Here is a 71,927-nt window from a genome sequence, read left to right as displayed (position 1 = left end):
GCATGCACCATATCTCCATCCTATGACATTGTGAACAAAAGTCTACTGTGCTCCAACAGGCGAATGATTGCAGGTTTCTTTAGAGCAGTCGTTTCACGGCACTTCATTCACTTTATTACCACCCTCATCAACGCCGGGATGGAGGGTGGAGTTGGTGTCATTTGTAGCTGCCTGACAATTCTGAGTGAGAAAAATTCATAACAGCAGTCAGTGAAGTCACCTGACACCGTGTTGCTATTTAACTCGTAAAGGAACAAGCGCTGTGCATGCAGAACAGGCACAATAAATTGCCAATGCAGACCTTATTTCAGAACTAACTTCAAAACTTATTGGCATCACTTGACTTAGTTTCTCCTGAGGTTTTGGTGTGGCCGGCAACTACTGGCTTCATTACTTTCAGTTTCAAAGGGGCACAGGTAACATATCAAAACAAACACTTTGATCGATTTGCTCTTCTGACTGACGAAATTAGCAAGCAGTTGTGCAGCCGGAGTCCGAATTATAGAATGGTGTACTGTAAGTAGCCCAAAAGTTTGCTCGTCTTTATATGTTATGTCTATAAAGGTGAATTGTGGTGCCACGAAGCTGACCGAATAATCGAGCATGTACGAAATATCAGTGTCTAAATAATTGGGTAGCAATGTGCATATATAGAGAGGTAAAATCGACAAACACAAGTAGCTGCAACTTTTCTTGCGCTGATGTAATTTTATCTGTCTGCAACCGGCAAACGCTCTTCACGTCTGCTGCTTTTGTTATTGGTGAAGGAAGCATTGCAGCTAGCAAACGTCACATGGAGACATTTCTGCTTCTTGATAAGTTGTGCTTGTACCTTGCATAGGTTGCATGCATTTTACACTCACTTGTTTCACATGAGAAGTGCTTGTGGGAAGAAACACATATTGTGGCAACTTACATTCACTAGAAATCAAGAAGGATATTCGCATTGCACTTTGGTGTAGGCGCTCATGTGGACTGGCATTTCTCAGCTCACCTTCATAGGCCAAAAACCGCAGTTGTGTTAGGTAAGAGTAAAGGTACAAGAATTTATGGTGCTAGGACAAAAGTCAACAAGCGCTGTTTGCACTGTGTCCAAGATGAAGTTACGCCAACTTACCTATTTGTTTTGGTCTGTAAACCAAACATCAGCCTGGCTAGTCCTCGTAGTGAAAAAAAAAAATAACAAAAAATGGCACCTTGAGGGCTGAGAGTGAAACTGTTGATTGTAGGGTCGACTGTAACTATCAGTATAAAAAACTTTTTTGTGTTCTAAGTGGTTTAAGGAATTAGTGATTGTTCATGCATTCCAAGATGGGATTTCTTTTTTTCTCAAAAGATTGCTTTGCAGCGTAAAACGTATGAAGCGTGCTATATGTACATCAAACATTATTTTTGCTGTAGCTTATGCTCATGCCTATGCACACACCAAATTTTCATTGTGCTGAAGCATGTTTGAGCAGAATCCAAGGTGAACTTACATTATCATTGTTCTTACTAGCTGCTTCAGAATTTGGCATTAGCCTTCTACCATTCACTTCCATTAATTCAACCCTGATGGGGCCAACGGACATTTATCGGACAATTATCGGGCAGGTCGAATGAAATGAGATGCAGAAAAAACGTCACAACACACTGCTGATTTATTTGGCATAATTTTCCCAATTCTAACATGCGCCAATTTTCTATGGGTACAAAGTAGAAAAACAATTTAGAAATGACATTAAAGCTCCTAAACAAAGTTTTCAAATGCGCACCTGATTTTTTAGCAAGAAAAATGGGCAAGGATCTAATATGTGTTGGAACAATGGCAGCCAGTTTCCTAAAATCAACTTTGCCACACGGTTTATTAAAGTCAGCTTCGCCGCTATTAATCCGTATTATGCGGTAAAGCATACAAACACCGCAACGCCGAGTTTGGTTTCGTATCCGCCTGCACTGTGCAGGCAATTTCTGGCCCAATATTTTTTTTTTTAAACAGGGCGCATGTTAGAATAGGGTAAAACAGTAATCAGACATTGAGAGGTACTGTTATTGCTTGAAGATATTCCCAGGGAACACTGAAAATAGGCATTTTGGACGGGAGATGATGCGTGTTCAACGCACTGACTGTCCCCTAAGATCTGCCGAGATAGACGCTGCTACTAAAGGAGTCGCTATTGGGGGTCACCCTAGGGGCCAAGTGCATGGATGCAGACTGGTCAAGATCGAATTATCTGTCGAAGGCCAATTTTAGGATCGAATAATGAAAGTTTGGGCCCATAGAAATGCATGGGCACGCCAGCTGGGACCTTCGATCGTGATCGAATTAACTGAAAAATCTAATTAGCTGGAAATTTTGTTACAGCCAGGCGTTCATAAATCAACTACATCCATAAGCTCGAAGCAATCCACAATGACGTGAAAATCAAATATTTTTTTACGCTGTACACTCGCCGGCAAGAATTTTCACGCTTCCAGAGGAATACATGTGTGTCCCTTGCAATCGGCGCTCTGTGTCAGTCTTGTCGAAATTACCTGCGCCGATTAGAAATTTTTAATCTCCATAGAGCCTGGCATCCTTGTTTTTAAGGGCAAGGCCGGCAGACAGCCTCTACAAGCTATTAAAAACATAAGTAACGTTTTAAAGCCACAAAATTTGCGATAATAGCCAACCTTTTACAGCACAGCGAAAGCTTGCATTGCGCGTCTTTGAGCCCATAAAGCTCCTGTCGCCCCCTGGCGACCGCCGTATAAACTCGAGAGGTGCCGCGACGCGCTTGCGGCGCTCGTTTGGCTACCTCTCCTATGCCCCGCGCCTCGGCGGTGGAGGGTACAGGAGAAGGAAAGGGAGGAGGAGGAGTACGGGCGAGGAGAAATAGGTTACGCCAGCGAGGAATTTACCGCTGTGAACCTCGCATTCTATCATAGTAATGATGTTACTAGAGAAAAGTACAATTATTTCTGCCAAAAGAAGCCACACAGACATTAGTGTTTCAGGTGTTCATTTTTACAAGATAATATTGTCATCTAAAAGGGAGTATAAAAGCAACTGTCCTAATTGCTTACCCCTGTAACTTAGCAGATATGATGTGAACGATCCTCTCTCAGTCATCATAAAAGCCGTCTTTATGTTTACGGTTTGATGCCATTAATAGCTTGCCAATATTAACTCCTTTATATAGCAACACAACAGACTATGATGTTTATTTTGCCTCGTGTCACTTCTGCAGGTTACTTGCATTTTGTTAGCACTAAAGCTGTGTCCTTCTTTCTTTTCACTATTTTACATACCGTAAACCTTACTATTTCAGTTCTTACTATTTTGATTACAGGCAGACTTTATTGACTTTGAGTGGCCACTTTGCTCTCCAAGCAGTGCAGGTACAGTCGAACCTCATTATGACGAAGTCGCATTTGACCCAAAAAAAGTTTTGTGATATAGCTTTGTTAAAATAGCTTCACTAAACAGATTCGTTATAAACATACATCTGTTACATTGTAATAGTGGCGAGACAATTTTTAATTTAATTTGGTATATCTTACGATTTGTTATAGCTGTGTTCATTGTATCGAGGTTCGACTTACTGCTACACCACAGAAGAATGCCACCACCCTGCATACTTTCAATTTTTGTAGCACCACACATTTTCATTTCCTTTGAATGGTGCTGTGTGTGTGTACATGTTGAATTTGTTATGTCTGACAGATGCACAGCATGATGCCAGTGTCATCTCTGTTGCAAGATATGCTTTGTGCTGTGTGCAAGTAATTCATGGAATGTTGTATCTAGCGACGTATAGCTAAGGCCACCGTACATCGTGAGTCCTGACTGCATAAATGTTACTCAGTAGTGCCTTAAAATATTCTCCTGTAGCCCTTCATCTGTCTTAGGGTTTCTTTATTTTATGTGTGCTGTGTTGCATGTTCAGCATAGCATCTGCAATGCCATGAAAACAAACCTACCTCGTCATTCCTGCTGTCGAAGTGAAATGGTTTTTGTTTATTTGTAGTTTTTCTTTTGTATTGCTTATCAGCAGAATACCAGTTGTTTTTTGCTTCATGAATATGACAACTTGTACTCACTCTGGTGACAAAAAAAAAAAAAAAATGCATGCAAGTTCCATTACCAACTTGGAGCTTATGGTATGTATTGCTTTGAACCTGTATCTCTTAGCTATGTAGTACTACTATATTTTTCTTGCTTAGGTGCCTCTGATGGGTGGTGCCAGTGGCTAGTTCTTTATGCCTTGAGAATACATCATGCGTGTTTTGTTGTATTTGTGTATACAAGGATGAAAACACAGAGAAATAAGCTGAAGGCTGATCAGTGCAACAAATGCATTAATTTTCACTCACAACCCTGGAACAGAGAGGTATAGCCCTTATCCATGCATCCTAGGTCATCTTCCTTTGTGTGCTATCAATGCACTTAAAGGTACATTGACAAAACATTAGTTCTAGCTTAATTTGTAGGCTGTATTTCAGAGGTAGCACATAGATTGACCCAACTCGGAGCAGAGGTTTGGTTTGTGGAAAATTATGTTAGAGCAAAAGATGGGTGGTAATACTACCTTCATGCTCCAAAGGACTTCCCAAGGTGCCATTGTCTGTGGAAGCCTGTGACACCTTGGGAGGTCTTTCATGAAGCTAGATTATTTTCAAAAATTCAATTTCATTGCATCAACATGTAGAACAAATTTCAACCTGGCATCCTTTGCAGTCTTCTCCTGTATAGAAAGCATACAAACTTCCCCGGCCATGAAATCTTGGGCATGATGCAAGGAAATCATTGCTGCCATTATTATTTTTTTTTTTACAAAGAAACTAAGAAAAAGAAATTCAGCCTCCAATCAAGATTATCTTAATCATTCATTACTTCTTTTTTGCGCCAAATGTTTGTAGACAGAATTGCAAAAGAGCAATGCACTTGGCCTAGCCTGACTCGGCACTTTGCTTTGTGGCCCCTTTAATGTATTGCGCTGTGTCTCCATTAACTTGTGCACCTTGCCTTATATGAGCTGTCAGGCCATTGCAAATAGAATTTTGGTTTTCACTGTGTTGTTCAAGCAGCTTTCAGCAGCACTTTCATTATAAATACAAAGACAGATTGCACCATACTTTTCTCTGCTAGGCGTTTGTGTCCATTGGTCAATTGGATATTTGCTTCTAATGTAAATGCACAGCCTTCTGAAACTTGGGAGCTGTGCTGTATGAAGTTATAGTAGTTCATGAATTACTGCCTTCTCTTTGCTCTCAGTTTCCCCATAGCATTTATATTAAGGGAGACTTCCTTCTGGCTCTCCCAGTGTTAATGGGAGAGAACAGACAGTTCACCAATTTTACTGCCACTGCACTGGTTAACAGAATCCAGGTCCTTTTAGCACTGTAGTAAACGACTTTGTGTTCTTGAAACTTGCTTGTTTCAGAGCTCAAATTGTCCTGACATGAGCCAAGAATAGGTTGAACTGGAAGTGTGTAGCTCTGGTAGTTCCATTGTTTCTAATCTATATATTTGAGAAGGTGCTTTTGAGTGAACTGTGCCACTCACATGATGCGTTTAAAAGCTCGCTGCACAACTGTGACCACTTTTATTTAAAATATTTGCTAATATACTGAACACACACTTACATTTATGATGTAAAATGTTTCCGTACAAAGTATTTTGTGGTTCCTATTTATTATTTTAATTGAACAATTCTTGTGTCTAATGCTGTGTCTATTACTTTTATTCCCTGTGCCCAGCTTTCATGAGCCACTTTGTTTTGACATGTTCCTTTGCCTTTTGACTGCACTGGTAGGTATTGTAACTGTACATTTTTTCTGCCTGAATGCTGTAGGTAAGTTGTGCATCTTTATATCGCCCTCAGCCTTCACCATAGCCAACATAATTGATGTAAATGTGGAACTGCTGTTGAAGAACTCGTATAGGAAGCATGAAGTGGCATCTGTACTGGAGCAACTTGAAATGTGTTCATTGACCAATAAGTAGTTTCTGAGGAGATCTCTTCTGTGCACCTGTCATGAGAGCAACATTATAAAGCAGCACTGCTTTATTTTATTACTGTGAGATCTGCCAAACCTCACTAAAAGCTAATAAGTATGCATTGTGAGGGTTCACCTTATCAGTAAGCTCTGCAAAGACATGCTGTTATTCCTTCTTGCAGTCTACTTGCCTCCCTTTTCTTTTTCTGTTTTCCATGGTGAATAAGATGTAAAAATGCTGCTGTAGTTATATCGTCTTTATCACCCAATTTTCTTATACAAACTGCACAAAATCTTATAAGTGTAGTAGTGTTTGTGACAGATCGTAAGACATACATGATGACCAGCTTTTAAGTTGCTTGCAGCTGCTTGATTAAGGAAACATGTATTGCAGTCTGTATGTTTACTGCTACAAGCATTAGGGGGCACTGGAGAAAAATATGGAGTCATGCTAGTTTTGTAGATAGCAATTTGCAAAAGGCAAATAGGACAAATTATTCAAAACAGGATTTCAGTATGCCAGAATATAATGTCAAGTGAAAGAATGGGGTTAATGCCACTGTCAAGTTCCTGGAGTAGAATAAAATTCCAGTGCGTTTTTATTGAAAAAATTATTGCTTACCACCAGCGCCACTGCCCACATCTGTGCCTTCATGTGTTTCTGTACATGTCTTATTAATATGTAAGATAATTTCAGACCATTAGATAATAAAATAAAATTGATCCTGACAGTTCTGGGGGGATTTAACTGCAGAAAAGGGCACTAAAATTAGTAGAGAGCATTCCAAAATATTTTGATGACATTACAGAATATCTTATTCATTACTGCTTTAGCTTGGGTGCATGAAAAATTGAGAAAGGACAGTTTGGCTTCAATTGCTATTTTCTATGCTAACAAGTCTGCTAAGAGATTTCCAAAAGAGCAATCTTCCTTTTAAGTCCCTACCCTTTGGCATCCCTTTAATCAGATCAGTCTAAAAGCTTCTGCCAAAAACTGAAGTGTATAAATTTTGCATGCAAATGCCACAGATCTATCTCAGGATCAACACAAACTACCATGTCACCAGAGTTGGGAACAATAACCCCATATCTTATTGGGGACGTAGCTTCTTTGAGCTATGTCATAATCAGATAGGGGATTTCTGTCTTGCATTACTTGCTTCTATTTCTCTCTGTCAATCGTTCAGTGCTTCCTCTGGTTCTTGGTACTTGATGCGTTTATCAGCATTTTTGCAGCACCTTTTTTTTTAGGAAGACCTCAGTTCGTCTTGCCAAGTTATTGTCCTTGGTTTCCTTAATTTAAGCCACTTGCAGTGTTATGAACATTAACCTTTTTTGTTGAAATCATTTCACTTGCTACAGGATTGTCGGTTGTACGATTTTGTTGCAAGCTTGTTCCTTTAACCTTGTTAGAATAGAGCTCCCAAAAAGTCCTTCTTATTCTTCTGTCCTTCTTATTCTTCCATCCTGCTTGGATTCCCCTTACCACCTCTCTTTCCATTCTATGCTTTTCAATGTAACGTTGTCTGAAGTATAAAAATAAGAAAACTATAAGAAACAACTATTTTTGGCATGGTTCCTGACATGCCAGTAGCTGACACCCTTACGCGGTGTTATTGGGAAGAAAGAAGCAAAAACATGCAAAAGCAATGGGCTGTGCCATGACAGATGTTGGCAAAATGGCAGGTGCCATGAGCACCTGCTATTCTCCTGCAGAACACCTGCAGAACTTCTCCCATATTAAGCTGTTGAAGAAATTTGACAGTGGCATTGCCTCCATCCTAGTTAATGGCACTTTTTGCCCGCTTGCTCTGGCTCATGTCTTGGGAAACGTCGTATATTGTTTATGGCCACAAGAGCAAGCTACCATTTTAGCCTGAAGAAGAAATAAACTTTATTTAAAGAGCCGGCACTTTTCTTTTAGTGGCCTTAGGTGTCGGCTCGAAGTCCTTGGACTTGGGCGGCATCTTCGGCTTGCCGGACGGCCCAGAGCTGGTCTTCCAGCTCCGAACTTTTCAGGGCCGCCTCCCAGCGGCGGCGACGCCGACGGAGAAGGTCCCCGGCGGCCCCAGCAGCCGGGGCAATAGCGGGAATGAGCGAGCTCGAGGCTTTCTTTAATCTAGTAAGGCCTGCCGTATTGGGCGCGTCGCAAACGGCGGCAGTTTCGGTACCGTTGTTGCCGGCGTTAATTTTTTCTTTAGTGCCCCTTTAAGCTGTAGGTTCTGTCACAGTAAAGAACTGCATTCAGCCACTGTAGTTATGCTCCAAGAGCTTCCTTCAAATATCTTGGCATGTATATGCGTCTGTGTGTTTTTACTACCTTAACCATAAGACAAAATGTGTTTGCTTGTGAGAATTGTATATAACACTTATTTATTGGGGAGACTGTTTTTATGTATAAAATGGTGGTGAAATGCCATAATACAATTACAGTTTTAGTTTCATTTATGCTGTCTTCCAGATTGTTTTTGGTGCAGGAACTTTTTTCCTCTATAAAGAAAGTTTTAAGGTTTGTTGAGATTTTTATGTGTGTTTGCTATGAGAAGTCATGTTCAATTATATATACCTATATATATACACACATATTGTTATAATTGTACAAGTGCTCTTGAACTGCTGGTTTTATGGCAACTCTGTCATCCAATGAATGCTGTTTGCTAAGCCTCAGCAAAGTGCCTTCGGAATTGCTGCTGCTAATAAACGGTTATTTCGGGATCACTGTATTTTTTTTTTGATGCAACGAATTGATGCAAGAACAGAATGCATGACCGCCAGATACCACTCCACAAAGCAAATGGAAAAGCTATTCTTGGCTTCAGTGGCTGATAATTCTCAGTTGTGCACAATGAAAGGGTTTGTGACAATTGTGATGCTGGATATTTCCTGTACAGTAAACTCCCTTGAACAGCTTGACGACTAAATGCAGTATCTGCTACATGTAGTTGATACCAATGCAACACTTAAAAGGTGTCTGGAGGCACTGGTGCTTTGTCTACAAAACACCGTGAAAGGTTTCTTTTAAGTTGCCTCTACAATTACTGCTTTTAGTCACAATAAAATTTTAATGTATCATTGTTGGCACGGACGTGCATGGTTCTTAATTCATACTTTCGCCTTATTTCTCTAAATCCTGACAATAGGAGGACAAGCGCATTAGAAGCACCAGCGGCTGCTACTTCAACTGTATTTTTTCACTTCCACAATTTTTAAAATTTCCATTGTGAAAACACCATGCGCAGAAACAGTATGGTTTAATATATACACAGGACAAAGTTTATTATATTTTTCAAAGAGAAAAAGGTAGCCAACTAACAGTTATTTCGAATCGTAAGGATAGCCAATATGTTGCTGTATGTTCACTTCCCTTCAAATTGCTTCACATGCTTTTTTGACCATAAAAAAAATATATATATATATTGCAGACTTCAGTGACCCCTTCGGCAGAGTCTTTTATCAACGGCGTGTGAAATGCATGTGAATGATATGTGTCTCAGTATTGCTTCTCTTGCCAGTAGGCAATGCTGATGACTTCTGAAAGAAAAAAAAGAAAGAAAGCTTTCTAATTATTTACAACATTTATTAGGGATCAAAACATCGCCACTTGCATGCAGAGGTAATATATATATATGAACGAGAAGATAGAGAACCGAGGGTCCGATTATTAATAATCATATTATAAGAAGTCAACAAACAGGACAGCATAGGGGAAATTACTTGTACTTACTAATTGTATTAAAGAAATTATAAATTAATGGAAATGAAAATGGATGAAAGAACAACTGTCTGCAGGTGGGGAACGATCCCACGTCTTCGCATTACGCGTGCGATGCTCTTACCTTTGAGCTACCGTGGAGGCGTTTTCCCATGTGGCGCTGGCTAACACTCCCAGGGTTAGTTCTACTTGTAAAAACATAAATACCCCAGAAAGTGGATGCTATGCATGATTGCACAGCATCCACTTGCTGAGCATATGCATGATTTGGTTACATTGGGTGGTAAGTTGGCGAAGGGTATGTGTTGCTTTGGCGTTGGCTTGTAAAGTGAAACCAAGCACCTTTATGGACGATTTACGTGGAACGGGTTTCGCATCTAATCTGATGTTAAGAGACAAGTCTTTCTGTCCGCGAGCGTGTTTTGTGACAACGAGTAGCTCCGACTTGGCAGGGGAACATGTGAGACCTCCACGCCGGACGTATTGCTCTATGGTGGTAGCTGCTTCCTGCAACTGGGTTTCATTGTGTCCGAGGGAGCCTGTCGTAACCCAGACAGTGATGTCGTCTGCGTAAAGAGCATGATGAACATCCCAGATCTGATCGAGGAGGGGAGGGAGACCTCGCATGGCAAGGTTGAGTAGGAGTGGAGATAGCACGGAGCCTTGCGGAGTGCCGCGGTTTGAGACAGGTTCAGTAGGGGAGCGGAGCTCACCAATGACAAGGCTGGCAGATCGGTCACGAAGAAAGTTTCGGACATAGTTATACACCTTCGCGCCGCAGCCAGTAGCTCCTAACTGTTCAAGAATCAAATCGTGGGAGAGGTTATCGAACGCCGCCTTGAGGTCTATGGCTAACACGGCGCGGTATTGTGCAGAACTTGGTAAGTCTATGACATCGTGTTTCAGGCGGAGCATTATGTCCTGTGTTGATATGCCACCACGATAACCATAAAGGGTGTCGGGAAGCGCGCAGGTGTCAGAAAGAAATTTATGCAAGCGGAGCTGCACAATTTTCTCGAGCACTTTGCCAAGGCACGAGGTGAGAGAAATCGGGTGCATGTTCTCTAAGGAGAGGGGTTTTCCAGGCTTGGGGATGAGAACTACTGTGGCCTCTTTCCACTCTTTTGGTAAGGTACCGGATTCCCATACGTCATTCAAGTAAGTCGTAAGTTGATTGGTGTCAGAATCGGAGAGGTTATAAAGTAACAGTAGCGCACCCAGGATCTCTGCCAGGGGGGGGGGGGGGGGGGTTGACAGTTTGCCAATACCATCTAAACAGCACTAATTTCAATTTCTTCATGGGAAATTGTCCAAAAATGCGCATTTTGTGCAGACGATTGCGCGTCTGACATCTTAGTTGCAGTACTCAAATGTGTAAGGAAAGAAAAGGTGTTAAACAAAAAGGGGGGGGGGGGGGTGTTAAGTCGGCCTCAAGGGGGGGGGGGTTACAACCCCCGAATCCCCCTCCCCCCCGTCGGTGCGCCACTGTAAAGTAACGAATACCGGATTCGGTCGGGACCAGGGGATTGTTACGGCGAATGTGGATGAGCACTGCGCGAAGCTCAGTGACAGTCATAGGCGCGTTAAGATAAGCCAGTGTGTTGGGAGGACCCGTGTAGTCCGCGTAGCGTGGCGCGTCTGGTGGTGGGAGATAACGCTGTCGTAACTGTGCAAGGCATTTGGTGAGTGAGTGAGTGAAATAAATTTTATTACAGGTCCGGCGAGGACGCGAACTCGTCGCGCACCCGGCTAGTCCCACGTCGGGACCGGCAGGTCTAGCCCACCGGCCCGGTCGCGGGCACGCCGGACAGCCAGGATTTGCTTGTCTAGAGCGTGGCTACGCAGAAGCGAGTCCCACTCATCCTTGCTGAACTTGGGGTATCTCGACCCGCACTCCCAGAGCATGTGTGCTAGAGTGGAGGTCTGCCCGCAGGATGGGCAGGCGTCGTCGCGATATACGTCAGGGTAAACTTCCTGCAGAACTGCCAGACACGGATATGTGCCGGTCTGTAAAAGTCTAAGCGAAACAGCTTGCGCCCTATTCAATTTGGGGTGAGGGGGTGGAAAGACCCTTCTGGACATGTAGAAAAATTTTGTTACCTCGTTGTGAGTAGCGGGAGCATCGATCCTGTGGCCGTAGGGGGGAGGGATGTCGGCTCTCCTTACAGAGGAAGCGCGGTCGGTGAGGTCGCGCGCAGCCTCGTGAGCAGACTCATTGAGGTTCGGGGGAGCACCCTCGACCGACCTTACGTGAGCGGGAAACCAGTGAATCGAATGATGCGTGAGAGCATCCGGATTGGAGACGCTAAGAAGACGAGCAGCTTGCTCGGCGATGCGACCCTTCTGAAAAGCCCTAACTGCCGTTTTGGAATCGCTGTAGATCTCAGACCCACGACCGTCTAGCAGGGCCACACTTCTCCACACAACTAACATTCCAGACACCAAGGCATTTGGTGTCTGGAATGTTAGTTGTGTGGAGAAGTTTTCTAATGCTTCTGGATTAATTTCTCTGATTTTGCTTGGCCGGGCTCTATTAGATGGCGTAGCAGAGACCAGGTGCGCGCAGTACTGAGATTGCCATTAAGTGTATCACAAAGTGAGTGCCAGTTTTGACTGGTAAGGCTTTCAGCGTAACGAACAGCCTCAGCAGAGAACTGTGCGATGCGCAGCTATAGTGCCTAGAATATACTTACTATAGCGCAGCCTCAGCTTCCTGTTATGACGCTGGCGGCGCCACCGTTTGGCTAAGCTACGGCGCGCGTCCCATAAGTGGACGAGGTGGGCATCTATGTCTGGTGCATCAGGCGTTGTGGTGAGGGTGCGCGTGTGAACTTCTAGCCGGGTTTGCAGTGTCTGCACCCAATCGGTAAGCGTGTAAATACTCGTCGAAGTTGTGCCAGGTGCAGGAATGACGACCATGATAAAGAGTAAGATCTGGGCATGTGTCCCGAGAAACGCTTGTGCCAAGACGAGTTGGTACCGATGGGTCAGTAAGTAGAGTGAGGTTGTGCTGCTGGATCAAAGTGTGGAGCTTGCGGCCTTTGGGTGTGTGATGAGGATATCCCCAAGTGGTATGAGGGGCGTTGAAATCACCCGCGATAAGTGTAGCTCTACCCTTACACCGCGCTACTTGAAACAATGTGTCGAAACGTGCATGGCGTTCTTTGGGGCGGCTATAGACACGGAGGTTTAGCTTGTTCGGTAATCGGGTAAGCGCGGGCGGACCGGGCGTTGGGGCGTTTTGCCGGAACCGTAAACGTGAGCGGCCTGTCTGGTGCTACCATCTGGTGGCGCAGAAATCAAACAGACAAAAAACAGCTAATATTGCAGTAACGAAGTGTATTCTACTTCGCTGCTGGTGTAAATGTTCGACAGTGGCGTAATCGTGTTGCCGCCGAAAATTTACGCCAACAGAGAAGTAGAATACACATCGTTACTTCAATATTAGCTTATAAGTTGCAACTTATAAGTTGCAAGTAGGTGCGAGTACGTTCAGGCGGGGACAAAATAATTCGGGATATGCGAGCACGTGCCTAACTGCATTTTTGCGCCATATAACCTAGGAGGTTTTGTTAAAGCCTCCTTGCCTATAACAAATCAAGTGCCTGCTTTCGAGACATGCCATTGCGCATGCGCGTACTTTCATGCTCCCACATTATACAAGCGAAGCTTGCTTATGTCTAGCCTGAACATCCGTGTCTGTTTGCAGAAACTATCATCATTAGCAATGGCTCGAGCGTCGTCGTGGTCTTCCACAGCTGGCTGCGTTGCCGCTCATCATTCCAGCGTAGAATTTCACTTCTCTTCTGTCTAGGGAGGCCGCGTTTACGGGGGTATGAGCCATTGCTTAAAGGGGTATGATCGAGCCATTCATTGTTTTACGTGACGGACAGATTTAATTTTGAAGCAATTTCATTTTGAAGAATCGCAAGCAGCAATGGCGGGCGGATGCTGCTAACCACGCCGCCGAGCAAACTCGAGACATCGAATGCAAGCATTTGGGGTTCGACAAGAACTTTTCCCTCATCAATATGATCCGCTCTGACGAACAGCGACACAATGCAGTGGAAGTGTCAAATGACCATTACGCTGCTAGTAGAGAAGACATTGGTGAATTTAGAGTTCGCGGTACGTGTAAGGAATCTGTAATCAATGGAAAACAGGGGAAGGGGGGGGGGGGGGGGGCTGCGTTCAGCACTGTGAACGGGTACGTATACCTTCTATTTGTTGCGGTGGGGATCCATCTTTACGGAGTGGAAGGGCCGACGAATTTTTCCCCTATAAATCTATCCCAACCTGCTATAACGGCTGTAGCAATCCCGCTTGCCTTTTCGCTGACAGTCTCGGCAGTTCTTGACGTAGTGAGCGACGTCGGCGGTGAGTTGCGGCCAGTGATACTTCTCCTGTATCCTCGAGAGCGTACGGGAAAGCCCGAAGTGCCCAGCGGGCCGATCGTCATGCAGGGCGTGCAGAAACTCAGACCACAGTGCTGATGGCACTACGAGACTATAGTTGGCGCTCCGGACTGGGGAGAAGTTCGTCTTCACCACAACGTCGTTTCGAAACGATGCTGTACGCGTGTCAGTATGATGTCCTGGCGGTTCTTGTTGGTCAAGCCGGCCGCGCTCCTTAGTGCGCCAGCCAGCCTATGAGCGCGTCCACTAGTCCAGACAACGAGCCCTGAGAGGACGAAGAATTATATTTTTGTCGTGCAGGGAAAGTGGGGGCAGGTGCTGGGTCCCACTGCGTTTGCGTACGTTGTGCTGAGAGGTGGCCGGGGTGTTGTCAGTGGGCGGGGTTTCATCGTGCTTTTGCGCGAGCGTCGTTTATGATGATGATGATCCTTTATTATGGCTCGCACCCACTGAGGGGGATAGCCAAGAATCGGGCGGCAGTAGCTAAAAAAAAAAAAAAATGTTGATAACTGTCTTTCAACAGCTACCTGCGTCATCGGTCTCGTCGTCGTGAAGGCCCGAGGCAGAATCTACCTTCATTCTTTTCCCTGACGGAGTGTGTGCCTCTCGTTCCCTGCTTGGAACATTGGCGATGGCGTGATAGGATGTTGACGCCGCGGCTGCCATCTTGGGTGTCGTCGCGAAATGCCGTCGCATTGCTGCTCCCGATCTCCCCAGTGGTTTAGTACTGAGTGGTGCTTTGCAGAACTGGCTGTGTGCTCTTAGCTCCAACTTGGATCACTGGGTATGTGTCGCTATTCAATAAAGAAAAGCAGTCACCGCCCGAACACTCCGTACAGATGGTTAACCAGTGTAGCTGAAGCCTGCGGCCTCTTGCGTGGGCCTATCCCAGAGGTAGTGCAAACCCCCCCCCTGAAAAAAAAAAGAAACATCATATTCAGGTTTCTGTTATTGTTTCGCACTTTTACTGTTTCAGTCTGAGAACAATTAACATAAAAGGCATGCGCTGTCGGTGTTTTGTTTCATTACATTTGTTTGTGGGCTGTCATTCTCAAAATTCCAATGAATATCTTTGTCAAGAATGTAAAACAAGGTAGGATCAACTTTAGTGACAGAATGCTGTGGTAATATAGCCCGCATATACCGCATGTCATATAGCAAGGCGAGGCATATACGTATACCTAAATATATACGGAAATGTTCGCTCACGGACAACTTTCTGTGACACGGGGCCCTTAACGCTATCGTATTAAAAATTCTTTAAAATTTACCCAGTACTGGGCGGAATAAAACCCACGCGTCATATATATTGAGGCACGTGCCACGCGCGGACTTCGCGGCGGCGGCGCTACGTAGCGCTGTGTGTTTGAAGGGATGCATCGCAAGAGTGGCGCCCGGCCGCATAAACGCCTCTTATACATGGTGCATTTCGGTGGTGACAATGTGGTGGGCCGCATTGCCTCACTGTAAATCGCATTATCACCGAAATTCATCGTGAGAAGTGTCGAAATTTTTTCGTTTTCGTACGATTAACCAAGGTGTGCAACGTCTGGTATCCGATAGGAAACAATAGGAAAACATGTCCCAGAGAACGAACGTCTGTGTCGCAGGACAAACCCGCCCACAAAACGAATGAAGTTTGATCTGCAAGGCACCGCGTACTGATATAATCGACCGCCATTTAATAAAATGGGTGATTTAAAGGGCAACTCCGGCGATTTTTTGATGTCCACTGACTTTATTGAAATTTTGTATATATGTTATCTTTAGCACCCTGATTATCTGTGCCAAACGATATGACTGCAAGTCATTTAGGTTTCCCGAAAATACATTTTAAAGATTGGTTGCGTGTTACCAACTCATGCCCACCAATGTATGAGTTTTTACTGGCCACCCTGTGTTTGTGACGTCAGAGACTACACCGCCACTTGGTCCAGAAACGACGAAGCTGGCTCCTTCTATGAGACGACGGCCGACAATCATCGTTTTGACAGACGTGATAACCGGTGCTTCTCTTCTTGCCGCAGCACGATGCGCTGAGCTTGGGCACGTCAGCTGCCTCGCGCAGCGGCGGCTGCATGGTCAAAAGCAAACGGCGATCCTTCAGCGCTCATACTGTCGTGAAATCGCCGCTGTCTAGTTCGAATGAGCTGGAAAAGCTCCCCGCGTCATCAGAAGACATCGTCAGCTTCGCCGTTTTGACGTTAGCACCACGTGTACTGTGTGTTTAGCTTGCGTTTTGAGTGTTTACATTACGGTAGTCTAGGATCTGATGTCATCGACTCATCGTAACGTTCCGCGAAGCAGCTACCAGTTTCGGTACCTCGCTTATTGGTTATTTAAAATTATTGACGAGTTTCTAAGCAAATTAACCACGTGCCTACCATTGACAGCAGTTTCAATGTTATTTGAAAATGACAATATCCTAATATGATAAAAAAAAAGAAAACGCCGGAGTTGCTATTTAAACCATCTGTTGATAGCGCCTGCTTCCCGTCTTGTGCTTGCGTATACAGAGTTTCCCCACGTAACTTTAGTCACTTCAAAAATATGCAAATGCCACGTAACTAGACAGAACCAAGGTAGTGTTGTTTGCCGTCGCTTGTGGATACTCAGATTATTTTTAGTGGCATGAGCACCGAGTAACACTCTTTGTTTCTTGCGAAGCAACTTCCGGTTAGAGACCGACTTCCGGTTTGTCAGAGGTGGGACGAAATTAAATATAAATCATAGAAAAATAAAAACAAGCAGATATCTATGGTTCTATTTATGTTTGATGATAGATATGACATCAGAGCACAGGTTTAGTACAGTGAAGAGCTAATTAAGTGTCAGGAATAATGACAAACAATTAAGGAAAGTCTTACACCAAAGCACACAATCGTACACTTTAGATACCCACCGTATCAGTGCAGGTTTGGTTTCATGTGCGTGGCGGTTTTCCGCCATGGAGTTCCGTTCACTTGCTCCTCCGAGTTCGGTTTCCAGCCCGTTCCGTTCGCCATGAAAGTAGACGGCGATCACGCCGGGCCTAGTGTAGTGTAGTGTAGTTTATGTCGTTTACATCAAGAGTTCACCAGCATTCTCTGTGTCTGTGCCGTACTTCACTTTAATAACACAAACTTAACACAACGAAAACACGAAGTTAACCCAAGCAATACACCAGGGTACACCAAAGCCCAGCTGCGAGTGAAACTAGCCGGGCACAGAAGTAAGGATTAGGGTCGTTTCTTATTTTTAACAGCGGAGCTGTTCTTTGTCGACCTTTCGCTGTCTGTTCGGCGTCACGCAGGTCACGAGACCAGGAGAGGATGAGAGCTGCGGGAGGGGGGGGCACGTCACGTGACCAGCAGAGGAGGAGAGGCGAGCTGTAGGAGGAGGCGACCAATGAGAGGGCGCGCGCTGGGGGGAGGAGGCAGCCAATGAGAGGCCGCGCTGGGCGTGAGGAGAGGCGATAAGAGAAGGTGTTTCTGTGCGGCGCGCTCTTTCGTATAACGCGCAACGCGTAGAGATGCTGCCGACGCCGTCTGCGTTTCCCCGCGTTCGCGCCGAATGCGCGCGGTGACCGTGACTGCAGCCGATGCCTCTGGCGGCGGCTCGGCAAGTTTCGACTAGAGAACTGGCACTCGTCGAGTAGCGTCGTAAGTCGCTGCCTCTTCTCGCCTCGCAATGTTTCAGTATAACTTCCTGTTGTAGATCTGTGTTTACTTGTGTTTATGCAATTGCACCACGTGCACATGTAACACTCGTAACACTTGGTGTAACTAACACAGCTTCGCTGTTCGACCATCTTCACGGAGTGGAAGGGGCGGTGATTTTTTGCATTACGCCTAATTACATAAGTAATCTCAGTTAATTAATCAACTTCTCAAATATAATAATCAGACGAAAAAGTTTCAATGAGAAAATTGCAGAGCAACATGAAAAACTCCCGATACAGTTTCCTGGTGTTCAATATGTGCTACATAAAAGTTTTTCCGAGCGTGAAGGAAGCCTGCGAATACACGCAACACTGCTGCGCGACTGGCCGCTCGAGGCACTTTGCGTGTATTCGCGGGATTTTTTCACGCTCGGAAAAACACTTTTATGTACCACTCATTGAGCAACAGAATGCTTTATCGGGAGTTTTTGATGTTGCTGTGCAATTTTCTCATTTACAATTTTTTATCAAATTAATATATTTGAGAAGTTGATTAATAAATTAAGACAAATTATGTAAATATGTGGACAATCTGAGATAACCTGAGCGATGGTAAACAACATTACCTTGGTTCTGTCCAGCTACGTTGCATTTGCATATTTTTAATGTTTGGCTAAAATTACGTTATATTTCAAAGTAATTATTACGAGGTCTGTGGAATGCAAACAGGGCGAAAGAAGATACGGATAATCAAAATATGTCTTGCATATAAAAGCCTATGTTTCGAAGACTGGACAGCGCGGCTATTGCATCTCGTCGAAGTGGAAGAAGAGTATCCAGCAGCACGGATCGCGTGCACCGCGTAGCGTACGGGATCGAGCTTTGCTACCGGAAGCACTGCGGCTGCATCCAGAGGTGTGATTTCGAGGGGATTTTTCGCTACGGGTAAGCGCTTAATCACCACACTCGCCATCGGATGGTTTGAGCGAGAGCTAAGACGCTGGACGTTGTGCAGTCGTCGTGTGCAGGAACAGAATTGCGTGTTGGTGTCTAGGTCAACCTAATAGTTTTACTGTCACAGTTGCGTGATTGTGGGCAAATTTAGCGAATGTATTTCGCATACACACACACACACACATATATATATATATATATATATATATATATATATATGTGTGTGTGTGTGTGTGTATGCGAAATACATTCGCTAAATTTGCCCACAATCACGCAACTGTGATAGTAAAACTATTAGGTTGACCTTATCTATATATATATGAACGAGAAGAAAGGGAACCGAGGGGCCCGATTTTTATTAATCATGTCATAAGAAGCCAACAAACAGTGCCACAATGGTGTCAGTGTTTGTTGGCTTCTTATCACATATATATATATATATATATATATATATATATATATATATATATATATATATATATATATATATATATATATATATAAAGCGTTTAACTGCAAAAGGCATCGAAGCCAAGTCGCACCAAGTCACGTTCACGCAGGCATATTTAACCTGGGTAGCTAGTGTTCCCATTTGTTTCGCGCTGTGTAACACGACGGATCACCCTCAAGCTACGCTCAATCGGCTCTCGCGGAGCCGGGGCAGCGGTCGGGCTTCCACTGCTGGCATAAGCGTTTTGCGGACACGCGTTAGGGTTCCTGCTGAGCGGCAGCTGCAGTGGCTCACCGACGGGGGGGTTTCGGGTGTTGTAACCCCCCCTACGCGTCCAGTCCGACGGCTACCTTCATCGCTCTGTTCACATTGTAATTACAATTCAGGTGGTGGCTTGAGGGCGAATTTTCCTGATTAACAAAAACACTCTATCACTGTCTTGTATTCATTCACTCTTACATTGAGTAAAACTCTGAAATAATAAACATCATCATCGTCCTTGGTGTCATTATTATAACTATTAGGCATCTTATTTGCTGTTGGATTCCTCTGGCTAAAGCAAGGAAATTGCATATTATGCAAAGTGCTTCTCCCCCCCCCCCCCCACACACACACACACACACACAAATTCACTCCCCCCCGCACTGGAAGAGATCCTGGGTGCGCTACTGGGCAGCTGTGTCCATATTACGCCGCGTGGAAAGGCGACAGTAAACGTCAAGCTACATCCAGCGCTGACGAACGAGTTTCTACAGTTTTCCGTCGGGCTCATCTCGTGCCACCTGCACGAGGTGGTCCACGAGAAATACGAGCGTTGTGACACGCCTTGTCGCTCACCGAAATGTATTGCACATATCGTAGTACGAACCTCGGCCGTGATAACAGAGCGGTTATCATGCGCCCTGAAGCGGACACGTCGCCATGCGAATTCGGTACGTCGGAAGTGCGTCGTTCCCGTCGGTGGTTTCCGCTGATGTGGCGCGCAGTCGTTTATTCGCTTCACTGCCCAGTGAACCGTAGTGGCAGTTGCATTATTCCTGAAGGTTGATGAAAGAAAGAAGGCGCAGTCATTTTCTGCACACTTCAAGCACGTCATTGAATCTGTGGAGTATGCGATTTCAGCCACCTGTTTCTTCAAAGACGAAAATTGGGTGAACAGAAGTGGACTAGAGAGCAACCTTATTTTCCTTTTCTTGTATACTTCATTCTGTCCTGCGCCAGTTCGTCCGTGTTGTCGAAAAATATTGCCTGTCTCATGCTTAGAGTTGTGGTGGGCGGAGAAAAGAAAAATTAATCTTGAAACGGAAACGTTTTTGAAACAGAAGCATCTAATGATATGCCAAAGCAGTGTAGCGTTCATATATAACGCAGGGCTGTCTGGCGTCCGCGGCCTGGGCGAGCGATGTCGAGCCCGCGATCCGAAGCTGCGCGTCGGCACGAGAGCCCGGAAGAGCCGTCCTGGCAGGGGGACAACCTGTCCGACATCTTGGCTCACGTGGGCCCCTTCCACTGGACCATGATGGTCTACTCAACGTTCGCCATGATCATATCCGGCCTGCACACGCTGCTGTACATGATCATCAGGCACGTAAAGATTGAGGGGTCTTCCATCAGCGAGCAAACAATATCGCTCAAAAAGGGAGCATAAGTTGAGACGAAGAGAAGCACGAGTGGTTCGCTCTGCATTCCATGGTATACTCGTGAATGCGCTATAGGGAATTTAGAAAACGAAGTCGTCCTATCGTTATATCATGTGATACTGACTGTTACAAAACACTGTAAATAAGCAAAAAGCCTCTCGCGTTCACAAACACGTCTCTGTGTTGAATAGAAGCCGTGACAAACTATTTCACAGGTTGGATGTCGGGGATATTATAAACTCCGATTTTTTTTCCTCTGCGTAATGAAGGGCGAGCTCAGAGTTCGGTCCAGTCGATGTTAAAATTACTGAGGAAGGAAACTTAGGTGGCCACGCAGATGATCTAAATACAGCTTAAGTTTGAGAGGCCTAAATCTTATTTTTCTTACATTATTGTTTTATGACGTGGTGCTCAAGACTCTATTTCTGTACTTTAAGCATTAACTTTGTTTCATTCGCATATTATGCTGTTGGTAAGGGTGTACTTCGATAAGATAAACGTGCGCAGTACCACCGCGTCGACCGTAGCACAGTCCGATCTCTCCGCCCGTGTGTTCATTCAGGCCGGAGCTCGTGGACCACTGGTGCCGGCTGTCGGAAGCGCCCACTAACGCGACGCTCGAGCAGTGGAAAGCCATCAACATCCCTCGCCAAGAGGACGGTTCGCTTAGTCAATGCCTGGTCTACGTCGACGACGGTAACGACACGCGGGAGACGCGCCCTTGCAGCCACAGGTCCTTCAACGCATCCGACGGCACGGTGACCATCATACAGGAGGTGAAGACCGTACATGTGTGGCTCTATTAATTTCAGCTAGTCACCTATTTTGTCCGGTTGTTTCCATGCAGCACGTCACTTTCGCGTACATCGCGAGATGCTCTATATAGGTTCAAGCGCGTGCTAAACATGAAACAAACAAGATATGGAAACTGGACACGCTTGAGAAAAGGTTTTACTGGCGAAAGTCACTAAAGTGCTTTGGCTAAAATCCAAAAACCGTTAAAATTCAGAAGCTAAGACCACTAAATCGGGGTAGTGCTTCTACACCAAAGCTTCACCAAATCTTTAAATGCTTCTTATGGCTATTAGCCATAAAGAAGACTGTTTAATTCATATGCCTGAGTAGAACTTTGCTGTTTGCAAAGTTAGAGTCTGGACCCCTTGCAATCGCGACAGCGAATCGGTAGGCAAGATGGTGCTATCGCCGAACACCGTCTAATAACTTTTCGCTGCACTGTCGCGATGGCATGCAAATGTGCTCCTAAATTTGTTGGCAGTAAAGTTCTACTTAGTCGTGGCTATGGTGCTTATCTCGAGGCCATGGGTTCGATCCCGTTCGGGGCGGCCACATTTGGTGGCAGCGAAATCGAAATGCAAATTATTCCGGACTCGCCCACTACGGCGTGCCGGCGTGGTTTTGGCACGTAAATCACAAGAATTTTTTTTTTCTACTCGGACATAAAATGAAGTGCACCTCACGGTCGAGGCGTGGTATGTCGTAAGAGCGCATGCGTAAGTCGGCCCTCGAAAACCTTGCATAAAGAAGGCTGGTTATGCCTGAAACAATAATCTTTCGCGAGCGTTCACGCGTGTCCATGATTGACGGCTTTGTGCTACCTTTTCTTGCGTCACTGTGGGCCTTTTCAGTTGATAGTCGGCGTTGGTGCTGATAAAATCGGCGGACGGTGTTTTGTTCGCTTATGGCGCTGAATGTCGGCGCATGAACAGCGTGTAAGGCGCGTTTTAAAATATTCACCAGCTGGGAAAAAACAACAACAAAAAAATGTTATTTACCGTAGTGGGACTTGACTTGTGACCGAGAGTGGCTGTACACCACCGCCGAGAACGCGTTCGTGTTGGGTTCTTTCTTCGGCCTCGCAGTGTCCGGTCTGTCTGCCGACAGGTGAGTGGCGACGTTTGACGATTGATATTTTCTCGAGGCATACTGTTCGTCTTGCACGGAATGCGATAGAGTGCTGTACTGCATGCGGAATTCAGATATGCAATATATAAAGACTGCATATCTATTCAAGAAGCAGCACCTGCGACTGCAACTTCTGGTCGCATGTACGATAAGTCATTCGCGGGCTCCTTCGAGCAGGAACACGTGGTGACGGCTGTGAGCCCGGGTACATTCCGTTCTGCAAGCCGCATTCGCGTGCACAGCAGCCACAGGAACAGGCCCTCGTGATGACGGCATCTGCTATGGCGTTTCTGGAGAGAGAGAGAGAAAGAGAGAGATAATTCACGTCGCAAATGTCCGGGCCTTGAGTCCTTACTCTTCTTTAAGAATTTCCAGGATGAATTCCTCCGAGGATTTCCAGAGCTTTGTGTCCGAACGCCCATCGAGGACCGATCCATTGTTCCCAGGAGTTTGGCTGGAGGGGGGGGGGGGGGGGTATCTTGTGTTTATACATTCTCTTTATGAGTTGCGTGGCTGGGCATTCCCCAAACGTGTGTATGCTACTGGGCTCCGCATTTTGAGCACTTGAGTGTTCTTTGTAGTCTGTGAAATTAGATTTTGTAGTTTTCTTGGAGGGGTGTACCTGTTTGGGGTTTCCTTGTGATTGCCGCTTGACGTGTGGTTAGTATTCGGAATGGACTTGGTATAGGGTGGTGTCGTTGTCTCGTAGTTTCTGAAAATGCTTCTTTCATTCTAGCTCTCTTTTCTGCGTATGGGTCATGAATGGTTGGCCATTGGATCGGGGACCCGAGTAATTGTATTCATGGGATAGCGCGTTCGCTTTGGCATTTCTCTCGATTCCCTTATGGCCAGGCACCCATTTGAGAATGACTCTTAACTTGTTTGAAGTCATGCAGTCCTTGAGAATGTTTACTTCTTAGCGCACGAAAAGGGACCAGAGACAGAGGTACGACGCGGAACATTCCGGAGAAATGCATTGGCGTTCCAGTTAGTTTATTAACAAAACATCTTTTTATGCATTGAAACACAGAAGTAGCTGGAGTGCCAATGCATTTCTTCGCAAAGTTCGGGAATTGATATCCCGAAAATGGTGTCGTCCTGATAATTTGTTCCAAGTGGATCCGCCTTGCGAACTTCACGGCTAGAATTTGTAAATTGCAATATGGGCCTAAGGTAATTAGTTTAAAACTCAATTAGCTAATTTTTTAATTAGTCGAATATGCCTATCAATTTTTTGCGTGCAAGTAATGTCAGCCTCTTCGAGTAGACCAGCACATGAACTATAATTGTGGTATCTGCCACAGGCAACCTTTAAAAATTTTGAAATTGTTCGCTGAAACACCCGGTATACAATCTGTATTGCATTTGGAACATGTCATGATTACCAATGCTCAATTTCGATGCAATATTTTTGGAAACAAAACGTACTTCTCAGTTAACTTATGAGTTGATTATGACGCTGAGTTGTGTATATGTGAGCTTGCAGGGTGGGCCGGAAGCCGGTAGTGTGTTTCTGCGCTGTGGTGCTCGAGGTGGCCGGCTTCTCATTGTACACCGTCGAGAACGTGGCCCTGTTCGTCGCCTTCCGCTTCATCTTGGCTGCTTCGGTGGTGGCGCTCGCTTACACAAACTACGTCATGTGTGAGTAGGATATTTAAACGTTGACTGTCGCAGCAACCGCTCGCTTTTTTTTATTAATGCGGCGAATTGGCCGTGTTGGTACATATTTGAAAAGGCGGCAGTGCAAGAAGGCATGCTTTTTCTCGCTTTTCTTTCTTTCTTGTAGGCATTGCGTGGAATTCGGCCAACGCTAATGTTTTGGAGACGTATAACGTTCGGAAAGATAACGTGGACTGGTAAACCAACTCCGATTGATTGTGTATAGCTCAAACTTGGAAGAAAAAATTGGAGGACGCTTAAGCGTCGCCTTTAAGAGTGAAACGCGATAGCATTCAAAGATCCCTAAATGCTTGTCAGGCTGCCTGGCAACTGCAGCTTTCTTTTTTCTCCACCTTCGCCTCTGCGCGCCGCTGCCATTTTACACTGCCGTAGGAAGCCTACATGCAACGCTAAAACAGCGTTGCATGTAGGCTCCCTAATGCTGCCGAGGAGGCGAGCGCCATCTGGATGGTGTTTTTACAAGTAACCGACCCGGGCGCGCCGCTGTTGGTATGGTAGAAATGTTGGAAAAGGGGTTTCTGTTTGAGTTTCCTCGTAACAGGGTTTTATTCAAATCGCGTCAGAATCGCGTAAGTCGTACTTTACGATTTTTCTGACGGATTTTACTTTGAGAAATTCAATTTTGTTCACTAACGCCTTGCGCCACGCGGAGGTCGGGGTGGTTTGGGATGATTTTCTCTGCCACCGACGCCGGCGCGCCCATGCTGACAGCGACACCGACGCCGGATTTTCTGCGACACGGGGCCCTTAACGTTAAAAGCGGAGATTGGGAAGACATAAGTAAAGCAATGACTGGGACGTATTTCTTTTTCTTTTTTTTTACAGTGAAGCTGTTTATGGCTAGGGTTCCGTGGATTTTTTATGTGCGTAAGTAAAACCTCAGGACCCTCGCGAACGCACTCGTGCCTCTGCTCACGCATTAGTCGTCGTCTTCTTCCACAGCTGGCTTGTCGGCGTCCCTCGGATATACATTTTAAGTAGATTAGTTATCAATAGGCACCATTTTCAAGATCAGTAGACTCCCAGGTGGATAATAAAGGTTTCTCAAAGATTTGCCGCTGTGCGACCCGCGTCGGCCATGTCTACGTTCGCACCGCCTTCTCTTTGTCGGCGTTCCAAGCGTTTGCGTTTCTAGTTTCCTTTCCTCCCGCTCTCCCGTGGTGGCGGTGCCGTCGAAACGTCACGCGCGTGTCTAGCTTCCTCTGGCTTCTCGGGGCGGCGGTTCCGTCGTCCACGCGAATGTATATAAAAAAACGAGATAGACAAGTTGCTGTTCTCCATCTTAAATTTCCCGTCTCTTCTGTCGTCGTCGTAATGGGAAGGCCGCATATAGTCCGGACTCCCGAGGAGCAACGCGCCTATGTGCTAAGCTGCTTCGCTGGTCATCCACCTTCATAGAGTGGAATGGCTCGTGACTTTTCTTTCTTTCTTTTTTTTTGTCGAGAATTTTCCGTGAAACGCCATGATACACGTTGAAATAGCGTGAGTGTGCGAGCACCTCGTCAGATTCATTATTAAAGCGGCAGCATTTGTTTTCTGCATGAACACTCAGTATTAAAAAAAAAATGTGGCAGTTCTGCGTGATCCTTCACAACTGCAGCACTCACACACAAATAGCTGCCACCCAATGGCGCTTTTTTAGCTTGTTTATTCTTTTTATAGAAAAAGTGTAACTGGAAACATTTACTTGTTAGGAAGAATTCTGATGCAGTGAGTATTTTCTGAAACCTATACGAACGAACGTTACTCCGCATACAGTTTGCAGTGTTCAGCTGCTATGAAACATGGAAAATTGTGAGAGAAGGAGGAAGCTGCTTACACGGCAGCTTGACTAGACCAATTACTTTAATAACAAACAACAAGAAACACAGGCAACAGAAAGCAACGTTGCAGAAAAAAAGGTCGCATATCTGGTCTTCCGCAAAATAGACAATAGCCAAAACTGTATTACGTATTATAATTCAAGAACCATCTAGATATTCTCAAACTGCAGCATAGTCAGCACATAACTTTTTCTATCGCAATGGTTAGCAATAAATTTGAATTCTCTATTGTTATTTTCAACTTATTGATTATACTTAGAAGACAGAAATGCAGAGTTGGAGTCATAATTTGCGCGGGGTCATGACTCATACCAGTAATTTTTATGTCGAGTAAGACGAGATGGTGGAGTTTGGCTGTAGCTCAGGCAATGTACGCTTGCGTTTACCTTTTCAGACAGCTCATACATTTCCACCTAAGACAGCGACTCGTAGCGGCATAATAATAATAATAATAAAAACCAAATTGAGACGTGTACTTGTTTATTTTTCACCGGCTAACAAATGCTAAACGTTATCGCTCGGCGCAGGACGCGCCTGCATGTATCGGAAGTTTCTCGAACGTTATCGATGCTTCTATCCGTTGTCTGTTGTCACCGACGCTTATGTAATCTGATTGCGTGAGTGACGCGAATTGTCTAGTACTTTCTGGAAGACACGCGGGCACCAGGGATATACTCTGGCTCCTTCGATGACTCATGTATAAAAACCGGCGCGTTTCACCGCTCATCAGATTTCGACGATCGCCGACTGTGTTCGCCGCTATCTTTCTCTTTCGAGTGCAACTTGCTTTTGTGGGCACAGGTTCGCCCAATAAAAAGTCCGTTTCGTCATTCACAGTTTAGCGACTGTTTTCTTCACCGTCACTACTACGTGACAATATAGACAAATGGCATAGATTTCCATGACCTTCTTGCCTTCGTGCATGACGTCACGGCTAAACGCGTGTCAGACATCTGTTGTTATCCAGAATATTGCTACGGACCAGCATTTATGATGAAGTAGAGGTGAGCAGTGCGAAAACGAAGACGGCGATTAAAGGCTAGCGGGGGTTGTTGCCTCTTGGCCAAGTGCGGCGTATTTTCCTGTATATAGCTTCTCGTCTGCGTCTTCCTACGTAACAGTATCTCGAGTTATTTCACAGTGACGCACTTATTTAATGAACTGTCGGAAACTGCCTAGGCTAATTTCTGAGCATCCAGGAATTCGGGAAGAACACAGATGACATTCCGCTAACAAATATCAAATATAGATTACGTGTTTTTTTTTTTTTTGCAGTTTGTGCTTAATGCATGAACATATTGCATATGTTTATTATTTTTCTCCTTTTATTGTTCATTGTTATAACTGCTCAATAAGTAAAAAAGTAAGCAGACTAGAGCCATTCTTCTGCCTCTATACACTGCAGGCACCATCTTGCTCCTCAATAATCATCCAAAGAGAAATACAAACGCCGTCCGCTACATGCACTGTACCATTCTGCGGCCTCCGAGATGCACGGAGACCTTCACAAACAGGATTCCGCATGAATTGCCAAGTGCGGATATTGGGCGGCAGCTCAGTTGTTAGTGCGTCTTACTCCCAACCTCACACTGCCGCAGGGACATGTGTTGATTTCCAGGCGCGACGGTGGGCGAAGTTTAGCCGCATGTGGTGAGGGTGAAACTGAGGAGGTGGCCTGACTACGAAGACAGCGCAATGGGGAGGACAGACGGACACCGCAAATCCACTTTCGAGCTTTTAATGCTGCCAAGCTCAAAAGTATATAGAGGATGATATTGCTGCACGATACGCAGCTGATTGATTGCGACCGATATCGGAAGCGGAACTTTTTCGACTGTATGGAAGGATCAATTACAATATGCCCTATAGTCAATGCGCCCGATAGTGCTCAAGGGAAGAAGAGCGCGCGGGCGGGTTCAACACGCTCGAAAGTTCAATTAGAGGCGATAAGATCGTTTTCAGTACCGTTCCAGGGCATCAACATAGCAGACAGCAGAAATTTTGGCTCTCATAAATAGGTTATACGCTGTTTAGAAATAGGCAGTGCAAGAGAGTGAGACGCAACTAGGGGAGCAGGAAGAGGAGAGTCAAAACTGTCGGTTAGCTGTCGGACGTCGGCTGTTGATAGAGAGTGTGAAAAGGCGATATTTTATGCAATTCTTCAGGGAGCACAGCTCAGCGCGTGCAAAATTTGTTTACTCTCGTGCAAAGCTTAGTGGTTATGGAAAGCTAGTGCGTCGCCAAGAGTGCATAGAGAATTTCTACTTCGGTCGTCACATATCGTCAACTTCAATTTATCCGCTGTCGACGTAGTGCCTATAACACTATTATGTGCGGTTAATGTTCTGCAAAGAGGGTAAACTGTTCTGCGTAAATCTGGAACGTCTATTTCGGGCAGAAGTGGTGTTTCAATTCCCAAAACTGGTGCTCCCAAGGTGTGGCACTTACGACCGGGGGGTCGAAAACACGGCGGCTACCAGCAGGCAGTCACATGTAGCGACCGCAGAACTGGTAGAGATAGCTGTGCTCTGTAATACCACCGCATTCAATCGATCTGTCTTAGAAGGCATATTTGTCCACATAATCTTTAAACATTCGCTAAACTATATGAACACTCAAATTAGGAGAGCTGAAGCATTTCCAAAGAGCGCATATGTCTTTCAGCCAGTCTTGAATTCGCACTCTATGAAGAACCTCGTGCATGCGGAGAAACTGCTTGTTTGCTTCCAATGCCCCTTCTCTGATTTTAATAAAAAACGCTTCCTAACGTACTATGTAATGATATAAGCGTGCCAACTTTAAGAATACTGGGATGTGAACATCCTTTTATATTAATTGTGATAACGGCTGCTCATTATTCGAAAACTATTTGAAAGGTATTTGATATTAGATTCGATTCGATTCACTTCAGGCACTATTCGATTCGTATTCGATTCGGTCTCAACGATCACTGTTCGCACACCCCTAACATGTCCCGTGAAGCATGTGGACGTGGCCTGGTGGTAATTTTCTATTCAGTTATTTGCTTGTTGTCCTGTATAACCATTCTTGGTTGGTTGCAGTTGTGTTTCTCGCTTTGTGTTCGGCCTGTGCCTGCTGAGGCGTCGAATTCTCGAAGGTATACTCGGAGGCGCGACAACTGTCTCCGCGCAGTGGTGGAGATGACGACCCTGCCGCGGCGAGCCCTGTACGGCACCTGCGCGCTGTACGGCTATGTGGGCGGCGCCGTCGCGGCCAGCGTCATCGTGACCCTGGAGCACAACTGGCGCACGTCGCAACTGCTCGTCATGCTGCCCACCTCGGTGCTGCTCTGCGGATTCTGGTGAGCACGAGACGCTTTCCCGCGTGATGAACGGCGCCTTTCTCTGGATCACTGGCCGGCGTGCGCAGGATCACACTTTGCGTGCGTCCTTAGCCTCTTGTAGTGGTGGGAATGGCGCTACCATTGCTCCAACTTGCTACATTTCGTTAAAGCTGCTACATCCGCTCTGCAAATGAGAGAAACTGCTCCAAAGATGCTCCATGCAGGACCAGCAGCGCCGCGCAATATCCCAACATCGGATGCGAAGAGAAGTTGTGGCGAAGGTCAGGTGGCGGTCGCCTCCACGCTATGCGAAGTGCGCCGTCGCATATTTCCTGCAATTCCTAAAGCTAAATGTGCTAAAGGGTCACGAGCTAATCCAATCCAGTGCGCGCTCGCGCACGTTCACGGTCAACCATTTGGACACTTTATATGCGCCATATTCGCGGGTTATGCGTAGTTGAGGAGGATGTTCTGTTGGGCATATAGTAGTGTGTTTTTGACCCATTACGCTGCAACGACGCATATTTGCAACTCGCAATAAATTCCTTGCTGGAATCACTTGATGTAAATCTCTTGCTGCAACTTTCATACACTGTAAGTTGTAAGGAACCGTCTAGGGAGCGTTTTACCAACATAATTGTTCAAATTTGTTTCTTATTACAAGAAATGGAAGAAATTGACATGTCGTGTTGCCATGTCCCCAAAAGGCGAACTTCACTGCCAACAGACCGCCCTCCCCCCCTCCCCCTCTCCGCCTGCCTCGACTTGCGTCCGCGAGGCAATTTTCTTCTCTGCCTTATGATGACGTAGTGGTGACCAGCCCATTTACAACGGGTGGACACAAGCGAATATTTCCTGGTCAAAAGAGGGAAAAGGAGCAAAAGGAGAAGGAACGGGCACTTTGCACAGTGGTCCACCGCTCGGATAGCCGCTCTTTTGGCGACCGCTACAGCGTAATTCTCCTCCATGTGGCGTCCGTTTACCCCCGTGGTTATCATATGTTTTCCTATTGTCCTCGAGCGCGTACAAACAGAGCACCTGTGGGAGCGCCGAGCCCTCCTCCGGAGCAGTTCGGGGACCCGGGGCGCGGAGGACGAAATGCCCTCGCGTCTCGGTCTCCGTTAGAGTACGGAGTGCCCCTCGCCTCGAACAGGAGGCTGCTGCCAATGTTATTGTCGTAGAGGCATACTGCACTGATGAGCTGCTTGTTCATTAGGTATCATGCGAGGGTGGACTTGGACTCCGTGCCCTTGCTCCAGAGGGTGTTTTCCGCTTCCTTAACTCGTCGGCGGACCTCGACCGACCCTTTCGTTGCAGTGTCAGCTGTGATTTCTTCTGCGAAGAAGCCGTATACTTCTGTTCATGCTGATACACTCGGCGTGTCCAGTCGGTTCTCATACACAGCGCCTACTTATAGAGGAGGCGCTGTGCATGAGAACCGCGTAACAGCGCCACCTCCTTATGGAGGAGGCGCTGTCACGCAGGTCGCCGAGATATACTCGAAAACGCGGCGTGCGTACCGCGTGCGTTGCAGGAAGAGGAGACGGGTGGGGTAGGTGATCTCCATTGCTTGAAGCTTTCCGGGCTTCGAAGCTCGACCATCCCCGATCACCAGGCCTGCACGGTCTCGTTACCGACCTGGCCATGGCATCTAAAAGCAGCGCGCCCGACTTCCCACTGCTGACGCTCCAGCCACTCTCGTGTTATTGGCGACAGGCAGGTAACTGCGTTTGTAAATGTGAGGACTGATACGTGGACTAGCTTCCATAGATCGCGGATCATCAGGAAGCGGTTACAGCGCCACATAACACGTCGGAGAAAAATGCGCTGAGATCGAAGAGCCGCCTGTTGAAGTGCGGTCCCGCGGAGGCTGTACTTTGGTGCCTCGGCGCAGAGGGTGACCCCGAGGTATCTTTAATCATTACGTGATGCCAGTGGTTCTCCCCCCAGAGTCAGAGCAGCTGTATCGGCACTCTCTCCAGCTCGCCGAACAACCGCCGACTTCCTTGTATTGAAATACAGTCACAGATTTCCACCTGGCAGATGTCGAGGAGGGACTGAAAGTTCTGGGTGTTCTCTGCCATTACCACCAGGTCGTCTGCGAACGCCTCACCAGGTAGGCGGTGGTTCTCGTTGGCACTACTTGTACTAAACCGCAGATGGAACCCGAAGTTTGAGTTTAGCAGTGATCACTTCAATTTTGACGCGTACAGAAAGTATTGCAAGGACACAGAAATAGTCAGAGTCTTAGTGCCAACAATCTTGAAGCTCCATCAACAGCCCCTTTGCTTTAACCCAGGCTCTGAGCCACTCCTTGATTACACACGCAAACAGGCGGAACAGCACGCTGGTGACGGTGATGGGTCGGTAATTCTGGATGTTACTAGCAACTCCACCCCATTTGAGAACCAGAGTCACCTATACAGTTGAGTAAACGCGCTGGCCCACCGTCGGGATCTGGAACTAATCCGCGCCAGAGCCCGATCAACCGTGAGTCTCGAGAGGGCCCAGCGAGGTGCAACATGACATAGGATTCCTTCGACTGAGGGTGGGTCAGGGGGACCGACTTCTCGGATTCTCGGAGCTCATTGACCAGTTGCCTCAATCTGGCTCTTATCTTGATCTGCCCTGTTATAACAACGCAACCTAGATGATTTCACGCCCCGACTCCCCGTCTTCCTTTTTCTTCTCTTCCTTCCTTGCTGCGCGGCGCTAGGAGCGGCGAACTTCCAGGGAGCGGCATTGCGCGTATCCCATTGAATGATTTACCGAAGTCACGTGCTGCAGTCAGTGACGTTGCAGGCAATGTGTCTTACGCAGATGTATTTGTGCCTGTTACCTTGACATTCATCACACTGAGCCTGAACCAGGCCGCCCCATTTGTCAGGTCTGTGGGCAGCATCCTAATGCGGCCCACACTGCGTGCTGGGAATCTCCAGGTGCTCTCTCGTCATCCCGCATTATCACACGCGCGAACATCCCCGTCCATGCCTTACGCCCGGGACAGCTGGGCCGCACCACCTGAAGACCTGCGACAGACTCTGTGGCTTGTCCTAGTACGCCACGTCTGCCATATAAGGGCATACCCGTCGCCATTCCGCCACCATTGAGCGCCACCTCTACCACGGCCGCTGGATAAAAAAAAGAAGGTGCGGCCTGCCGCGTCGGGCGCGTTGCTATGGGAGCGAACGTGACGGCCGTAGTTGTATTGTCGGCCGCTTGGCTGTGCCGAACGGCGCTAGCTAAGGGGGGGGGGGGGGGGGGTGGAACGCTTCGGCTTGCACGCGCGCCGGCGTTCCAACTGCGTTCCTGACGCATTTGCTATGCCGATGCCAGACAACAGAACCCGGCGTGTGGCGCCGCGGCGGATCACATGCTCTGTTTTCGATGCACGCGGCAGGCCGCACCATTTAAGAGCGAAGCTCCTTATAGCGGCACCCGTTCCGTCCCCGTCGTCGTAGTAGTAGTGTGTAACCAGTCTGAGAAAAATGAGAAAAAAAATTCCGAAGTTGTGTCCGTAGCGCGGAATCGAACCAGGGACCCCTCGCTTCCGAGCGCGCGGCGTTAGCCCACTACGCCACGAAGCGCACATAGACACACGCACCACCCGCGCGTTGGCGCGGAATACACAGGCGCCGTCCGTCCCTCATAGTTCCGGTGCTTGCCGCTAGAAGCCGCCCCGATCCCACAGCAGGCTAGGTGACTATTTGTCGCCACCCCGTTTCAAAGGGGATGCCAATAAATCATCATCATCATCATCATCAACAACAGCAGACGACGTGGCCTATGTGCACGCTTGCATTGGTGATCGTCTAGAAACGTCTTCATGGCATTAGACTATGCGTATACGCTAAATAGGGTGCACACATAAAATTAACACAAACACTGTATGCGGAATGCAATGCGAACTTTTATATTTGATTTCGCGCTCATAGCTTGAGCACTTTTCGAGACAACGGTTTGGCGTGGAAATCTTTCGCAAAGTCGTGTTTGTCAGTCACGCTCGTCGCGAAGTTCACAAAAAGTGGACGGAGAAACTTCATAAACACAACGTCCAAGAGTTTTTCATGATGGCCTGGGGCTGACCACTTGAGTTGTTCACGTTTTTGAAGTACTTTCGCGGCGTTGTCAACGGCAGCCTTTAGTGGCTGCTTCATCTTTCTAGCTTTTGCGAGGAAAACTTCCAGGTACTTCTTTAGCGAATGCAGAACCATTACAAGCTCAGCAGACGGATAGAGGAGTCCACCTCTGTCCTGGTGCCTAATTAAGGCATCCGATGGCGTAGAAGTGTTTGGTTTCGTTACTAGAGTGAAGCATTCATCACAGGAAATGGTTTCGTGGATTTTTCGTGCGATATATCCACCAACCATTGCTAGTGCAGCAACATCTGGTGTTGGGAGCAACGTCTTCCCCCTGTCGAGATGCTCCTAGAGGGTCGTGGTACGCTTCCTGAGGGCTGCATCGCTTCTTTCGGTTTGCTTTCGAGGCTGCAAATATGATGGATACTCTTGGAAGACGCTGGGCACAACGCCTTTCTTCAGTCTTCGTGTCGTGCACCCTTCTTTAAAGTCGGACGGGACGAATTAAGTGTCGGCTACAAACAGTGGAATAACAAGATGTGCTATTTGGGGTCCAGTTGTCTCTCGAGATTACCTTAAGCCACTTTTCGCGAAGTTCTTGGTCACTGGGAATTTCGTGGAATGATACTCCGGTTTCTTTCCGGCCGCTCCATGATTTGCAGTGCGGTACGCAGCAGTACGGCATTGTGCAGCATTCGGGGCGCAACCAAACTTCTGAGCTTGGACAGCCGCCTTTTCTCTTTATCGGTAGTGCTGCACACAACAAAAATACCACTTTTAGGCATGTTGCCTTGAAACAAGCGAATTTTCTTTACGATGTAACACATTTAACAGAGAAATTACCCGAGTCGACCAAAAGTTGGAAGAAAGCGCACACAGGCACGGCTGTCTCAGGGAGTGCTGCAGTTAGCAAAGCACTTTGGGGACACGCACCACACTAGAAAGAACATCAACTGGCAAGCAGAGTTTTAGAACAAGCACGGTAAACTAATTTTGCACGCGGCGGGAAAACCGCAGCGTAGCAGTGTGCACCTGCTGTTGCAGCGAACGCCGAGTGAGCTATTATGGGACGCGAGCGCCCCTAGGGGAACGCCGAGGCGTTCAGGGGACGGCGGTGAGGGACCGACCGCGCAGGCACAAAAGTTATAGAGGAGGCTATAGAGGAGGCTATGGCACCACGATGGCAATAAATACCCAACATTAACGAAAGGCCGCGTTTCTAGCGCGTTTCTAACGCGTTTGTGCTAGCGCGTTACGGCCCGTGTAAGAAGCTGGTGTAAGACGCTGTGGCCTCTCCGCCTTACCTTTAACGCGTTTCGAACGCGCTGCCCAAGACGGTGGCAAGTCAAGTTCAAGTCGAGGAGCGTTTATGAATACGGGGGTTATACTGAGAATACGGGGGTTATACTCTCAGCAGTCATGTGATGGCGTCGGCAAACGCGGTGCACGTTCCGGCATGTGTAAATGGCTGCGTAAGACGCTGTGGCCGCTCCCCCTTACTAGAGAGTACTGCACGTTTCTAACGCGTTTGTGCTAGCGTCCCCTTAAGCGGGAGATCCGATGATTCCCTCCGGAGCTTCGCCCACTCATCATCATTCACCCCGTGGATATGCTGTGATTTTTTTTTTATCCAGCGGCCGTGCCTCTACAAACGGGAACAACTGGTGATCAGGATGATGAATTCCTTGTACAATTGCACAAACCCACTGTGGGGGATAGGCCACGAACCGGGTGGTAATATGATAAATGAACGAAAAAGAAACATGTCAACGGAAATATGAAATAAACCGTTAATAAATAAAATAAATAGTGTGTAATAAGGTCCACACTAGGCGACGATGATGGTACGACCACGATAGTGTGCCGATGATGGTGTGATAGCGGCCTGAAGACAACGTGATTCCGATGCTGGATTGATGCCGGTGTTACAATACTAAAATGATTACAATGGTGATGACGACAAAGGGATGACGAAGGTGTAATCACGACGAGACGACAAAGGCCCACCATCGGTTGACAGTGTAATCGCTACGACAAAATGACGACGACAGAACGACCACGACGGCATGACGACACTTTGTGATGACGCAATGTTGACGATTGAATTAAAAAATTAATTATGGGGTTTATGTGCAAAACCACGATCTGATTATGAGGCACGCCGTAGTGGGGGACTCCGGAAATTTGGACCACCTGGGGTTCTTTAACGTGCACCTTAATCTACGTGCACGGGTGTTTTCACGTTTCGCCCCCATCGAAATGCGGCCGCCGTGGCCGGTATTCGATCCCGCGACCTCGTGCTCATCAGCCCGACACCATAGCCACTGAGCAACCACGACGATGGATTGACGACGAAGACTATATGATAGCGCCATGACAACAACAGAGTAAAAACTGTGGAAGGATGATGACATGACGACGAAAGAATAATCGCAATGTCGTGAATTGACGATGACGGAATGATGACATCATGACAACGTCGGCATGCTGGTGTTGGAGGAACTTATAGGGTTAGGTCCGCTACAACAATGCGTGAGTCGGCGAACGAAAGAACAAGGAACCGTTCAGGCCGATGGCAGGAGCAGAAGAAGCTATATTTTATTCTTCTTCTATTTTTCTAACCTCGCAGCACGAGGAACGAGGCACACGCGCATGCCCATGCACCTGAGCGCGCCATAAATAAAAAGGCGGCCGATGAAGATGACGATGGCCGCTGGAGAACTCGCGTGCATCACATGCCTTAATTTTCGCTATATCTATTCCGAGATCAGCGCATATTTTTCGGAGACAAAGCGTCATCAAAATGTCATCGCGTCCTTGAGCGGGATCTTCCTCTGACTTTGGCTCCGACTAGGCAAAGAAGTGATTTGCACTTAAAAGCGATCAATTGATTCCGGTTCATTGCTGAGGTAGCATGAAGGGGATAACTCCAGAACAGATCTGTGCAAGTAAATATTAAGCGGTGGGATACCGCAACACAGCTTTGTAAATGACACTTGGAATCGTCGGATAGAACACCACTGCCCGTTACAAGAATAATTAGATGCATAAATTCTGTGGATATTGATAATGGGGAGTCTGACTAAAAGTCTTCGTGCAACAAACTTTTCTTCTTCTACTTCGTCTTCTCCCTGGCTAGAATGGGGGCTTCCATGATAGCGAGGGCTTTTGTTTGAAATTTCAGCTGTTTTCGCGCGGTGCATCGCTTGGATACTTTGCAGACAGGATCGGCAGCGTGTGATCTACGCACCGCGCTTGTCTCTCTGCAAGGCCTAAACCTGGCGAGGGGCTCCTTAACAAATGCAACATACCCTAAAGTAATAATGGAAGTGTCACATAGTTGGCTGGGTTCCTTTCCTTTTTATTTCCCCCCTACCTTCTCTGGAGTCGTCGTTCGGTGAACCTGGGAGGCAATGGGCGCACCTGTGTGTCGCTGATCCCCGAAGCCCGTCCCATGTTTTCCACAAACTGCTCGGCGAACGTTTCGCGGCCGCCTCCTCAATTTATCTCTTGTGTGTGTTTGCTTTCTTGACACCCATAATTCATCACCATAATTCGTCGGAAGCCTGCAGCCGTTTTGGTAGTTTTGTGTAAGCTTTTACTTTATTAAGCTTTTACTTTATTTTGGGTCGTAACTCTTTGAGCGGACAACTCTCGTCCTAGTGCCTTGGCCTCATGGGTTCTGGTCTGCAAGGATTGTGATTGGTCTTTTGGCTCGCGCTCTCGCGGGTTGGGGAGACCCTTCCCGAGGGCTCCCCGAGAAAGTTCGCGCCAGACGCACCAGGAGACCAGGTCGCAGCAAGCGCTGCTCTTAAATCGGTAATTCACTAATGCGCATGGTGTTTAGTTACATGAGTAACTAAACACCAAATAAACCGAATCAGAAAGAATGTCTACGGAACTTCTGTGTGCTCGCATCATCTTTACGGCGCGGAAGAATTTGCTACTACATCTACGCTACAGTATGATGCAAAACAATATTTCTCAATTCAATGGAGCGGGATCCTGAGCACATTTTCAGGGTAAGTAATGTGAAGTATTTCACTTATACAAAGACTATTGGCCTTTTCTTTAATTTTTTTTGTCCGAATTAATCCTGACATTCACGGCAGTGAAACAAACTTCGCGTAGTGTGTTGTGTTTACAGGACGACGCACATCAACGGATGGGCCTGACACTGCATTTTGTAAGGCGATGCATTTATTTGCTGTGCGCCTCAGGCCTTCAATTTTCCTTAAACCTCCACGCAAGAATAGACAAAGAAATATTTCAAGATAGTTGATTATTTCTATATTATTCTGTATAAGAAATAATCAGACATATCGAACGTAAAATTTTCGGAATACGGATCGATTACCAAATAGTACTACTCATTCGTGAGTTTGAAGTATTTCTGAAATGCGCGCATTCATATTTGCTACTCATCCATGCACTGGCCTGGAGTTCCAGCGATACTTGGGCTTTTGGTCCAAATGTTCCTTAAAGTGCATGCGTGTGTACGTGCCTGTGTGGGCATGCGTGTGTAGTTGCGATTGCTTCTTCATTGACTTTCTGATGGACGACTGACTGACGCGGTGTGCGCTCATGGTGGCAACCGTTGCAGGCTTCTTCCGGAATCCCCGCGCTGGCTGATCACGACCCTGCGCGTGCGCGAGGCAGCGCAGGCGGTGTCGCTCATCATGCGCTGGAACCGCGTGCCTCCCAAGGTCATCGTGCGCATCAGCAAGCTCATCAGGGAGCGGCCGCTGCAAATGCTGCACCGTCAGGAAGAGGAACCTCGGCTGGCCGACATGATGAGCTTGCCGAGGCGCAGAGCGCAGGTATATGGGTCGCCACAGGGCGGCACTTAATTGCGGCGTGCCCTCAGAGGATAAGGGAAACTGGAAAAATTATGGCGTGCGCTATAACGACCGGTGCGAGTTTTTGCCGTGCGATTCCCGCTGCTGCACATCCTAGCGGGTTCGAATACCGGCCGCATACGGACCGGGTTATGGTGCCGTTATTTTTAGCGCACGTTGGAGAACGCCAGTTTAACGAACCAGCAGGGCTCGCCACTGCGGCATCCCTAGTGGCCAAGATAGTGGCATTACAATGAGTCGGTTAAAACCGTGAAACGTTTTCCCTTGTTTCATCCCACTCGCCATGTGTTTTGCCATCATTTTGTTCAGGAATTGTCTTTGAACACAAGAAACAATAACGGCCGTGGCGAATACACAGTACATCGCAGCTCTTAGGCGCCCGTCCTGCGGCGAGCTCGTCGGCCTTGTCACTCGTAACCGAGCAAACGAACGCAGCGAAGAAGGAATAGGATGCAGCGGAACCATGCGGCGGGAAGTGGAGGAGGGTATGGCGAAAGCGTGAGAAGAAAAGTGACGATGGCTACGAGATGGCGCCTGAGTAGCGCGCGCCGTCTGGGAGGTCTTTCTGTGGTGCTGTGAATCGCGCCCACGTGTCACCCACGCGCTGGCTCCCGCGATTTCCAGATTAGCGAGGTAGTGGCGCCACACTTCGCTCCGTTTGCAACGTGCCGCACGAGACAGATTGTCCACGCCAGCCAATATATCGCGAAATGAAAACACGTATAACGCTGCGCTCAAATTTCGCATTAGGGAGTATCGTAATCATCGGTTAATTTTTTTCTACATTTAAGTGTGCATTTGGTTTCTCCAATGGCTGACCACATCCTTATGGTGGCAGACTAACACCGAAAAAATGGGTATTGTGGTTAATTATACCCTTTAGGAATGGTGTTTTGTTCAACTATAGGAACAAAACGCACTAGCGCGCCGTACTTTCCACGCATTTTTTAAACTTTACTACGTATGCCTATCAAAGGTCAAATAATCCATTCATATAAACAAGAAATGCACGAACCCAGGAACTTCACGTGGAATTTAGGCACTCTGTCCACTAAGCCGCAGCTTTTGATGGTGCTAGGGGTCGGTCGTAAGTGGCCAGGAACGCAACCGAATGCCTAAAATTGTGATTCATGATTCTTTGTTATGTCGGAGTAGTAAAGCATGCAGCCTGTAAACTTTAAAAAACTGTTAAAGAACAGAAAAGGAAAAGCCTGCCTGCGTTTTAAATCTATAGTGACATGCAAAAATATCCTGTGGTGTGATCGATATGTATCGTAGAAACTAGTTGTTTTTATATCAACAAGCCCGCTTCACTTAAAAAGAAATCTTGTATCGCACAAATGATGGAATACGTAGTCACGCTTGAAAGTGGCCCTTAACTGCCTTATAGCTGCAAAGACAGATTTCAACATAAGCGAACACGCATATCAATGTAAGAACACCCCTTTTAGAGCGCAGCATTTAGGCGCCCGTTCCTGCCGTGAGCGTCGGCGTTGTCCCTCGTAACCGAGTGAACGAACTCAGCGAAGGATGGAAGCGAACGTTGAGCGTAGCGGGAGATGAAAGACAGTGCTAGCGAAGCGAGCGCGAGGAGGAAAGCGGAGGAGGATGGTATGGCGAAAGTGTGAGAATTAAGGAGTAGGGCCGCGAAAGACGGGCTTTGCAGCGACGATGGCTACGAGATGGCGCCAGAGTAGCGCGCGTCGTCTGTATGGAAACAAAGCGCTGCATGAGCGGTCGTCTGTCTGCGGCGGCTGCTGTGAATCGCGTCCACGAGTCAACCACGCGCTGCCTCTCGCGATCTCCCGATTAGCGAGGCAGTTGCACCACACTTCGCTCCGTTTGTAATGTGCCGCACGAGACAGAATTGTCCACGCCAGCCAATATATCGCGAAATGAATACATGTGTAGAGCTGCGCTCAAATTTCGCGTTAGGGGATCGTAATCGTCGGTGAACTTTTATAGGGTGCACATAAACATATTGCGTATGGAGTGTATGTATGAGGTGCTTAAGGGGGTGCAACACAGAGCAGATTTTAAAACACTCGTTCAACACTCTAACGGGTGTTTACCTTCGTTTTCTTCTTTCCTTTCTCGCACGCACCCTTATTATGGTGTGTCATGAGTATATGTGTATGGTTGCCAAATAGATGCAATGAAGCGTATAACCACGACGCACGCCTGTTAGCACCCTTAAGGGTGAAAAGTTTTTACAGTAATATGATGCTTGCGGAAGTCCAAAGAGTGGCCGGCACCTAGAGCCGGAGCTTGCAACAAGCAACTGGCACATAGTTGTAGCGTCGCTTGGAGACTTTCGTACAGATTGCCGTGGCCGAGCTCTGTGGTCGCTTGCGTTATAATTGCTCTTATTAGAGTGCGAGAAGTTAAATAGTTCTGGGTCATGGCGCCATCTACATACAATCCAGCCTAGACTGCATGATTGCAAGAGCGGAGCGATTTGTGACGATGACCATGCTCTGAGGCCGTGCACTGCAGTGAGAGGAAAGTGTCTTCTTCGGACGTCTTACATTTCAGAGCATATAGCTGCCCTGCGTCGACAAGTTCTTCTGTGCCGAGGCAATTCGGACTTGCCTGCCTTTCTGCACTTTCTTCAGCGTCTCGGGGCGGCCGTTGTCGTTTCTGCGTGCACCGTCCCCACGTAAAGGAGGTCACACTGTGTACGGTTGACAAAAGAAGCTTGCCTTCGTCCTGTAGCCACACTACAAACGATCTCAAATTGTCTACGCAGGCGCCAGATCTGGACAACCCGGACAAAAACGTATGGGAGCTTCTGGTCATCTTCATAACACAGTACCAGCTTTCCACCCTGTCCTTGTGCATGTGCTGGTGCGTGCTTACGTGTGAACTTCCTGGAATACCAAATAAGTATTTAAGTTCTAAGACGGGCACAATACAACATCACCTAATTTATCATAATCAAGTGGACAACTAAGCCTATACATAAAAAATATGCTGAATAGCTCAACGCGACTGTGAACAATTTGGCTTAGGTCACATCCGACTACGAGGCACCACTCTTTAAATGTTTGGTTGTGGTTACGTAGATATCCTGATTACATTGATACAGTCGCGCATACTTAGTAACTTTGTAAACGAGCCAAGCATGGAACCAAAAAGTGCAGTGTTGACACACATGACTGTACGCTTCAATGCAACAGTAGGCAGAATGCATGCTCTAATGTTAGCCAAATGCCTTCAGTATGACAAAAAAAAACACGATACATAGCTGTGACGTTAGGAATGCAATTATGCATAAAGTCGCAGTTTCGCCGGAAAGGCGAAGCATTGATTGCGATAGCAAATTATTAGACAGTTATACAAAGTAAGGATGGTAGTTTTATCGGCCGTATAAACTTGTAAAGATTCGCTTACTATAAACTCAAGCTAACTATATTAACAAGCATGACGTGTCACGCGCGCACAAGCAAACATGGAACACATCTCACTCGATGACCGCTGACGCTCGCTGTCAAAACGCTGGAGTGAGGCAGCGCGGCTGCAGCAGCAACGGGCGAATTGACCTTCGTGCTGCCTCTCCCTTCAACGCCAACTCTCTCCCCATAGCAGATCGCTTTCATGATAGGACACGCGCGGCTGCGCCATACGCAGCAGCCACCGGAATAGAACGCCCCTCCCCCTCCCGCCCCCCGGTGCCATGCGCGCGACGGAAGACGGCGCGCTTTCACCCCGCTTTCCTCCCTTGCGCGCGCGAGATTTAGCTTAGAGATTTAGTGGACACAGCAGGCGCATTTCTGCCGTCGTCATCGCCGTCGCCGTGATGTTCTGCATGAAGTCCAAGGGCGATAACATCGCCGCCACTCGCACATACAGCATACTGCGCGCGGCGGCGATGTTATCGCCCTTGGACTTCATGCAGAACATCACGGCAACGGCGATGACGATGGCAGAAATGCGCCTGCAGTGTCCATTAAACTGCTCGCGCAATAATAAGTGGCATTGTGCGTACGAGGAAGTCCGCCGAAAAAAAATGTCACAGTTTCGCCCTGAGGGCGAAGCAATGAATGCGATAGCAACACAACAATGTCATACGAAGTAAGGTGAGCGGCTTTGGTAGCAATATGAATTGTAGTAAACATGAGCTGATTAAGTAAGCAGGTGTGCTGCGGCGTAAGTAGACCGACATGAAGAGAGACTCGATGACCACGAGAAGGCGCGTGTGAAACGGTGGTGTTGATGAGGAGCGCTGCCCGTGGGCAGCGCGTGCGAAGGGACACACCTGTAGCGCTGCACTGCCGATCCGGGCAGCATTGCATGTGTAGCGTGCGTTGGAAAATGTGGCCCGACTATTACTAACTGTGGTGTGAGCGCGCACAAACAAACATGAATAGATCACACTAAATGACTGCAGACAACGACTGTCAAAACGCTGGCAGCAAGCGCATATATACGCCGCAGCGGGCGAAGGTACGTGTGGTCTATCGCTTCAACGGAAACTGAGCGGCGAATGCACAGCGCATAAAGGTCAGAGCCGTGTGGAGATTAGAGACGGTGCGAGCGAGCGACGAGCGCGGTTGTTGGCAGAGTAGAAATGCGCCCCCCCCCCCCCTCGCTCCCTCCGGCGCTCGCTTCCCGCTTCCTTGCTTGCGCGTGGAAGGTTGAGTGCGTTCGCTCTCCGTGACAGCGTGCGTCCCCGCACGCTTCCGCTCGGGCATACGGCGCGCGGCGAAGATTTTATCTATACGGAACCTCACGGCGACGACGACGGCGACGGCCACGCCGACGGCAGAAATCCGGTGGAAGTGTCCATATAATTGCTATCGCAATAAAAAGAAGACGTATTCTGAGAACGTTCCGTTATCGCAGGTTCGCCTGCTCCATCACGTTCTACGGGCTCGCGCTCGACACGGGCGCTGTCTCGCTGGGCGGCACCTGGACGACGTTCGTGATCGCCTCCGTGGCGCCGCTAGCGGCGTACTTTCTGATCGTGCGCTGCGGACGCCGAGCCGTCCTCGCCGTCACGCTGGCAGTCACTGGCGCCTGCTGCCTGCTCGCTGCCGTCTTGCACCAGGGTAACGCACTGGCTACAGTCGCACTTTTTAGATCACACAACGTGCTACTTCCGAAAAGCGAACAACAACATATAGCTATAGTTACCACGTGGTATAACAAATTGCCAATAAATATTCAACGCCTCCGCGAAGAAAAAAAAGACACTCGTGCCCGACCTTGGTGCGTTCGAGCGCTTCTATTAGTAACATGCTTCCGATGCCCGTAATTAACGCTCTCTTCAAGCTCAGCTTACACACCGGTTCTTAACATGTGCACTATTCCCTTCAAACTTAAGTTCCTTGTAGCGTTTAATTATCCCTGGCTACGGAAAAACATGCATATAACGCTTTCGAGCGTTCGCACTAACGTTCGCTGTAGAAATGGAAGTGGGGTGCATGGGGAGAGGCGTGCAGGGGACGCAGCCGCGTTGCATGCATTGCAATGAGCACGTTTTTCTTTCATTGAGAACCCGGACATTTAGACGTTGGCGTTTTTATTGCGTCAAATAAAACTCAAAGGGGTTGTGTACCAACAACCTTAAGTATTCCGCATGATAGACAGGCTTGGTGACAATTTGTAACCGCCCCGTTTAAGAGGGGATATCAATAAATCATCATAATATAATTACTGCATTAAAAGCGATATTAATGACATCAAAAAATCGGGCCAGGTGGTTTTAGTAGGAGCTATGAATGCGCATATGGAGGATTTAGACGGATATACGGATTACAACGGTTCTCTAGGGCTGGACCTGTGCGATGAACAGAACTTTGTTGTAAATAATAGGGATAATAAGAGGCATGGGCAGGTAATGTGGTAATGCGGAAAGAGGTAGTTATGCATCGACTACGCCTTAGTCTCAAGAACGGTTTATGAACGACTAGACCAAATGATGATAGATGAACATGGAAAAAATAGCCTGGGTAGCGATCATAAACGTCTTTCCCTAAATTCTGGGCGAGATACCAACGCAAAACATGGACCAATAGCATAAAATTTCTAAAAAGGAATGAGAAGCAAATAACAGATCGAAAAAAAAAAAACCACACACACAGAGAAGAGCGTGGAGGCTTTTCCTGCAGCAATGTGGGAATATAAGGAACTGGTAGACGTTATGCAGCAGGAGATAAGACTGACACGGCTAAAAATTGTTTGATTGGAAAGCGGAAACCACGGAAGTAGTGGATCAAGGAAATAAAAATAGCAATAGAAGAGCGTAAGCAGGCGTTAAGGGATCATCGAGAAGCCAAAAAGTTGGGATTACATAAAGAAGAGATGCTCCTTAGATGGCACAAATACCGAGAAAAGAAGGTGGCGAGTGAGCTCGTGCAAGAGGAAATTGCACAAGTGAACGTTGGGTGCCAACATTCGCATAAAACACAAAGGCATACCAAAAAGATTCTGGAACCATGTAAGAGCTCGGAGCTCCAACTAAAAATTCGCAAGCGGCTATAAGGGATGTAGACGGTAACATCTTCGAAACAGACGATGCGCTGCAGTACGTCAGGGACGTTATTGGGGATAACTTCGGTACGAAAGAAAGCGTAGTTCAGAGTCCGACATATTCAGCAGCAACAGAAAAGCCTGAGGTATTAAAATTTTGCGTAGAAAGCTTTTGCTGGAAAAAAAGTAGATAATATGCCTGATAACACGGCCGCAGGACCCGATGAAATCCCATTACAGCTAATCAAAAACCTCGGTCCAAAGAGCAAGGCACTGCCGACTAATGCCATAGAGCAAGCGATTAGAAGGAAAAAAAAGTTCCTGTTGGATGGCGTGAAAGCAAGATGAATCTCATCTACAAACGCAAAGGCAATAATGATAAGAAGAGATCGTACAGGCCAGTTACGGTAACGTCGGTGATATACGCGTATAGGATGGAGTGAAAGTGACAGACAGCGCTTGTCTGTCACTTTCACTTTTTGTCCTCGTTTCTCGTGTGCGCGCTGCAGTTACAAGATGAATAGATACCAACTCGCCCAACTTTCAGTACTTTTGTAGGATGGCTATGCAAGTAATAAAATTAGAACTGTCGAAGTGTGTGGGAAAGAAGTGATGCACTGGGGGAACTACAAAATGGGTTCAGACCAGGAAGACGCTTAGAGGATAATATGTTTATACAAACTCAGTGCATAGATATTTCAGTAGCTCAGAATAGATCTTTATGGATAGCACGTCTAGATATTAAAGGAGCTTATACGACAACGTAGGCTCCTTTACCGTAGGCTCCTCACAAGGTATGCTCCTCACAAGCCAACGTTGCAAGCTCCGTTGCAACCCGGAGCTGCCCGAAGTTTGCAAATTTGCAAACTTCGGGCAGCTCCGGGTTGTCTTGGGATCCCAGCTCACGTGACTTCCTATCATAACCGGAACTAGGTGGCTGCCGTCTGGCTGCCAGCGGGCTGCCAGAACTCCGAAAATCGAAGAAGCCAGTGAGAAACTCTATGGCTGCAGCGAAGCGATGCGACGCGCCCGATGACGTCACGGCCTAGCTTCACCTACGCAGCTGTTGCGAGGCTCGGTGTTGCTAGGCGACGCGGAGTGACGTCATCGCTCGGTGAGGTTTTCTTACGTACACTCCCTCGACTAACCACCAGCTTAAACATCTTCGCTGTTAAAAAAAGCAGGGAAGCGTGACTAACGAAGCGACTGCACGTCCGTCGGTCAAGATAGTTCGGTGCGGCTGCTTTAATGAGCACCGTTTCCCCTGCCCGTGCGCGTGGTTATAGTGCGCTTCCTTCGTCCTTTGTTTACAGCACACTGCCACCCGTGAGAAACGGGCGAAATGATTGATGATGACAGCGGCGTCACATCGTCGTCTAAACTTCTTCGAAGTTGCACCGTTCTTGTTCGCGAAGTTCTCCAGCTGGCGACGGTTGAATTGGCTCAACCCATTGCCACTCGCGTAGTAGCCCTCGGATCAACAGCCTGTCGCGCTGGCGGCGACGGCGGTTGCTGCTATCGTCCCACCAGGCTGGAACAGAAGCCCAGACTTCACGTGACGGCGCGCAGATCACCAGAGGAGCCATCAGAGGAGTTTCTTTCATTGTGTTCTTGGACATGTACATGAAAAGCAGGTTGTCCATGTACGTCTTGTTCTTGATGTAGGTCGAACGATGGCGTCCGCTGGTATATAGGCGCGGCGGTACACGGAATGACAATACCGGTGGAGCTGCACACTTTTCGTCGTTTTATTGCGATAGCAATTATATGGACACTTCAACCGGATTTCTGCCGTCGGCGTCGCCGTCGCCGTCGCCGTGAGGTTCCCTATAGATAAAATCTTCGCCGCGCGCCGTATGCCCGAGCGGAAGCGTGCGGGGACGCGCGCTATCACGGAGAGCGAACGCACTCAATCTCCCACGCGCAAGCAAGGAAGCAGGAAGCCAGCGCCGGAGGGAGCGGGGGGGGGGGGGAGGGGGCGCACTTCTCTGCCAACAACCGCGCTCGTCGCTCGCTCGCACCGTCTCTTTTCTCCACACGGCTCTGACCTTTATGCGCCGTGCATTCGCCGCTCAGTTTCCGTTGAAGCGATAGACCGCACGCACCTTCGCCCGCTGCGGCGTATGCTTGCTGCCAGCGTTTTGACAGTCGTTGTCTGCAGTCATTCAGTGTGATCTCTTCGTGTTTGTTTGTGCGCGCTCACACCACGCTTGTTCATTCAGTTCGTAATAGTCGGGCCACATTTTCCAACGCACGCTACACATGCAATGCTGCCCGGATCGGCAGTGCAGCGCTACAGTTGTGTCCCTTCGCACGCGCTGCCCACAGGCAGCGCTTCTCATCAACACCACCGTGTCACACGCGCCTTCTCGTGGTCATCGAGTCTCTCTTCATGTCGGTCTACTTACGCCGCAGCACACCTGCTTACTTAATCAGCTCATGTTTACTACAATTCATATTGCTACCAAAGCCGCTCACCTTACTTTGTATGAAATTGCTGTGTTGCTATCGCATTCATTGCTTCGCCCTTAGGTCGAAACTGTGACATTTTTTGGAGGAAGTTGTCAAGCTTGTAATCGTCAGGCATATTTGGCGATGGCGGACTCTGCGGTGCAGTTGGCGGGAAATAGCGCGGTCGGTCGATAAATGTGAGCCGTCTAGTGGAAGACGTCGGCGCTGTCACGTATGATCGGGTCGTTGACGCTGTGCATATGCCGGTATCGGTGCTACGGTTTCAAGCACTGCTTTGCCGGTGATGGTCGGTCTCCACGCTGCGGTCTCTACACTCAACGGCTTGCGCGTTTCGTTTTTGGGCCGCTTTTCGGGCAAGTAGAACTTGTCGTCGGTTCTGGTCGTGATCTGAGGGCTCGTGTAGGCGATCTCCTTCTCGTTGTTCAAGATGAGCTGACGCTGTACCCTCGCCTCGGACTGGTGCTTCGGTTGTCGTACGTGGGGTGTCGGTTGTTTGGCGTTTGCGCTGACGTCCGCCTCCTTACCGGTTGTAAAGATCGACTGGATGCACTGCCTTTTGTACTCGCAAAGGACTGGCGGCAGTCGGTAGTGATCAGGAATGAAGGCGCAAACGAACCCGGCTGATGGCGTGACGGATCATCTCGTGGTATTTGAGGGCCTCTGCGAATTCGGATTTGTATTCGTCGTCGTCGATCACGAGCTCTTCGATTTTGGCGTTGATTCCAAAAAGGTCATGATCTTTGTCGTCAAGTTCATTCAGGAGTACTTGCAGGTCGGTATGCGTTGGTTCGGTTTCTTGCAGGGCTTCGGTTGCGGCAGCGATGACACGGGTAGCGGTGCTTCGAATGACGTCGTGCTCACGGCGTAGTCGGTCCATGATCGGTTGTGCGGAACGGCAGTCTCCTTCCCGGGTTTCGGCACCATAATCTGTGTTGGAGGCAGAGACTGACGTCCGTCGGATGCGGTTTCTTGATCCAACTGTCTAAAATAGCGCTAGCGGGAGCCTTCGCCTCACGCGTTCTCAACCTCTTCTTTCTCTACAGTTTGCAACAGGAAGAGATTGATACGACCGTATCCGCTACAGGGATAGGTAGCGGTATAAGGTAGATAGAGAAGTAGATAGATACCTGTTTAACTCAAGCAGGCTAGGTGACTCTTGCTCACCGTCCCGTTTCAAAGTGGATGTCATTAAATCATCACCATTTTGATCATCATCATATCTGTCTCAGCGTTTCATAATTCGTTATGTCGGAGTAGTAAAGCATGCAGCCTGGAAACTTTAAAGTAGCTATTTTGAAGAGCCTGCTAACAGAAACATGATCATCAGATGTATAGCGTCAAAATGTTAAATGTACGATAAACGGGCGTCTGTGTGCCTGTCTGTCTTGTGGAGCAAACTTGTTTATCCAAGACAAAGCGTAAGAAAATTCTGGCAATTTTTAGCTCTTAAAATGAATGCCCGATGGTTACTTTAGACTCAAAAAGTCCTGTCTGCGAATGTAGATGGGCGGTGTTGTGTCTTGCACCGCTATTCATCCCAATATGTACCAACTGGCCCAGCTGTCGATTTTTCGGCTGCATGTAGCGTTTCTCTCTCAATGCTTTGCAGGAAGCACAGTGCACTGGCAGGCTCTGTCTTGGGCTTGGTTTTTCATCAACGTTGCCTACTCAGTGCTGTTCATATACGCGACCGAGATCTACCCGACGACTATCCGGGCGCTCGGTTTCAACCTGGGTGCCGCCTTCGGCCGAATCGGCACCGTCATAGCGCCCCTTATCCACGGCAACCTCGGGCGGGTAAGAGAGTGACTGAACTTTAAGCTATCATTCATCCATTGGTTTCAAATAGCTGCGACACATGAACAAGGAAGTGATTTATAATCTTTCTGCAGTATTCGTTTTTGTTATGTCGTAGTTGAAACGATAGCATAGGTCTAGCCGAACTTATGACAGATGTTTTGGTAAGTTCGTAATGCATAAATAGTAGCTAAAGCGCTTTCGAAAAATGGTCTTTTAAAAAACCAGTGCTGGTTGTCTGCTCGGAGACTAACGTATTATATCCTAGGCCACTTCTTCTGTTGTCTATTCGCCCAGTCTGTGCACCCAGAAAATTATTTTACAAGATTATTCCGTATCGGATGCGACAACTACAGTGCCACAGATTGAATCTCGACTATATAATTGCAAGGTGTACTTACGTTAGCCGATTTCGTTAGTCTAGTACAAGATCGGGAAGATCACTAATTCAGACCGCGGCGTTCAGATTTCATATTTCTGTCGTGCTCTTAAGTTAACTTCGCGAAACCAGTTTACCGTCACGGATTTATAATATGTCTCGGCGCCACTGTCACTATATATTAAAAAAAATATTTAAAAAAAGAAAAGAAAAAGCGCATATTGCACGAACCTGAATGTAAAGCACGATGCGACATTCCGCGGCACGGGACCACAGAAGGAAGAAAGCCTTGTTTTCTCAGTCGCCTCACGTATATTTATTTTCGCCGCCTTAGAAGCTCTTGGTTCACCGTCCCGTTTCGCTGTCCCGTGCCTTGCGTGGTAACACGTCTCAAGTGTCCGCGAAACTGAAACAACCGAGACCGCAAAGTGGTTTAATAATCAGAAGGTATTTGAAATGCGATGCAGCAGTGCAATGTTAAATGTCCGAGTCAAACATTGTGCTCGATTTGACGACATTGCTAAACTAGTTTCACCCTTCGTCCGCGAACGGCGTCTGCAGACCTACGTTCTCCTGTTCGTGGTCTGCGGAGTGAGCGCATTTCTGGTGACCAAGCTACCCGAGACCAAGGCGACACACCTGCCGGAAAAGATCAAGCCGGAACAGAACATATTCGAGTGCGTTGCCTTTACAGAATTGCGAGCATGATACTGCTCTCTCTTCTTTATTGATCTGTACACGCGAATAACTTCGACACGCTGTTAACTCAGCCAGTCACCGTGGCGGCTCTCGTTCGAACTGCAGGCGGCGTCTCGTGGCGCATAGACGTCAACGTTACTTGTGTTGGGAGGTTGGAGTCAGAAAGCGAGAGCAGCCAATTAATTAAAAAAATGATGAAGAACAAACCTACGCCCCATATTAAATAATCCCATATGAATATTGCGCGGTCCCATGTAAAAATTCACGTGTTGCCATGTATCACATATGCTTTATGAGATGCATGGCGAACATACCGGTTTCATATGGACTCCCCATGCGTTCAAATAATCATACGGTACTTGACATACTATATGATATACCCTCCCAAGACCCCTTGTACAATACATTGCACATGGCCTTCTACATTTATTATAAATTCACTCGCAAGTGATTACGCAAGATATTCATTCTAGGTGTAAAGTACGGTACATGTGTAACTGTAGGGAAGTGGTTTACTCATATTATTGTCATCTGCTTTCGAGGAATTTGACACTCAATTGATCTAGACCTCTGTATCTTCCCAGACGGCGGAAAGCAAACTTGATGTGTGTTTCGAAATTACTGAGATTGCGTGAAAATACCGGACACTCCAGCAACATGGCAATGTATTACACGTAGTTCCATCTTCATCTCTGCTTTTTTTTTAATGCATTTTTTTACCGTGAGGAGATAACATGTTCACGTACATGGAGACGCAGTTTTTGGCATCTAACCGTGGTATTTAATTTTTTTATTGTTTTTCAAGTTCATAACATAACAGCAGACAATAAAAACCACCCAGAAGAGCAATTATATTACATAGTTGTGTTCGGGTCTCAGGAGGATATGAGAACATACGTACGCGTTTTTATGAGACCCCCATATATCCATATATGGAAATATAGAATATAAGATTTCTTTTTTGATAGTGCATCAGTCAACAAAGACTGTCTAAAGGGCAGCGCCGGTGATTTTTCGATGTCCACTGACCTTAATAAAGTTTTAATATATGTTCTGCTTTGCACTCTCAGTATCTGTGGCAAACGATATGGCTGCAAGTCCTTTAGTTTTCCTGAAAATGAATTTGAAAGATTGGTTGCGTGTTATCAACTCATGCCCACGAATGTATGGGTATTTACTGGCTACCTTGTGTTTGGGACGTCAGCGACTACGCCGCCACATGGCCAGAGTGACCTAGAATACTGGGAGTGGTCAAAGCGCCGCGCGAATACATTGGGGAGGCGTGAAGCTTTTCCGAGGAACTGCCACGCCTCGGCGCTGCTGTGCCTGACCCGTGGGCTTTCTCCGCTGGGGAAGCTGCGCCAAAGCGGAGGACGTCTGCTATGCGCTTGATATTTTAGTCGCTATTAGCCAACATTGCGATAATTTAGCTCCTATAAAATACTATGTTACTGCGAGATAATACTGCAGCGACTCAGCGCCCAGAGAACGCGTTCGTGTGCTATAAGTACGGGGATTTTGTATATTATTGCGGTAGCAATTATATGGACACTCCAAGAGCATTTCTGCTGTCGTCGTCGCCGTGAGGTTCCGTATAAAGTCCGACGGCGATAAAATCGTCGCCGCGCGTCGTATGCTGTATGTGCGAGTGAAAGTGCGCGAGGGACGCGCGCTTTCACGGAGAGCGAACGCACGGCGGAGAGCAAACGCGAAGTCTTCCGTCGTTCAGCCAGTCACCGTGGCGGCTCTCGTTCGAACTGCAGGCGGCGTCTCGTGGCGCATACATGATCTGAGTCGGTACATGATCGGCGATCATGGACCGACTACGCCGTGAGCACGACGTCATTCGAAGCACCGCTACCCGTGTCATCGCTGCCGCAACCGAAGCCCTGCAAGAAACCGAACCAACGCATACCGACCTGCAAGTACTCAGTGCGTGGAGTGGTTCTTGGAGTGGTTCGGTTTCTTGCAGGGCTTCGGTTGCGGTATACACCTGATGTACCTGCAAGTACATCAGGTGTGCTGCCGCGCTTGCTCACTTCAGCGTTTAGACAGTGGTTGTCTGCGGTCATGGAGTGTGGTCTGCTCATGTTTGCTTGTGCGCACTGACACCATGCTTGTTAATTCAGTTAGTAAGCGAAGGTGTCCAAGTTTATGCAGCCTATAAAGCTGCTATCGTTACTCCGTATAGCTCTCTACTAATTTGCTATCGCAATTGATGGTTCGGCTTTCGGGCGAAACTGCGACTTATTTACTTCTACGCTTGCCGGTTTGTCACCGCAATGGTCTGCACTTACCGCGGCTGTTTCAGGCACACTCAGCGCGTACTTCATCGTGAGCGGAAGTATTTTAATTTAGTAAAGTGTGGCATGACCAACGTAAAATGCTGCAAAATGGAATAAGCACGAGATGGCGCGCATGACCAGGAGAACGAAGCAGATATAGACGGCTTGATCATGCTAACGCTTTGCGCCCTTCATTTACTTTCTTTTATTTCATGCGTTCAATTTGCTTTACAAGATTGCCTCCCGTGCTCTGCTGTTTCATTCTTAACATGAAAGTAAATTTAGCGATTTATTCCGTATGCTCGCCGGTTTGTACACAGCAAATATACTTGCTTATCAATTAATACGTAGTTGTAATTGCATAATGAAAAGAGACAACTTATTACAAGGACGTAAACTTTTTATGTTTTACTGCCATTGAAGGTAATAGCAGTACAGATATAATAGAAATAATTGTAGTGCATCAAAGGGGTAATTTTCACGACAACTATGTCATTATAATGAAAACACAAATAACGTTCATCGTCATGCGCCATAAATGCTTGCTTGTTTACGTAACAATCATACGTTAAGCATATGATAGCATTAGACAGGTTACATGTTGATGATTTAAGCGAGGATTAATGGATTATAAAACAAGGCTATTGTAACAGTTGATCTTTCACATAACAAATGAGTAGACGTCTGGACCAGTAATAGCTATCTATTCATTTCAATCTCGAAAAAAATAATTAGATTCAATCCTTCTGGCGCGATGACCGGATGTCTCCGCATCCCGCTCCTTTCTATTTTCTCATTGACCTATGCTACGTAAAGCCCCTGCACCTTTTTAATGATACGGTGTAATCATACGGTGTCTCCGCAATACATCATCACATCCAGTCTCCTCTCCTTTCTTGCTTTAATTTAATTCATTTTAACAGCATGTGACCTTAAAAGCAGGCAAGTGGCCAATAAACTTTTAATGATTGAACATTAAGTTATCATATACGGCGTAATACCGTGCTCACATTGCATCACCGCTCCCGATGTTCCTGCATAACATCACGTCCAACAGTTGCGTGATGCAGCTGCGGATCGCGCCGAATGCGTGTCTCAAAAAAGTGACGAAAGGCTCATTTTTTTGCATTCGCGGTTATGTCGCCAGCAAGCTTGTGCTGAAAGCAAAGTGTGAACAGTGTCGCGATATTCTGCTAACCAAGAAAGAATACATCACTCAGATCAGCGCAGCTGGTTACACACGTCTGCGGGACAAGGAAGGCTTCCTGAACCCGTTTGGCCATCTCATAATTTTTATGTCAGATTTGGAAAACCTTTTCACAAGCTGTTTCAGTACTCGGGAGTTTCATCATGAAAGCGCTTTGGACATTATTGAGCGCATCATCAGGAAAAAGCGGGAAGTTGCGGTCGGCTGCCCCATTCATGCGCGCTGAAATGACTACTTTCTATGTAACTACTCGTCTCCACTTTTTTTTTTTTTTTTGTCTCTGAACCGCACGAACGCTAACCGCCATGAATCTTCAAAATATGGGAAGTTAAGCCGCTGTACGTGAGATTAAGTTATTTGAATCTGTTCAAAACGTTCTCATCTATTGAAATTTTTATGGCGAAGCAATCCCAGCTTCTCGCACGAACATTTCATATTGATGTACAGTGATGCCTGTAGATAGAAACAAGGCCGATGCATGAGTAACCCAAGCTGACTCCGAAGCATCCAGTCTGTACCTGTTTATAATGTATATTTGTCCTCCCACGTTATATTTTTGTCAGGCACGGTTCATAGATCTCTGTACTTGTTGATATTTATTATTTAGATAGAGCAGGATTTTATTCCCGAACAATTTTCTAAAGTGATTGAAATACCTTTACGTTTGTACATTGCTTACCGCATTTTTGATTCGGCACTTATTTATTCAGCAAAAATACCGGTATTTATATCAATAATTTAATTTTGTCTGGATATCTGTAAAGCCTCTTTCTGTGGGACACCTTTTGTGTAAAAACTTGCGGAATAAAGTTTGTTTACCTGGCACTGCTTTTCTTTCTAACGTATGCATTTAATACAAGGTTCGTCTAAGCACGGCGAAACTCGTTGCTGCACGCTATCCCTGAAGCGAAATAAGCTAACATTACTACGGCCGTCTCTACTCTTTCTCTCGTTTCCCTTAGGCTCTCTTTTCTGTGCTCTTTGCATGGTAAAGCACTAGTGGAGGCTAACAAGTTGTCAAATGAAGACATGTTGATAAGGCTGTAAACCACTGGTGACCGTGACCGAAAAGCTCATAGTAGTGAGCGAAGCTGTCACTGCACGTAAGTAATGCAGTTGACTGCGCGAGTAATTTACTTTTAACGCGATAGCGTTAAGGGCAGGGCCCCCTGTCGCAGAAAATCCGGCGTCGGCGTGGATGTTGGCGTCCGTGGCGGAGAAAATCATCCCGAACCACCCCGATCGCGCAGGCCCTCCACGTGGCGCGAGCCGTTAGTGAACAAAAATTGAATTTCTCAAAATTAAATCCGTCAGAAAAATGGCAAAGTACGACTTAGCCACGTCCTACAGACATGGTGGCGTCGGACTGTCATTTGAATGCATGAGAAAAAATAATTCTATTACGAGGAAACTCAAACACAAACCCTTTTCCAGCATTTCTACCATACCAACAGCGGCGCGCTCGGGTAGGCTACTAGCAAAAACCTTATCCAGATGGCGCTCGCATCCTCAGCAGGTCGAATTGAGACTTGGCCTGCCTAATGCGTTTTGGACACGCGCGCGCGTCGGGGCAATAGCAAACAATTAATAAAATAACAAAAAAGGTCCTAGGGCGTTCACATTTTAATATAAGACGAATTATATTGCCCCTGGAAAAACGTCTACCCAGCAATGCATTTCTGTTTAAAAGTGAAGCCGACTTTAAGGGGATCGGTGTAAGCTTGGTCTCTGTAAGCGGGCTTTCCCACGTTCTGTGTTGCAGTGAAGCATACTCAAAGAAAAATGCGATGCGAACGGGGCCCGTTAACGATATCGCGTTCCATTCTTAAAGGCGAAGCTTAACTGTCCTATATTTTTTTCGTTACCCTTAATTCTTGCATGCATCACCCTTTTGCCCGCTTGCCCATGCGAATATGTTTTCGTTCTCTCCTTGTGCGTGTGACTTCATTTTGTGCGTAGAAACACACAAAATGAATGTTTCTACGCACAAAATAGCCCACATTACCGTTCCCGAACTCTAGCATCGAAACAAGGCCGCGCTGATGCCGTTCGACACATGATTTTTGCATTATTTTGCTGCCCCCAGCACTAAGACTGGTAAGTCTTAGTGCTGGGGGTGCTTACCAATCTTTAATGCTAAAGATTGGTAAGTTCCATGCCGTACCGCACCATTGAAGTTAAATAGCCTCCAAGTGTCTTGTGTATAAACTGAACACAAAAAAAGAAAAAAAAAACCCTACAGCGCGTAGCAGACGCCTCTCGCTTTCCGCGCGTTTCCCGAGCGCAGAAAGCCCACGGGTTCTTAACGGGTCCTAAAGCCCTGTAAAGGGTCCGGCACCGCAGCGGCACGGTGCGGCAATTCCCCGCAAAAGCCTCACGCGGAAGCCGGCGCTTTGGACACTCCCCGAATATTCTATGTCACTCTACACATGGCCCAGAAACGCTGGCTCCTTCTTCTACGAGACGACGGCCGACAGTCATCGTGTTGACAGACGTGATAACCGGTCCTCCTTGCCGCAGCACTATGCGCTGAGCTTGGGCACGTCGCGCGGCGGCTGCTGATCGAAAGCAAACGGCGATCCTTCAGCGCTCATATAATGCCGCTGAAATCGTCGATGTCTAGTTTGAAAGAGCTGTAAAAGCTCCCCGTGTCGTCAGAAGACATCGTCAGGTTCACTGTTTTGACATTAGCACCACGTGTACTGCGTGTTTAGCATGCGCTCTGCGTGTTTGCATTACTCATCGTAACGTCCCACGAATCAGCTACCCGTTTCGGTACCTCGCTTATTGGTTATTTAAAATTACTGATCAGTTTCTAAGCAAATTGAACCACCCTACCAGTGACAGGATTTTCAATTCCATTTGAATATGAGGCTATTCTAATAGGGTAAAAAAGAATACGCCGGAGTTGCCCTTTTAAGTCACAACAATAGGGCATCGAAGTCGGCGTCGTAAGCCATTTGGGTTCGGAGAACTGTTCGTGATTTCAACATGTAGTATTTACATTACTTGCCTGCCACACCAGGCCGCGGTGCTTAGCCGTTTATTTCATATGGAAACAAAAGCGTCCTTTCCGCATGACTGGGTTGTTATAATTGGCAGTGTGATAGGGCCGAGTCTAAGCACATTCGTCAGTGCTTTATTTAGAGGGTCCGTCATTTGTCGGCGGTCGCCATTGCAACCCCCAGCCACACAGGTATAGAAACCTGACTGCTGTTCGATGCGCTCGTAGACAAACGCTTATAAAATTGTAGAACGCACTGGAAACGCAAACTCCGAGTCAGCCTGCCGGGAACAACAATGTGACCATTGTTCATAACTTAGTCATATAGGGCACTGCGTATATCATTTGAGCACGTAATAACGGAAGAGCTCATGGAAGCGTAAGAGAAATGAAGCGATCATACTATAAGACAGAGTGACTCCTTGGGCTAGTCGATTGTAAAGGTTCAGCGCCTTTCCCCCCCCCTCTTCAGTTTAGTTTTAAGCTACTGCGCAAAAGTAATGGATCTAACCGCCACGGTATGTTTACAACTGAGAATTCTCATATTGTTTTTTTTACAGGAAATTAGCCCAATATTTCAAACGCGGTGACGCACTCTTCTACGCTTAGTTGGTCATTTAGGAAGCGGAAAACTCATGCGCCATTGTATCCGCTGCGTGGCGCCGTTGCCAGCGGATTAGAAGGCTCGCCCGGCTCACGTGAAAAAGTGTTTGTGGAAAGCGATCACGCGAGCCATGGAAATTGATGGCAGGATCACGTGATCAATTCCCTCTATAAGTATTGCGTTCTTTCGGGACAACATTTTCGTCAAGTGTCCACGTAGGCCGCGCATAGTTTTTCTTCAAGCTGGCATCCGCATCCTTTTTTGCCCTTGGCTTGCCGCCTTGACTCGCTGGCGTGCCGCCGCTGCAGATTCAGTCCCATGCGCTCCTCGGGCAACCGGCGGCCGCGAATGCCGGAACTCGAGTCCCGGACTCTCGACACCGATTGCCGCCAGCAGACTGCCGCGATGCGGATCGTGCTGGCGCTCTTCGGCAGTGCGGAGGAGCCAACAGAGCCGCACTCGGCCCACCCGTCACTCGGCGGCAAGCCGACGCGCGGCCGCGCCGACTCGACCGCAGATGCGCCGCCGGAGCTGCAGCCAGGCAACTTAAATTTTCAGCTTACTGTTTCATCATCGGTGGTACAAGAAGATATCACACAGAACGAGATCCCATAGTTCGAAACTGCTTATGTCATTTATGCTTATGTCTTGTTTAATACATTAAGAATACATTAAGAATACATTAATAAAAACACACCAGTTACGATTATAATGCATAAAAAAGAGCATCTGCACAAGACGCTGTTAATGTGGTTAGCATAACAAGTTAAGGTTAAAACTAGTATACCTGTAATGAACAACCACACCCATACAGAAGAAAGAAAATCGCACCAAACTAAATTCATTTTACAGAGTTATAACATACATGATCTGTGTAAATGCCTATAGGATGATAAAGCGGGGGCAGTTTGCATCTTCACCGGTAAGTTATTCCAGATTTTCACACCACCAAAACCAGCGCATTGTTTGCCATAGTTGCTGCGCTCACTCTTACACCGTTATGTTGCACACCGCTCGAGGCATACGTACTTCAGAACACAGAGAAATAATTTTATTCGGCATCCACTGAGAAACCACCTTGTATGTGGTTTGTTACATTTAAAGGAAACATACACTAAGTATATATCGACTGCAGGAAGCAGAGTTTTATTTACGCCTACGCTTTTATCTGCGAAAACTACCGAAAAGTATTAATCATCATGTTTTGCAACCTAACTCTAAAGTCAACAATAAAAAATGGTAGCGGAGTTCTTTAAACTTAATCTATCGGTGCAGCTGCAGAGTTAAATTGACACATTGTATACCATTAAGTATGACATTAAGCGGAAGAAATGGAGCTGGGCAGGCCATGTAATGCGTAGGATGGATAACCGATGGACCATTAGGGCTACAGAATGGATACCAAGAGAAGGGAAGCGCAGTCGAGGACGGCAGAAAACCAGGTGGGATGATGAAGTTAGGAAATTCGCAGGTACAAGTTGGAATACGCTAGCGCAAGACAGGGGTAATTGGAGATCGCCGGGAGAGGCCTTCGTCCACTGGTGGACATAAATATAGGCTGATGATGATGATGATGATGATGATGATGATGATACCATGTCGAATGATCAAAATAATTTATCAATAAGATTTATGCGAAGTTCACTTGGCAATGTAACGATTTCAGGTAAGCTGCATGTTTGTTTGGCCCAGACGTAACTGATTAAATAGAAGTTATCATGAATTTATGATACCTATTTGGTGCAGAGTTACGGAGTTCTATAAACTTTTTTGATTACTTTCCTTATCATAAACTAGTTTTGTTTTATTTTTGTGGTGCAAAATAAAATTATATTTCCTAAAACAGGTTCAGCTATTGTGAGCATTTGTGCGTTTCACGTCCACTTGAATATGGAAATTGGGGCTGACACCTAACTAAAGCTTACCAAGGCAGAATGAAGTGCTCAAAACAGAGCATGCTTACCAGCAAAGCGCATTGTTTCCTTTCTGAGACACGCATGCAGTAACTGCTTAAACGTCGGCCACAATAAGCGAACAGATTTCGTCTCGTTGCCACTTGCTGTTTCCGTTGGGACAGTTGTTCCCCGCCTATACAACCAAATTCTATGAGTCTGAAGTTCCCAGGGGTCTTACGAAACAGGGGCGTTCAACTATTGGCCGCATTTCGATGGGGGCGAAATGCGAAAGTACCCGTGTACTTAGATTTAGGCGCACGTTAAAGAACCCCAGGTGGTCCAAATTTTCGGAGTCCCCCACTACGGCGTGCTTCATAATCAGATCGGGGTTTTGGCACGTAAAACCCCTTAATTTAATTTAACTATTGAGTGCTTTATGGAGCCGTCGTAAATCGGAGAATGAGTGGGGGCTCCTCACGCTATTCGCATATATATATATATATATATATATATATATATATATATATATATATATACTTGAGCGAGATGTTTGCGATGTCATTGCGTGGTGTCTTCTTCTCACTTATGTATTTATTATTATAGTTGTCTTCGAAAAGCCACTGACTTGCGCGAAGGATTTCGCGCGATGACGCTTTGATCAGTTACTACATGTAGAAATGCGCACACCTGTTTTCTTAAATCCACACCGGTTGGAGCCGCCACAGGCTTATGACGTCATGCTGTCCATACAACGTCATTTAGGAAATAAAATTTGCAAATTTGATGAAAAGATAAACATAGTGTGTCCTCGGGCACTCGATTGTGCTTGGTGACAGATGTATTTTGTCATTCGGGGGCTCTGTCTTGCGCTTCGTGATTGGCCGATTCGTCACTCCGAGAAGACAAACTCGAGCTGCGATCTCAACGTTAGCGGCTGTTTCACAAATTCATTCCCAGCAGAAGAAGAAGAAGCAGGAAGCGGAGCAGAAGAGCCTTCCCGTCATCCGGAGGAAGCGAAGCCCGATGACGTCGCAGTGCAAGAGCCGGGCCAACCGAAACCGCCGGAGCACAGCGCGAACGGCGAATGCGCTCCGCCGACTGCCTGCGCCAGCCCTTCCGTTCAACGCCCGGCGACGGCACCAGGCACGTTGGCCCCGAGTTTCGGTGAAGACCGTCGTGAAACCGTGCCACAGTTAGCGCATGGAGTCGAAGAGCGGTCTCGGGCAACCACATTGGAAGCTCCCACGACGGAAGGCCTTCCATCACTCTCGCGGAAGGCGGCGGGCGCATGTGATACGCCGAAGTACAGCACAGTGAGTGTTTGCTTCTTTTTTTTCTTCTTTTTTTGACTGGGCAAGGATGGGGGGGGGGGGGGGGGGGCTGCTATGATAGGCATATCATGACATGTTTGTCATGTAGGTCATGAAACAGCCGCCTACGTCTTGGTGCTCTCATGGTCGTTTCGTTCACTTGGTGTGTACCAAAATTCGCATAGTATCACAAGAGTGTATGACGAACATAAATGATAGGTCATGACATGAATATCATGACATGTGTGTCATATAGGTCATAAAACAGCCGCCTTCGTCTTAGTGCTCTCATGGTCGTTTCGTTAACTTGGTATGTAACTAGAATGGGCTCGGACATGGGTACTAAGTGAACAAAAGACTAAAGGATGATGGTAGAAGTCAGAGTCATGAGGATGACTCAGCAAAAATAACCTTGACTCATCGGAAAATGATTAACACCCAAAAACCAATAAGATGGGTTCGGACATGGGTACTAAGTGAAGAAACATTAAAGGATGATGGTAGAAGTCATAGTCATGAGGATGACTCAACAAAAATGACCGTGATTCAGCGAAAACTGATTAACACTCAAAAACCACTGGAATAGGTTCGGACGTAAGCACTAAGTAAAGGAAACACTAAAGGGCGATGTTAGAAGTCGTAGTCATGAGCACTACTTAGCTAAATAAAGTTACTCAGCGAAAAATTATTAACACTCAGAAACCGCTGAAATGAGTTAGGACATGGGTACTAAGTGAAAGAAACACTAAAGGATCATGATAGAAGTCAGTCATGAGATCATGACTCAGCAAAAATGACAATGACTCAGCGAAAACAGATTAACACTCAAAAGCCACTGAAATGGGTTAGGATATAAATGATAGGTCATGAAAGCCGCCTACGTCTCGGTGCTCTCATGGTCGTTTGGTTGACTTGGTCGGCTCCCCGCACTATGCTTCGCATAATATCGATTCCCACAAGCCGTGGGATCTGCCGTCTTTTTGTTTCTTCTTCTTCTTCTTTTTTTTTTCTAAAGGATAAGAGCGAAAGTAAAGCGAATGAAACGTTGTGGGGAAATGGCGCGAGGAGGCGAGCTATGCTTTCCCAGCTACAGAGGCTTTCGTCCATTGTCTCTATCAGCTTTCGCAAGCGGCATTCCTTTGCTGTTTTGTCCATCTGTAAGGGATGAAAGCCCCCTTCAGATTTATGTCACGAGCCCCGTCTTTCTTTTTATTGTGATAGCAATTATATGGACAATTTCAGGTGAATTTTCGTCATCGTCGTGATGTTCCGTGTAAAGTCCAAGGGCGATAACATCGCGGCCGCGTGCCGTATGCTGTATGAGCGAGGGAAATCATGCGAGGGTGAGCTGAGAAGGATGGTGGGTTGGTGCGGCGGGTCTTCTCGCGCGCGCAAGGGAGGAAGGCGGCGAGAGTGTGCGCCGACTTTTTGCGCGCACAAGGGGGGAAGCGGGAGATGTACGCGCACTAGGGGGAGTGGGTAGCGCGTGTCTTTCATCCAGGAACACGGATGAAAATAAATGGGCGGCTAAAGTGCACTAGTATCTGTGCCTGAAAAACGTGGACACAGAAAGGAGGAAGAGGTTAAGAAAGTTGGCAACCAAGTGCAGGGTAATTCAAACTGTGAACAGACAACCAGAAGTCATCAAAAAGAAAGTGAGAGAAACAGAGATAGTGAATTGGATGCAAAGAATGGTAACAAAAAAAGACGATGGAGATTTACAGGAATGATAAGAAAGAAATTAGAAGGAAAAATGTGTACGATAACACAAAGGGCAGTGCCTAGCTATTTGAGGCTTGAGCCGCTTGCCTAAGGACCAAAACGTACCGGAGCAAATATTCGCAACTAGATGTGGCATGTGTATGCTGCAGCAAAGATCCGGAGACCACTCAGAACATCCTAATGGAATGCGAAATCAGAAAGTAGGTAACGTACACCTTCCAGAAGCGCTTGGCTTTAAAGTGGGTGGAATCATCAACTGGTCAGCAGTACAGGTATAAGCAAGGGATGTTTAGAGTATTCGAGGAAAAAAGCAGGGAAGAGATTGGTACGACTTGATTTGATCTATTACAGTTATAGGTAGAGGTACAAGGTAGATTTTGAAGGGAAAACGAAGATTAAGGTGATGCACACAAAAATGCTAGATAAAATACATGTATAGCATACCTGATTAAATCAAGCAGGCTAGGTAACTATTTGCCACCACCCCTTTCCAAAGGAGATGCCATTAAGTAATCATCATCATCATAATAATCCATTTATACTACGTCCGGGGCTGCGCACGCCGTGGATGAGCGCGTCTGCACGCGTCCTATCTTGGCACTAACGTGCGATGGGTTCGAAGGCTAGCCGTTCCGCGATAGCTGATGGCTTCGTGTGCGCTGTGTTCTCGCACCTAGTTAGCGTTAAAGCGAGAGACAGCTACGAAGCAAAAATGTGCACGCCGCTGCTGCCGCTCTTCATCACGCCAGCGTTCTGACAGCGAGTGTCCGCGGTCATCGAGTGAGATGTGGTCATGTTTGCCTGTGCGCGCCTGACACCGTGCTTGTTAATTTAGTTAGTAGGCAAATGTTTACAGCAGTTCATAAAGCTGATAAGACTACTAACTTTACTGCGTATAGCTGCCTAGTAATTTGCTGTCGCAATCAATTAGCCTTTCGGGCGAAACTGCGACTTTTTTTTTTCCCTACAGGTGACAAATGTTACGCGTCATGTGACACCTGTGAAATCGTCTATGCTGGCGAGAAGACTGGCTGTTCTGAGACGGGGCTTGTTTCACTGTTGGTTACTGGCGAGGGGCCTCTTCTGGTTAGGCATCAAAAACAAGCAATCCCGGTCCCGATGCCTAGATCAGGTGGTGAACTTCGTGTCTGCAAACTATTGAACTTATGTAAGCCGCAAGACCAGCTGAAAGCTCGAACGACAGCGCGCTTGACATTATTGGTTAGAGTTACCAGTTCTCTCCAGCAAAAACGACGTCCCAAGTTTTCGCGTGACCAGTCGAGTAGAATGTTTTTTCAAGGGCGCCGCCATATTGCGTACAAAGGGGCGCCATCTGTAATCAGTCGGCATGCTGGCTTGGGCGAGCGCTGCATCGCGCTGCATGTTGTGTCAGGTATACGCTCGGCGGCAGTTTCTGGGCTGGTATTTTGTAGTGATGCCTTTCCGATGCTAATGCCTTTTCGCGCTTTCCGCGCTTGGTCAGTGGTCACAGCGATGGTCCGCTCACGTTAACAACGGGATCAGCCGGCCGTGAGCGGTGGATGATAAGACTAGTAATATGGAATAAAGCATAACGCATCGCTACAAAATACCGGCCCTGGTGGTGGTTCTCGCATCGCGCGTTCTATTTAGTATAAAGTGGCCTCTTCTACGTGGGAAACGGTTCTGTGAGACGCACTGAAGCGATTTAAGTCAGCATGGCCAGAGTTTCTGCGGTGTTGAGGCGGAAAGAGCACCCAGCACGATGGGTGCACGTGTGTTTGAGGCTACTATCAGCCTCGGAGAAGAGTTATGTATTTCTGAAAATTCGTTTCGCGAATGTGACGTTACTGCAGAATTCTCAATGCAATTCTAAGCAGATGCTTAGCGGCAATGAGTAGTTCCGAAACATGACGATCCCAACAGCTTGGGCACTTTTCTGCTACGGAACAAGTAGTGTAGTTTACTATGACAGGCGTACAAATCGTTATCTGTAGATACATTGCGCGACTACCTCGTTTGTTGAACGAGGTTTCCGCCTACGAATAAAATAGTTTCGGTAAGTAATAACAGCATACTGCACAGTGTGAATTACACTTGTCGAGTGGTCAAATGACCGTCTGCGGAATGCGTGAGCGTCAGAAGAAGAAGACGACGACGACGACGACGACAACAACAACAACAACAACAACAACAATTGACAGTCACTTTAGCATACGCCAAAGAGGGTGAAGGCGAAAACCTGCGCGCTCAAGAGACATTTATTAAATTACTTGACGTTCTCTTTCGAATGCGTTGTTACTTCTTATTACTCGTTTTTTCCGACCAATGGTCGCGAGTTCGAGTGCCTTGACGCTGCCTTAATTAAGTGTGCAATAATTAACCTCGCCCTAATTAACACCAAAGGTCGAGGGTGCGACTCCCAATAAAGGTCAGGGGGTTCGAGTGCCCTAATTAAATCTATATTAATTAACTTCGCCTTAGCGCTAAAGGTGGTGGGTTCGACTCCTCCAAGAGCTTGAGGGTTCGACTCCCTCTGAAGGTCTGGGATCGAGTGCCTGAATTATTCTAACACGAGGACGACGGTGACCCGCGCACCATCAAAATTTGGAGGACGCTTAAGATTCGCCTTTGAGAGTGTAACGCGACAGCATTCAAAGATCCTTGACTGCTTCTCACGATTCTCGACAACTGCAGCTTATGTAAACGTAATGTTTACCGGGAAACGCTGCCGGTGAGCGCTATGCACGAAGGCGCGCTTTCTGGTATAGGGACGCGGCCTCTTGCGTGGCCCGATCTTGTCATATTGTTTCACACTTTTAATATTTCATTCTGAGAAGATTTAACATAAAAGGCATGCGCTGTCGGTGTTTTGTTTCGTGACATTTGTTTGTGGGCTGTCATTCTCAAAATTCCGAGAAATAACTTTGTAGAGAATGTAAGTTTGAGCAGTGGTAAAATAATTATTTAGCGTCTACGGAGGGCCTGCGTGATTGTGGTTCGGAATTACTTTTCGCCAAACGACGTTCGGTGCCGACACCGGCGGACTTCTTGCGACACGGGGCCCTTAATTCTACCGCGTTAAAATGTTGCGTGAGCGTTGCTTTGCTTGACTCGCACACCATCAGAACTGTTGCGTGACCGCCTGTATATACCGTATAGGTAAGAGACGATGCCGGGTTGGTGTAGTGAGTGAATTACTACACCGAGTCGTCATCGGGTACGATTTTGCTTCGACGACCCGGTTTTCGCTCAAGGACGTTGAAGGTCGAGTAAACGATGAGACATATAAGGCTTTCGCCTTAATAATATATGTATTTCCATCGTAATACGAGGGGGAAGCAAAGGGAAAAATTACGTAGAATCTCCGCAGAGAGTTATCTGAATGATGCATAAGCATTTAGTAGTAACTACGTGGTGTTGAATGCTCACAGTCAACACTGCTGGTAATCCTGGTACTGCCACGACCGCTGGATAAAAAGAAAAAAAAAACGTGGTACTGCTCAGCTGCTGTGGTCGTCTTGGCGCCATTGCGGTAAATGCGACAGCGCTGCGGTGACACGAACTGCTGTGGAAGGCGGCGCAACGTGAACTGATGAGGCAAGCAACTACTGCAGGTGGCGGCGCCAGGTGCGCTGATGACATTCCGATCCGAAGCCACGGCTACTCCACAGTTCTGGCACGGCCGCTGGATGTGGCTTACTAAAGGTGTGCCTATATAGTGCGTGCCTGATTGCACACGTCACGTGGTCCCAGAGACGCGCTCGTGCCACTGCTCGCGCGTTCGTCCTCGTCTTCTTCCACAGCTGGCGAACTTGAAAGCGATCGTCTTACGCGGAGGACGGTTTTCTCGTTGGGTAACCATAGAAATGCTTACGCATTTAGTAACTAAAGAACAAGCTTGACTATAGCTCCTGCCTCCTGGAATATATGTAGAAAATACGTTTTTCTTGCAAATTACCGCTTTTAGCACAACCAACCAGTAATAGCTTGAACCATGAGTCGTTCTCGTGGCCCAGGATTCCCCGGACGCCGCCGCCTCTTCGAGACCGGCATTGGCTGAGCCCGTGAAGCATTCAGCGAGCGTGCGACGCACTCGGCACAGCGCCGAGCGAGGCGGTTCGCCCTGCGGCACCACGAGCGGGGTGACGACTCTGGCGGCCCCTGAATTCCGCAGCCCTGGCGTCGTCTCTCCGCTGTCGCCAGAGGACTCCCGTGCGGGGAAGAGCACGCACGATCACCTGCTCGCGTCGACACCGGACGTTACGTCTCCGGTCAGGGAAGCATCGCACAACAAGGACGCGAGCAGCAGGCGCAAGAGGAGGAAGCGCGTCCGGCCCAAAAGCTAGCCTCGTCGCAGCCGCTCAGCTTGCTTCGGAGCGCATGCACTCAACAACTGAGGTCGTTGGCTAGCAGCAGGGATTTAAGCGTGGTGTATGAACTTGCCTGTTTGCTGCGCTACGCCGACGTTCCTTAAATTTTTGTGCTCACGGCGACGATGAACACGATATAGCTCTTGGTCTGCTTTGAACCTCGCGCAAGTTAACCATATCGACGTATGGTTCGTCCTAACTTTATTTATTGCTATCCATTGTTTTGACCGCTTGTGTAACATGTGTTCCTTTGCACGCAGCTGGCACTAAACGCGTCTCTCTTGAACTCCGAACTATACTGCATGCTGTGCTGCCGTTTAATTCGTTGAGCTTTTGAGGCGTTTTGAATTGTTCGAAAGCTATCAGCTGCCACCATTTGATGCCATTACTGTTCTACCAGGATTGTTCTATGCATAGTGCCCATGAACTCTCGTGACATTGCGCAGCCCGTTCGCGCCCGTTTAAAAGAATGTGACCCCAAACAAGGTACTATACCCTGCCGTGTAACCACGCGCAGGAACCATGTTTCAGAAATAAGCGTTCTTTGATCAGCAAGAAATGCGATAATCACGTAATCGTACATCTTTTTATTTCCTGCTTACATCACAACCGTAAGGTTTTTGAGTGTCAGGTCTTGTTCGCGTCGTCGCAGTGCGTGCACGAGTAAGCTATAAGAATGGCATGTTTTCTTTCTGGGGTGCATGTGTAGCTCCACCCGCACAAGACAGACGCGGCTTGTAAGGCCTGCTTGTACGTCAGCGAAACGAACTCTACTCGGTGACACTATTTAAGAATTCAGTGCATTCTCCTCCCACAAAGCACTGCACCTGCTTCTCTGCGCGTTCGCGCCGCAAGACAAACGGGTAGTTCCCGAGAAATGCCGATATTGAAGGATGTTTGCGTCATAAAAATGAGAGGACTAATATCATGGAATCGGTATATTTGCCAATGCATTCTTGGGTTGTCGTCCATTGTACTTACAGTATAATGTCTCGAAAGTGCAGCACTGCTGTCCGCTGTAGTTCTGTAAGATTATGTGCACATCCTTGGGTAGCTGCAGCCTTGTGTGTCTCGGATCTCGATAACTTCAGCAGACGAGGTCTTGCGAATGTTTGCCCCTTTAATCCGATGAAGCCCGAAGAGAAAATGTGCGGCGACCATCTTTACCAGTGTTTGGTAAGCGAGAAAGTCACTAAAGCGTGTTTTTACTAATCACAACAAGTATGTCTTTTTGAAGTATGGGCGACTTTTAGTGATATGTTTAATGACATAGTAAATTGCCCTGGTAAAATTACATGGGGGCTTTAGCTAAGTTCGGTGCCTTCCGCCCATTTTATACCAAGGGGGATGCATTTATGCCACTGTTATTTTAGCGCCGCCGTTTGTCGCTTTTTCTAATGACGTGCCGAAGAGCTTATTAGCAAGCGTCTGGGTGCATCAAAGCTACTTTCCTGGGAAAGCACAATCTGCAGTTAAATCGTTAAAATCGTCATGATCATCACTCAGCGACATTTGTTAAATATGCAGCGTCTTGGGCCATGGTCTGGGGACTTTGACTGCTATTCAGGACACTGTAAAATTACGCATTGTTGCCGAATTCCGCAATACTGGCGTTTTGAGCCAATCGGAGAGGCCGTGACAGCCCTGTGGATTGGCTGTGGATCAATCTGAACTGACAAGGTTCGACTGACGCTGTCCAGAATCGCATTCCTTGTTAAAAAAGAGGATTACCAACACTGATCATAAGAAGTGGACGGAGGAAGCCTGCAGGGGGGGGGGGGGGGGGGGGGGTTGCTGCGCGTATAAGTGAGAAAAGGACAGAGCCAAGAGACTGGACAAGGCGCATATCACAGTCCTCTGATACTCTTCAAGGAAAGTATTAAAGAACTGTGCTTATATACAATTCTTTAGTACAGGGTCTCTACTTCTGTCTGTATTATTGTAACTTCAAATATTGGGGCTGGTTGATTCTGCATGACGCAAAATAAAGCAGCACTACTTTGAACGAGGACACATGTCTAGGAATTTTGGACATTGCCACCGGCTTCGATAATCTGTTGAACGTCATCGCAATACACCAGCGCAACTAAATGGGCAGTATTAAAAAAAATGATTTAACGAGCTTCAAATAGCAACGTCGAGAGGGTATTTCCTTCTAATAACATACGAATTTGCGGCATTTATTCGGCAATTAGTGCAGCTTTGAAGCCACGTTTTGGTCAAGACCAAAACACTGCTATAACGCAGCACTAATTGCCGACTAAGCGTCGCAAATACGTATGTTACTAGATGGAAATACCCTCGCGAGGTTGCTAAAAAAACTGTCAGCCCTTCCACTGGGGTGTAGATGGAAGACCAGCGCAGCTGTACTATGGTGGGAATTATGTATTTCCAATTATGACTATTAAGTTGTGATGGTGTAATTGGTTGTATTGAACTATTAAAGAATGAGAAATATATATGATCCTGTGGTTTTCATTTATTTAGTTACCACAGGGCCATGGCCTTATGGTCGCTACGGTACACCGCCATAAGGTGTACGACAAAGGTTGGCACGTTCTTCATAAACACGTCACCAACGCCGCACGCGTTCGGTGCGAACGCGGGCGGCGTTGGCACCCCGTGCGTTCGCTCCCCGTGAAAACGCGCGTCCCTCGCGCGCTTTCACTCGCACATACAGCATACGGCAAATGAGAGTTTTTTTTTATGCCGGGGTCCACCAAGACTTCACTGACGTATTTCCGTCACGGAAATACGTCATAGAACATAATACAAAGAAAGAAACCAGAAGAAAAAGTTCCACAAACATGCAAAATTTGGGAATCGAACCCACGACCTCTCGGTCCGCGACGATAGATCGCCGAGCGTTTAACCCATTGCGCCACAAACGCATTTGCAGAGAGCTACACAGACGCGCCTTATATATCTAACACTCCTCCGTGTACCCGCGCTCTTGTTCGGGGCGGTGCCGCCGCCTACGAGCAGAAAAGAGAAGTACTGCATTATGACACTAACGCGCACCGACAGGGAACGCTTCGGTGGTCTCACCTCACCACTACGGACGCCTCGATGCCAGCATTCGAAGGGACGCTGGCATCAAGAAGCACTACCAACGCCACCTAGGTGGCGTTGCTAGGTGGCGTTGGTAGTGGCGTTCACCGTACTCAGCACAGCGGAGCGTGGCCTCCGCAATTAGCTCTGAAAATCTACATCTGGACGAGACCATAGAAAACTGAGCCCTTAACAGCTTCGCTGTGAGAGTGCCGTCCATTGAGTTACGCTGTGCAATGCGGGGAATTTCAACAGATTCCCGAAGAGACAATGTCAAAAATTCCTGGGTATGTACACCGAGCTACCTACGCTCGTGTGCTCTTTTGCATAAAGTTTATTCTCTATCTCTCTCTCCTTATTTGACTGCACTCCGGTTTATGTCCTCGTGCAAAGCCACGCTGTTACTTTTATAGATCAAGGAGCACACCAGAAGTTGGCCTCGGGCAACCGGAAGTTGAGGTGTCTCCGAAACCGTGTGATTAATAAAAACACATCTAAAAGGAGGTAATGGTTCAAGTTAATAGTTGTGTAGCATATATGTGATATAGGAGCATAAGTTTATTCAAGGAAAGGGCCAATGAAATTTCAGGTCTTTCTCAGCATTATGATGATTAGCTATCGTAATCAGCAATCGCTCGAGCATCGTCTAGTTCTTCCACAGCTCTGTCCACCATGAAAACAGGAGAACTGCCAGAGCCAAAGCCTACGACAAGTATTCGGATCACGCAGGTGCCTTTTTTGTAGATGCCGCCGGACCCCTGCACAACCGCTCCACGGCAACCGTTGTACACAGGGGACAGGTGGTAGACTGCATCTCGGCCACCGGAATGGACATCACAGCCATGGAAGAGGCCGGTATAGCCTTAGCCATGCGTAATCCAAGAGCCACCTTTGTCCTCACGGATTCCCAGGCGGCGTATCGCAATTTCGCAAGAGGTCAAGTCGGCCACCTCGCACACTCAATACTGCAACAGGCTGCGGCCAATCGTCAAGAGGGTCAGTGGAAACAGCTGCTGTGGGTACCAGGGCACGCGGGAGTTCGAGGCAATGAGATTGCTTCATGCCTCCGCTCGAGAACTTCTACACCCGCGGGGCTCCGCCAGTTCCTCCACAGCACAACTTCTCGCTGACCAGGACGATCCTCAGCCCCTCCTTTCATATTCTGAGATCCTACAACACTCCGGCTGAGTAGACGCACTTTACCCCCGCCTGATCCCAAATTAGATAAGGCAACGCAGGTAGCATGGAGACGCTTACAGACATTGTCCTTTCCAAATCCTTATGTATTATCAAAGATAGACTCCATGACATACAATCCGCAATGCAAATTATGTACCCAGACGGCCACGTTATACCACATGGTCTGGGCGTGCCAACAGAATCCGCAAATATCGGCCAAACATAATCCGACGACAGTCGAGTGGGAGGCGACCCTGTCCAGCTCGGACCCAGAACAGCAACAAGCCCTGGTCAACCGAGCCCGGACGGCGGCAAAAGCCAATGGTCTTCCGGACTAGGAGGTCCGACCACAAAACGGCTATTAATTTTCAATAATAAATATTTTATTCTCTCTCTCCCCAGCTAGCTCGTTGGCGCCCCTCGGCGCAACCACGTGAACGCATTCGTGCCACTGCTCACGCGTTCGTCATTGTCGTCTTCTTCTACAGCTGGTTACGTTGCCGCTCATTATTTGTAGCCAGAGCTACACTGGCCGCATTCTCGCCGTTTCGCTGTGGCCGGTGGACGCACCGCGAGCTGAGCCATTGCCTAGCAACCGCCGCAGCTGGAAGCGCCGCTCGCCGCGCCATGTGGCATGGCGTCAGAGGAGGAGCCGGTGAAACCGCGTTGCAACAAATTAGGTGCCGGCGTTGCATCGTATATATAGAATGGGCGGCTCGGTGGGATTCGTTAGCAGATATGAAAAGTGAGTCGGAGAGACTGAAAGAAGCCAGGCTTCGTCGTCGGAACGAAACCAAGAGGAGGCAGCGAGCCGAGAAGACGGAGGAAGAACGAGCCGCACGCCCCGAGAAGCGTCGTAAGTACGAAGCGGCCAGGCGAGTGGATTCAGATGAGGATATCACCCGAAACGTGTTCAAGTCACTGGACGACAACCCCTTATCCTCCCGCCTCGCCGACCATCGGGCCGTCTTTGTGGCAATTGAGAAACAAGATGAAGACTTTCAAAATAAATGCGTTACACTTTAAAAATGTCTTAGTATTAATTACTTACAGCAT

General features: G+C 47.3%; 3 protein-coding genes across 5 annotated transcripts in view; all 3 read left to right on the top strand.

The window, feature by feature from the left end:
• LOC119446784 (ventricular zone-expressed PH domain-containing protein homolog 1) overlaps positions 1 to 8,684 on the top strand; it is a 70,029-nt gene extending 61,345 nt beyond the window's left edge. For all 3 annotated transcript variants that reach the window (XR_007466171.1, XR_007466169.1, XR_007466170.1), the window contains exon 18: positions 1 to 8,684. This exon is cut by the window's left edge and continues 2,244 nt beyond it. The gene's annotated coding sequence lies outside the window, so the exon portion shown is untranslated.
• An 11,851-nt stretch (positions 8,685 to 20,535) lies between these two features.
• LOC119445241 (solute carrier family 22 member 16-like) lies at positions 20,536 to 41,489 on the top strand. Its single transcript, XM_049664940.1, has 7 exons — positions 20,536 to 20,717; positions 21,336 to 21,549; positions 22,572 to 22,675; positions 24,183 to 24,337; positions 29,353 to 29,521; positions 38,186 to 38,402; positions 41,191 to 41,489. The coding sequence occupies exons 1-7, from the start codon at positions 20,536 to 20,538 to the stop codon at positions 41,392 to 41,394; spliced, it is 1,245 nt and encodes a 414-aa protein (XP_049520897.1). The 3' UTR covers positions 41,395 to 41,489.
• Positions 41,490 to 41,628: 139 nt separating this feature from the next.
• Positions 41,629 to 50,271, top strand: LOC125944439 (solute carrier family 22 member 15-like). The gene is made up of 4 exons (XM_049664939.1): positions 41,629 to 41,642; positions 43,287 to 43,492; positions 48,997 to 49,184; positions 50,125 to 50,271. The coding sequence occupies exons 1-4, from the start codon at positions 41,629 to 41,631 to the stop codon at positions 50,269 to 50,271; spliced, it is 555 nt and encodes a 184-aa protein (XP_049520896.1).
• Positions 50,272 to 71,927: the final 21,656 nt, after the last annotated feature.

Source organism: Dermacentor silvarum, chromosome 3, assembly GCF_013339745.2.
Source record: "Dermacentor silvarum isolate Dsil-2018 chromosome 3, BIME_Dsil_1.4, whole genome shotgun sequence".
Classification (NCBI taxonomy): domain Eukaryota; kingdom Metazoa; phylum Arthropoda; class Arachnida; order Ixodida; family Ixodidae; genus Dermacentor; species Dermacentor silvarum.
Note: the sequence above shows the minus strand (reverse complement) of the source record. Positions and strands in the feature narration are given on the sequence as shown.

Excerpts from the sequence above, each read along its gene's own strand:
- LOC119445241 (XM_049664940.1), top strand. The coding sequence starts at position 20,536 with ATGTCGAGCCCGCGATCCGAAGCTGCGCGTCGGCACGAGAGCCCGGAA. Across the intron at positions 24,338-29,352 it reads TTACACAAACTACGTCATGT|TGGTGGAGATGACGACCCTG; the intron begins GTGAGTAGGATA and ends GTCTCCGCGCAG. Across the intron at positions 38,403-41,190 it reads TGCCGAGGCGCAGAGCGCAG|GCGCCAGATCTGGACAACCC; the intron begins GTATATGGGTCG and ends TTGTCTACGCAG.
- LOC125944439 (XM_049664939.1), top strand. Across the intron at positions 43,493-48,996 it reads CGCTGCCGTCTTGCACCAGG|GAAGCACAGTGCACTGGCAG; the intron begins GTAACGCACTGG and ends AATGCTTTGCAG. Across the intron at positions 49,185-50,124 it reads TCCACGGCAACCTCGGGCGG|ACCTACGTTCTCCTGTTCGT; the intron begins GTAAGAGAGTGA and ends CGGCGTCTGCAG.